The sequence below is a fragment of the Lycium barbarum genome, chromosome 10 (assembly GCF_019175385.1).
Source record: "Lycium barbarum isolate Lr01 chromosome 10, ASM1917538v2, whole genome shotgun sequence".
NCBI classification, from domain to species: domain Eukaryota; kingdom Viridiplantae; phylum Streptophyta; class Magnoliopsida; order Solanales; family Solanaceae; genus Lycium; species Lycium barbarum.
Genome location: NC_083346.1, coordinates 11,535,447 through 11,607,535, shown reverse-complemented (window position 1 = coordinate 11,607,535; position 72,089 = coordinate 11,535,447). Strand labels below are relative to the sequence as shown.

At 37.5% G+C, this 72,089-nt stretch overlaps 4 protein-coding genes and 1 long non-coding RNA gene across 7 annotated transcripts; 3 read left to right on the top strand and 2 right to left on the bottom strand.

Moving 5' to 3' along the window:
• Positions 1-34,496: 34,496 nt before the first annotated feature.
• On the top strand, positions 34,497-47,171 carry LOC132615402 (pleiotropic drug resistance protein 2-like). Of its 2 annotated transcripts, none has more exons than XM_060330008.1 (20): positions 34,497-34,604; positions 34,735-35,298; positions 35,376-35,496; positions 35,691-35,779; positions 36,000-36,084; positions 40,416-40,706; positions 40,772-40,862; positions 40,946-41,846; positions 42,013-42,173; positions 42,334-42,437; positions 42,511-42,676; positions 42,757-42,855; positions 43,780-43,910; positions 44,460-44,792; positions 44,973-45,263; positions 45,347-45,430; positions 45,526-45,659; positions 45,750-45,977; positions 46,078-46,588; positions 46,681-47,171. In XM_060330008.1, exons 2-20 carry the CDS (start codon positions 34,889-34,891, stop codon positions 46,948-46,950), a joined length of 4,500 nt encoding a protein of 1,499 aa, XP_060185991.1. In that variant the 5' UTR covers positions 34,497-34,604; positions 34,735-34,888; the 3' UTR covers positions 46,951-47,171. The 2 variants fall into 2 exon arrangements, with proteins under 2 accessions (XP_060185991.1, XP_060185992.1); XM_060330009.1 differs by lacking the exon at positions 34,497-34,604 and having other exon boundaries at positions 34,635-35,298; positions 46,078-46,249; positions 46,334-46,588; positions 46,681-47,168.
• On the bottom strand, positions 36,120-39,033 carry LOC132615407 (uncharacterized). The gene is made up of 3 exons (XR_009572682.1): positions 38,822-39,033; positions 37,657-37,722; positions 36,120-36,729 (listed from the first exon to the last, which is right to left on the bottom strand). It is a non-coding gene; the product is annotated as an uncharacterized LOC132615407 (long non-coding RNA).
• Positions 47,172-48,354: 1,183 nt separating the features above from the next.
• LOC132615403 (pleiotropic drug resistance protein 2-like) lies at positions 48,355-56,139 on the top strand. Its single transcript, XM_060330010.1, has 20 exons — positions 48,355-48,906; positions 49,009-49,129; positions 49,248-49,336; positions 49,442-49,526; positions 49,928-50,218; positions 50,298-50,388; positions 50,466-51,366; positions 51,685-51,845; positions 51,965-52,068; positions 52,151-52,316; positions 52,403-52,486; positions 52,591-52,721; positions 52,840-53,172; positions 53,273-53,563; positions 53,880-53,963; positions 54,058-54,191; positions 54,298-54,525; positions 54,616-54,787; positions 54,873-55,127; positions 55,630-56,139. The coding sequence occupies exons 1-20, from the start codon at positions 48,521-48,523 to the stop codon at positions 55,909-55,911; spliced, it is 4,389 nt and encodes a 1,462-aa protein (XP_060185993.1). The 5' UTR covers positions 48,355-48,520; the 3' UTR covers positions 55,912-56,139.
• Positions 56,140-57,482: 1,343 nt separating this feature from the next.
• LOC132615406 (17.8 kDa class I heat shock protein-like) lies at positions 57,483-58,322 on the top strand. Its single transcript, XM_060330013.1, has one exon. The coding sequence runs from the start codon at positions 57,610-57,612 to the stop codon at positions 58,075-58,077; it is 468 nt and encodes a 155-aa protein (XP_060185996.1). The 5' UTR covers positions 57,483-57,609; the 3' UTR covers positions 58,078-58,322.
• A 408-nt stretch (positions 58,323-58,730) lies between these two features.
• Positions 58,731-64,450, bottom strand: LOC132615405 (uncharacterized). Of its 2 annotated transcripts, none has more exons than XM_060330011.1 (3): positions 61,635-64,450; positions 59,480-59,823; positions 58,731-59,278 (listed from the first exon to the last, which is right to left on the bottom strand). In XM_060330011.1, exons 1-3 carry the CDS (start codon positions 63,596-63,598, stop codon positions 58,932-58,934), a joined length of 2,655 nt encoding a protein of 884 aa, XP_060185994.1. In that variant the 5' UTR covers positions 63,599-64,450; the 3' UTR covers positions 58,731-58,931. The 2 variants fall into 2 exon arrangements, with proteins under 2 accessions (XP_060185994.1, XP_060185995.1); XM_060330012.1 differs by having other exon boundaries at positions 59,480-59,784; positions 61,635-64,447.
• Between the last annotated feature and the right edge of the window lie 7,639 nt (positions 64,451-72,089).

The window sequence follows — 72,089 nt, the reverse complement described above, 5'->3', positions numbered from 1 at the left end:
ATCACTGACCATCTCCGCGGAAACGGACCAAATGGCTGACGTCGAACAATCGTTCATGTCAATAACGCCGAGATTGTGGCGGAAAATGAAGGAAGCGGACTATGGGCATTGCCAAATCCCGCTGACCCGAACCCCGTCGATTCAAGGGAGGGGCTCAACCGGCAGAATACCGTGGATCAAGAGAATGCCACCCTACCGGCCACTGATCCTCTAAATACTCACAATTCCGCCACATTGCCCCGGGATCGGAGCTGGAGAGAACCGGACGCACTAAACGATGGTGTTAACTTACGTTTAATTTTTGAAATGTTGCAGGAACAGAGAGCGGCAATCGCCGAGCAAGGAATGACAATCGCTCAGCTGCAGAGCGGAAAGGATGAAGCGGGGTCGGGAAAGGCAAAGGGTACTGCCGAAATCGGAAGAAATGAAGCGCGAGTGGTTGAGAGCGACAGCTCCGGAGCCGGCTCCTCCACTGAGGTCCTAAAGATGCTCGAAACTTTGGCAAAACGGGTAGATTCGACCGAAAAGAGGGTCGAGACATACAATTCTCGGGTGGACCAGATACCGGGGGCTCCACCTTTACTGAAGGGGCCGAATTCGAAAAGATACATCCAAAGGCCCTTTCCACCGAGTGCGGCCCCGAAACTGATCCCGAAGAGGTTCAAAATGCCCGATATACAGAAGTATGACGGCACCATGGACCCGCACGAGCACGTGACCTCATATACTTATGCCATAAAGGGCAATGATATGGAGGAAGATGAGATCGAGTCGGTGTTGCTGAAGAAATTTGGGGAAACTCTGTCGAAGAGAGCGTTGACGTGGTATGACCACCTACCCGAGCACTCGATCACTTCTTTCGAAATGCTCGCCGATGCCTTCGTAAAGGCACATGCCGGTGCCATAAAGGTGCAGGCCCGTAAGGCCGATATCTTCCGAATAACTCAAAGGGACGATGAGCTACTACGGGAGTTCGTCACCCGATTCCAGAAGAATGGGCCGCGCAAGCTTTCACAAAGGGGCTCAACATGCTAAGTTCAGTTGCCTCAGCCAAATTGAAAGAAAATATGCTGGAATACGAGGCCGTGACATGGGCCGATGTCCACAATCGGTATGAGTCGAAGATTCGGGTAGAGGATGATCAGTTCGAGCTCTCTTCGGTAAAGTTAAAAGTGAATAGAAGTTTCGAGAACTCGAAGAAAGGTTATGAAACGAAGTCCGAATCATCAAAAGAAAGGTTTCAGCCATACTCCCACTCAGAGAGATCAAATTTCAGGTCGGAAAGGTCAAGGGAAAGCCCGAGCCATTTCTCAGGCCGAGGCAGCAAGCAGGTCGAGCGCCCGTCAAACAGCCGGGGACTCTCGTTCAGGAGCGATGCCGGAAGTTCCGCCAGCAATAAGGGTCCACCGAAGATTTCGGAGTACAACTTCAACGTCAATACCTCGGGCCTTGTCTCGGCCATCGCCGCGTCTCGGATGTGCGATGGCCGAAACCACTAAGGTCAGATCCGGGAAAACGGGATCCGAACGTGGTGTGTGAATATCACGGAACTCATGGTCACAAAACTGAGGATTGCCGCCAGTTGAGAGAAGAGGTAGCCCGGTTATTGAAAAACGGCCATCTCCGAGATCTATTTAGCGAGCGAGCCAAAAATCACTACAAGGAAAGGGAAGCTCATCGAAGGGTCGAACCGGTTGAGCACCAGCATACAATCAATATGATAGTTGGGGGTATTGACGTCCCCCGGGGGCCGATAATGAAACGGACCAAGGTCTCTATTGTTTGCGAAAAACGCATCTGAGACCATTCAACCCGGGGCTCTATTTCCTTCGATGACGAAGACGCGGAAGGCATCATTCAACCGCACAATGATGCGCTGGTAATTTCTATACTTATCTTTAAAACTAAGGTTAAACGTATTTTGGTTGACCCAGGTAGCTCGGCCAACATCATCCGATGGAGAGTGGTCGAACAGCTAGGGCTGCTGGATCGGATCGTATCGGTGGCTCGGGTACTCAGTGGGTTCAATATGGCTAGCGAAACTACGAAGGGAGAGATCTCGTTGCCCGTGAACGCGGATGGAACCATTCAGCAAACGGTGTTCTATGTGATCGAAGGCGACATGAAGTATAATGCGTTATTGGGAAGACCTTGGATACATAGCATGAGGGCAGTTCCCTCAACACTGCATCAGTTGCTGAAATTCCCCACCCCGGAGGGGGTGAAGAGCATCCGAGGTGAGCAGCCCGCAGCAAAGGAAATGTTCGCAGTAGAGGAGGCGGAGCCCCGGCCCAAGGATCCGGCTCAGGAAAAGAAGGGTGTAACCGGAGGGGAGGTCCCCCAATAGCAACCAAAGTATACCGGGCCAGATCCGGTGCGTGAAGAAGATGACTTCGGGATACCCAGATCCTTTGTCATGCCGGATGACTCGGATGCAACCAGATCAACCGTAGAGGAGCTGGAGCAGATCATCTTGTTCGAATTCTTACTAGACAGAAAGGTATACCTGGGCACGGGGCTCACCCCGGAGCTCAGGCGTAAATTAATTGAGTTTCTTCGAGCTAACGCTGATTGCTTTGCATGGTCGCATATAGATATGACATGTATATCACCGGAAATAGCGTCACACAAACTCAGCTTGGACGGGAAATTTCCCACGGTAAAGCAAAAAAGAAAGCCCATGGCGGAGCTGAAACACGCCTTCGTGAAAGACGAGGTAACAAAGCTTTTAAATATAGGTTCCATCCGGGAGGTGAAATACCCGGATTGGCTTGCTAACGTGGTGGTGGTGCCCAAAAAAGGTAATAAATTTCGAATGTGTGTCGATTATAAGGATTTAAACAAGGCATGCCCGAAGGATTCATTTCCATTGCCCCACATCGACAGGATGATCGATGCAACGGCCGCACATGAAATGTTAAGTTTTCTCGATGCTTACTCCGGGTATAACTAAATCCGGATGCACCCAGAAGATCAAGAGAAAACGTCCTTCATCACCCGCTATGGGACTTACTGTTATAACGTCATGCCTTTCGGATTAAAAAATGTCGGAGCAACCTACCAACGCCTAGTTAATGGAATGTTCGAAGAACAAATAGGGAAAACTATGGAAGTTTATGTTGACGATATGGTTGTTAAGTCCCTAGAAACAGAGGACCATTTAAAGCATTTGCAGGAAACCTTCGATGTGCTCCGCAGATACAACATGAAGCTCAACCCGGAGAAATGTGCTTTCGAGGTAAGGTCCGGTAATTTTTTGGGTTTCATGGTGTCAAACCGGGGAATTGAGATCAACCCGGAAAAGATCAAGGCCATCGAGGATATCGAGGTCGTGAACAACATAAAGGGGGTACAGAAGCTCACCGGCAGGATAGCGGCGCTAAGTCGGTTCATATCGAGATCCTCGGACAAGAGTCATCGGTTCTTCTCTTTGCTCAGAAAGAAGAACGACTTCGTTTGGACACCGGAGTGCCAAGAAGCCCTAAGGGAGTTGAAGAGGTATTTGTCTAGCCCCCCGTTGCTGCACACACCGAGGACCGGTGAGCCACTTTTCCTCTACCTAGCAGTCTCCGAAATGGCGGTAAGCGGCGTTTTGGTCCGAGAAGAATCAGGTGCGCAATTCCCTATCTATTATGTAAGTAGAACTTTGGGGGATGCAGAGACCCGTTATCCCCATTTGGAAAAGTTGGCATTAGCACTAGTAAGCGCTTCCAGAAAGCTCAAACCTTATTTTCAATGCCACCCCATACGTGTAGTAACCACGTACCCTTTGAAAAACATCATGCATAAACCTGAGTTGTCAGGTAGATTAACAAAATGGGCTGTAGAAATTAGCGGTTACGATATCGAGTATAAACCTCGAACGGCCATCAAATCCCAAATCTTGGCCGATTTTGTGGCAGACTTTACCCCGGCCATGGTCCCCAAGGTCAAAAAGGAAATTTTGCTGACCTCGGGAAAGACCACGGGCATTTGGTCTCTACACACGGACGGGGCCTCGAACCTTAGAGGTTCCGGACTAGGGATTGTCCTTAGGACCCCGGCCGGGTATGTCATTCGAAAGTCCGTTAGAACTGCTAGATTGACTAACAATGAAGTCGAGTATGAGGCTATGATTTCAGGTTTGGAATTGGCTCGAAGCATGGGAGCCGAAATAATCGAGGCAAAGTGCGACTCGCTTTTGGTCGCGAACCAGGTGAACGGCGCGTTTGAGGTAAAGGACGAGCGGATGCAGAGGTACCTCGAAAAAACCCAAGTGGTACTTCATCAATTTAAGGAATGGACCATACAGCACATACCGAGGGAGCAGAACAGCGAAGCTGACGCATTAGCAAATCTGGGATCCTCGGTCGAGGGGGAGGAAATCAACCTCGGGGCAACGGTGCACTTATCAAACACGGCCATAGAAACCGGGCACGCCGAAATATACACAATGGGCTTAACCTGGGATTGGTGCAATAAGTACATAGACTACTTGCGTGACGGTAAACTCCCAAATGACCCAAAGGAGTCACGATCACTACGAACCAAGGCTGCCCGTTTTTGCTTGGTGGACGGCCAACTGTATCGACGCTCTTTCCTCGGTCCCCTGGCTAAGTGCTTGTGCCCCGGTGAAACGGAATACGTAATGAGAGAGGTACACGAGGGAAGCTGCTGCAATCACTCCGGTGCAGAAGCCCTGGTTCGAAAAATTATCAGGGCCGGTTATTACTGGAACCGGATAGACGAGGACGCGAAAAGTTTCGTCCAAAAATGTGACGGGTGTCAGAAGCATGCTCCGATGATTCATCAGCCTGGGGAGTTGCTACATTCGGTGATCTCGCCTTGGCCTTTCATGAAGTGGGGAATGGATATTGTGGGCCCGTTTCCTTGGGCACCAGGTAAGGCCCGTTTCATTTTGTTTATGACTGACTATTTTTCTAAGTGGGTTGAAGCACAGGCCTTCGAAAAGATACGAGAAAAGGAAGTCATAGACTTCATATGGGATCACATCATCTGCCGCTTCGGCATCCCCTCCGAGATAACTTGTGATAATGGTTGTTATACCCCATTTTAACCGGAGTTAAAGTAGAGTAGAACATATTGGAGATTCCTAAATTGCTTCGTTTTAAGGAGTCGCCACCTAATTGATTTTACGGTGAATTAGGACACCTAATTATTAACTAAGGTGAAGCTAATTAAACCTCCGTTAATAGCCTGCTTAATCAGTGTGATTCTAGGTAAGGGTTCTATATCATCCTAAAGGGAAGGGGTTAGGCATCCTTTAGAATCCGTTAAATACGGTTATCCGGTCAAACTTAGTTTAATTAATTAAGATTAAATCTAGTGCTTAAACTTTAAGAAAATAGCTTGTACATCTTACTAAAGTTTTAAAGGGGAATATAATAATGCCATTTAAACTAACTTGTAAAAATATAGTAATTTGCATAAAGGAAAAATTTTAAATGCTTTCTAAAAATAAGACCTATAAATGTTGTTAAGACTTTTGAACGAGAATATAATAAGGGTATTTGAAATAAGACTTGCAGAAAAAAATGTGATAGATTTGCATGAAAGAAGATTTTAAATACTATTTTAAAAATAAGACTTATAAATGTTGCTAAGGTTTTGAAAAAAATAGAATAATGCTATTTAAGCAATACTTATAAATGTTGTTAATGCTTTGAATGAAAATATGATAATGTTATTTAAAATGGGATTTGTAGCAGATGTAATGATTTGCATAAAGAAAGACTTTAAATACCATTGAAAGCTAAATTTGAAAATATAATGGTTTACAAGTAGTAGGTTTTAAAAATTTGAACTTTGAATAAAATTGTGTTAATATGATGATGCAAAGGGACATGAGTTTTATTAACTTATTAACTTAGCTAAAATATGCATGATTGATTCGAAACTTGAGAAGTCATTTATAAAATATACTTGGGGTTTTACATTTGCGTATTAATGACATTTAGAAATTTCTAAGATAGCAAGAATAAAATATGATTCTCTTAACTCAAGATATAAAGTCGTGCTATTTTGAAAATCAATTATTCCAATAAAATAAATGCTATATACTATAAATAGTTTTAACATGAATAGAAAGGAGTGAAGCTTATGGCAGTAGTTGTTCATTCCCCTTTAAATTAACTACCTGTTATTTCTAAAAAAAACTATCTATGCTAATGCCCCTATAGTTCATCTAAGCTAAGTAGAAAACAAGAGTAAGATGAAGTGTTAGTCAAAACAATACAAGTTAAATGCAATAAAATAAAATAGAGGCGCAAAATATAATTAAATGGGCTCAGCCCATTTCGGGCTGCTGTGATCGTGCATGCTATTGGGCTTGCCCAGAAATTTCATTTCTTTCTTTTTGCTTTGTTTTGCTGTTGACAGGGCTGGACAGAGAGAAGTGGGCACGTTGGGCTAAAAGCCCAACACCGAACGCGGAAGGAGACGAGTCTCTCGGATTCGTATGCGGTGGTCATGCATAAAATGAAAGGAAAAGGATTAGTATCTACTAAATAAATAAGACTAAACATATATAATGTGAATTCAGAACAGACCAGTGGATTATGTATAGACTAGCAAATACCAACATTTTAGGTTTACACAGTACTCCTGAAGAATATACCTTTAGTAAGTTCATGTTGATACCCCTTTTTTTTTAAAAAAAAAGACAACAGGTTTATACAGAAGTGAATAAAATAGATTCAGATTCAGCGGAGGGTGAATATTTGACATGCAACTAACACTTTAACATCAGTCAGTCAATAATGAACCTTAATACACCTACAAGACTTACTTAGGAATGCTAGATATATATATATATATATATATATATATATATATATATATATATATATATATATATATATATATATATATATATATGCAGACTACTAGAGTTGAACTCAGAGTCTCGTTTAGTTCTATTAAGAAACATTTGACACATATTTTGATTGAATAAGGCCATATAAACTCATGCTAATGATGACAGTTATACAATATCAACTTGTAAGTCAAACAGGGTTATAATAAAATCATGCTAAGTTAAGAATGGCCAAGCAAAGGATATAGACATGGTTATGCAGTCTGGATGCATGTAAGCAAGGACAGAAATCATGTTCATATGCTAGCCTCATGTGATGCACTCAACTCTGTCAAACGGTACTCTCAGTTAAGCAGATGATACATGATTTAATCCCCAATGGAACGTGCATAGTATGGTTAAGCAGGTTGTGGATATTAAACATGTATAACTGATCATCCTAAACATGTCAATCACACTTAAACAGCCATATCCATGTACTTAATCTATGCAGAATCTTCACAAATTAACTTGGGTTTGCTGACTATAAAAGAAAACTAATGTTTGTAAACAGGTTAGCCTAGACACATGGCTAATCATATACAAAATAGCCAGAAGGAAATTTAAGACAAACAGACCTAGTTTAGATTAAGGATGATTAAGATTAGCATATGTATAGCTAAGTTACTATCAACTAGTTGGAATTAATTATCAGACCAAACACTCATGTTAAACAAACACGACTAACTGAAAACATGACTGATAAGCTACTGAATCTAGACTAATCACATATCCTAGCTACACATGACAAACATTTTTTGTGCTGATCACATGATTAACTAAATCAAGATTAACAACTGATCATTAAACAGAACAAGACTATACCTAGTTGAGGCAGGATACTGAATTAACAGATGTACATCGATTGCACAGTCAACTAACAACAAGATTGTAAACCCACGATGTACTTTGATTAGCTGATAGCAAGATTATTAATGACATACACTGATCACAAAAAAAAACTAAGCACACGATTAACAACAAAAAAAAAACGATTAAACAGCCTTAAATGCTAAAAATAAGAAGGAAGGTCACGAGTGATGCTATCAAACATGGTCTTATCTTAATATGTTTAGAATTCAAACCAACATAGCATTCGAGATGAAACAGAAATTCAGAACCAAAGTGTTCATGTAAAAAAAAACATCTTAGACATAAGACAACATCTCATATATCAGTGAGATGGGTGTTTAGATCAGATACAAGCTTATCCTCGAGCAAACAGGTGGACATGACTATACTATGATGCCTGGCTAAACTGAATCCAATTATGTCTAGCCTTTATTATATATTGATCGATTATCTATTCTTATCGTGCCAGTATTTTAGCACAGGACATGCATTTAGACTAGACAAGAATGTTCATATAATGCTCAAAGATACGCTTTAAACGGACCAGGTTAACAACAAAACAGATTAAATGTCTTAAATCTACTGAACGACAGAAAATACAGCCAAACTTAAAGCATATTAACTGAACCAAAGTAAGAAGACAACTACCAGCAAGAAACTGAACGAAACGGGGACTAATTATCACCAATGGTGCCTGGTAAACTTAGCCACAATAGCAAACCAACTATTCTAACATATACGCAGACTCAGACTATATACACAAATCACATAACAAAGCAGTATTTGGGTCTGACATAGAACCACTAAGTCGAAAACGAAATAAAGACATAAAAGGGAAAGGAGAATCACCTGCTTCGGGTGCAGCGAAATGGAACTCGAGCTTCCGATATACCTCGAAACACTTCGAAATTCGAAATCGTGGGTGCTCAAATTTGAACGAGCACTCAAAGCAAGAACAGAACCAGATTTGATATTCTTGTCGATATCGAGAAAATTAAAAATCGATGTTTTAAAAGAAGAACTGGAACAATCAAAGACTCGTATTTTTAAGGGAAATTTTGGCGATTCAAGCACTTCGATTCTTAGGGGGTTTTTAGATTGCGTCCCTTTCTTCCCCCCTCAGATGCCGATTCGCCACCCCTATTTATCCCCATTTTGCTTTGCATTGTGTCGAAATAAAAGGTGATACGCGTGGGGAACAGAGGAATGGGGGATGATGGAGGTGGCAGCGGTCACGTGGGTGTAGCAGTGGCAACGTGGTGGTGTCAGAGCAGTGGAGACGTGGGTGTAACGTGGGAGAGGAGAGAGGCGATGGGGGAACACGAGAAAATAGATGTGTCAGAGGCGTGGGGTGGAGTGTCAGAGATGTCGGATGAAGCGGTGGAATTCACGCGACGATGGTGGTTGGTGGAGGCAGTAGGTGACAGCGAGAGGGGTGATGACGGAGAGATGGGTGGAGACGGCGGAGGTGGGTGGCGGTGAGGGTGCGATGGTGTGGGAGGTGGAGGTGGTGGTGCGGAGGTGGCGAGTGATGAGGATGACGACGGGGAAAAGGGGAGGGAGACGATGGAGGGTGCGGCGGTGGTATAGAGGAAAAATGATGGGGAAAACCCTAAAAGGGTTTCCTTATTTGGCTGAAAAATGAAATGGACCCGGTCCATTTGTGGACCGGGTCAAATTTTAGACTGGGTATTAAAAGAATGGACTAGTAAATTAAACATGGATTATTCTAAAAATTGAGATAAGGGATATGGACTAGTCCAAAATTATCAGGAGTCAATCGGGCTTTAATTTGGAGTCCGGTAAGTCAAAATGCGGACCGAGTGCAAGAAATAGTTTGACTCCTAAATTTGAATAAGAGACCGATTTTGATCAACGACGTACTAAGGGTGCCAGAATATTACCTGGTACGAAAAGAAAAAATGTGTGATTGAGAAAAGACCCGGATAATAAAATTTATGCTGTTGCAATGACCGTGTGATAAAAATGTTAACGATAAATAAAGCTATCATTTTAAATGCGCGAAAATAAATGCGATGTGCATGCGGGAGTTGATAAAATGCCGAGAAATGCCAGTTTTAATGATACTAAACACCGTAACGAATAACTAGCGGTGATAACGCTGCAGATAATGATAATAATAATAGTAATAATAATAATAGTATCAATAATCAATAACAATGATAACGATAAATGATGATGATAATACTGATGCCCCCCTAATAATGATTGTGGTGGTAATAATAATAATAATAATAATAATAATAATAATAATAATAATAATAATAATAATAATAATAATAATAATAATAATAATAATAATACTAATACTAATAGTAATAATAATAATAATAATAATAATAATAACAACAACAATAATGGATAACAAATATTGATGATTAATAACAAAGTAGCAATAATAATGATGATAATAATTAATAATAATACTAAAGATGGTAATTAATAATAATAAATAAAAAAAATAATGATAATAATAATAAACAACAATTATTGATAATAAAAATAACAGTAAATGGTAATAAATTAATGATAATAATAATAATAATAAAAGAATAACAGTTATTGATGATAACAAAAGTGATAATTAATAATAATAATAATGACAGTAATAAAACGATATGATAATGATAATAATGCTAATAAAATAATAATAAATAACAATTGTCGATGAAAATAACGATCATAATGAAACAACGATGATAATGATGATTAATAATTGATAACAACATAACACTGATAATACTAATTAATAATAATAATGATAATGATGGTAATTGGGAATAACCCGAATAATAATAATTAATGACAAATTAGTAATAATAATAATTTAAGAATAGTAACAATAATTAATAATAGTGATAATAATAATGATAAAAATAAGAATAATAATAATAATTGCAGTAGGATAATAAACGTGGGTGTTAGTAAAAGACTAATAATTATAGTAAAATTTAAATGCATATTTTAATTTCTCAAAATACCAGAAGTATAAATAGGTATTTCGGGGGGAGAGGCGGGACAAAATTGGGTGTCAACAATGGTCCTCAGTTCGTGGGCAGCAAGGTCAATGATTTCCTCGAAGGATTGAAGATCAAGAAAATCGTGTCAACCCCGTATCACCCATGTGCAAACGGACAGGCAGAATCCATGAACAAAACGATAATCCAAAATCTGAGGAAGAGACTTGAAGCATCGAAACACTATTGGAGGGAGATATTACCGGAGGTGTTGTGGGCTTACAGGACCACGTCCAAATCGAGCACGGGCGAAACCCCGTTCTCATTGGTTTACGGAGCCGAAGCCCTTATCCCCGTAGAAGTCGGCGAGCCGACCCTCCGTTTCAGGTATACCACCGAGGAGTCAAACGAGGAGGCCATGGCCTTGAAGCTCGACCTCACAGATGAACTACGCGAAAGCGCGTCGGTCCGCATAGCGGCCCAAAAACAGAGGATGGAAAGATACTACAATCGAAGAGCCAACTTTTAGCATTTCCAAGTCGGGGATTTAGTGCTGCGAAAAGTTGCCTTGCACACCAAGAACCCCAACGAGGGAAAGCTGGGTCCGAACTGGGAAGGTCCGTACAAGGTAACCAGTATAACGGGCAAAGGATCGTACCAATTGGAGTCCATGGACGGGCAGCGTCTGCGTAATAACTGGAACGTGGCCCATCTAAAGAGATACTACTGCTAAGGTATGGTCTCCCCGTATTCTCTTATTAACTTTTCTCTTTTGCAGAAAGGCAAGAGCGGGACAAAATTAGAATCTAGACCAGAAAACACGTGTTGCACTCTTTTCCTTAGTACGGTTTTGTCCCAAAATGGGTTTTCCGACAAGGTTTTTAATGAGGCAACGAGTATAGCGTGTTACTCAACGGATATGAAGGGTAAGTACCCGGATATCCGGTGTCGCATTCTTCGATTGGTGACGTAATAGCACTCACCCGACCTCGGAGATCGGATAAGTGCTAGGGGAGTACTATGCCACACCGAAGATAACACCGATTGAAACAGACGGAGAAGCTCAACATTTGCCACGGCAAAACTAAGGCCCAACCATAGCCTCCGATGTAAGGACCAAACGATCATAATGAATCGTGTCCCATTCAACATTTGCTACGGCAAAACTAAGGCCCGGCCACCGGCCATAGCCTCCGATGTAAGGACCAAACGATCATAATGAATCGTGTCCCATTTTTCATTTACTACGGCTAAGGAAGAAAGAGTTAAAATTCTCATATGTACAAACATTTTGCAAACACAAAGTTATCAAAAGTTGGGATAACAGCTTTATGTTAAATATACCCAGTTGATAACCATCGTATCTCGATACTGCCTCATTCGCATACCCTACGCCGGGTACCTTGGTCGAAATTCGACAAAGGCAACGAGAGCATAATGATCCAAGCCAAAATTTGATAAGTCACCGGCCCCAAAATATCGGATAAGACCTCCGGGCACGATGAATTAACGACTACGAGTCGACTTGTCCTAGAACGGACCAACAACTATAGCAAAAGCAGTAAACAAACATTCAAACGAAGAAGCAAGAAAGATGCACTTTTCATTTATACAACGGATGTCTCTTACATCAAAAGAAAAAACAAAGTCCTACAAAGGCAAAAAACAAAAAACAGAAAGCAAGGCACAAGCCCTATGCTATCCGGCATAACTAGAGGTGGATGAGTGCTCAGACTCAGTTCACTCGGAGTCGTCTGACTCGGACCCGAGGGCACGATTGGCTTCTTCCTCCATCCTCTTGGCCTCGAGTATCAGGGCCGGAAGATCAGAGAGACCATGCTCGGCTTGCTCGAGGGTGATCCGCCGAGACTTACACTACTCATACTCGGCAACAATAGCAGTGTGAGCCTCGGCCGCCTCAACACTTCTCCATGTTTCCTCCAAGTCGGCCTCAGCCTTGGCCAGTTTCGCTTCCAGATCGGCCCGGTCCTCCTCAAGGACACTTATCCTACCAGTGGCTGCCTCCAGCTCGGCCTTAAGGGCGTCGTTGGCGATAACCGCCTCCTCGAGCTCGGTTCTTAGGCCTTGGCATATCCGAGATCGCTCCTCGGCTTTCTCTTCGAACACCCTCCTACGCTCGTTGGACAAAGCGGCCTCGGACTCGAGCTGCCGGTTCCTCTCGGCCAGGCCCGTTGCATCAGCCTTCACTGAGTCCAGCTCCCCCCGGAGTCGGGAAACCGTGGTCTCGAGCTCATCTAGCCTCGAGGAAAACTGGGATTTATCCCGGCTAAGGCCGATATTTTCAGCCTCAAGGCTCCGGTTATAATCGGTCATAGCGGCCATTTCACTCTTCAAGCGACGGTTCTCGTCCCTAGCCGCATCGAGCTCAGGACGGAGGTTGGCCAGCACAGCCACCCTGTTCAACGCTTCCTCCTTCTCCTGAAGAAGATGCCGGTATTTCTCCGTTTCTCAACCTTGGGCATCCAGTTGGCCTCGGAGATCATCTATCTCATGTTGGGCACAGATGAAAGCTTAATTAACCAGCACCACACTCTACAGGTGAAACAAGTCAGAAGGCTTAGGCGAAGTAAGGATAAAATCCACAAATAAACCGTACAAGGATGACAGAAGAGCTTACCGGTTACTTTCATGCATACCCTCGTTAATGAGGCACTGCCAAGTGAGCCCGGTCATTTTGCGCTTGTCCAAGTCAGAGATAAGGGGCCGCAAATATCTCGCTACGCCTACCGGACGCGATAGAAAGCTGCAGTCCTCGGGTACGGTGACTACGACCGATTTGGTTCTCCTTGGCTCCACGCTCGGGGCTGGGAAGATATTTACCAAGCTGTCCCTGGCCCCTGATCCCGGGATCCGGCTGGCCGGCCTCGTGGCCCGAGGAATAGGGAGATGACCAAAGCCCGCTGCTTCGCCGGTAGCACGGGGGGTGCTCGAGAACATGTCGTCAAAATCGTCCACCCGCAGAGCCGGGGTAGATGAACTTGGAGTAGCCTCAATATTTTCAGCAAAGACCGTGGGCTCCGCAGTTGCAACAGGCTCATGCTCGGGAGACAGACGAGTGCCTGTGGGGGCTCCGATCTCTGGTACGGGGGCGGTCCTTTTATCGGCTTCAACAGCAGCCGCTTCCCCAGACCTTTTCCTTTGCAGGGGAGTGTCTTCCGAAGAAGTTTCACCTGAAATGTCGACAAAGTCAATCGACCGAAGAGGAGCTGGTGAAAGTATTTCTTCCACACCTGAATGTGGAGCGGGAACCAAGAGACCTTCGCCGATGGAAGGAAGGGGCGGAACGGAAACCGCCTCCTCCGGTATTGGAGCCACGGAGGGAACGGAGCCGACTCTCCGAACAATGATGTCGGGCTCTATCTCTTCCCTCGAAGGACGAGCAACACTCCTTGATTTCTTCCTTTTTGGTGTCTGCCCCTTTTCGGAGGGTCGTTTTCTTTTTGCGGCATCAGTGAGGACTCGGGAGGAACCCGCTGTGTCAAATTCGGACGCCGGTGCTGGAGGGGCGGTCCCCGATTCCGATCTGGGGGCTACCGAGCCCTTAGGCAAACCTAAAAAGACAAGATGTTAGCACAGATCAAAGGACGGAACAAGTAAAGGAGAATGCAACAGAATAAAAATAGAAGGCTACCGTGATTTTGGGCGATCCATCGGCCACGAGACAGGTGAGCCCATGTCCTATCGTCATGGGGATGCTGGGCGAGGAGCACAGTGACCCAGTCATTCAGATTCCGGATGACCGGAGGAACATACCCATTGGCTGGCAAATGTAAGAAAGAAACAGTGAGGAAGCAGAATCAAAATTTGACGAAGCAATACTAAGGCAATTGTTCGAGGCTTCGGACTTACGCTTGTTATTCCACTTCTCCGGGAAAGGCATGTGCTCGGCTGGAATTATGTCCTCGGTCTTCACCCGGACGTATCTCTCCAACATCCCCGGTCTCTGTCTTTATCCATTTTCGAGAAGAATGGATTCCGGCTGTGCTTGGCCAGTTTCATTACGCCGCCCCGGAACAGCCTCGGGGAGTATAGACGTATCAGATGTCCCAGTGTGAACTCCTTCCCGGCGTTGTTGGCCAACAACCGGAGACACGCTACGACCCTCCAAACATTTGGGCCGATCTGAGCCAGCGTGACGCCGTAAGTACGGTACATGTCGAGAATGACCGGATCCACCGGAGGGTCGAGTTTAAGGGTGAAGGGGTACGTGTAAACATACAGAAACCCTTCACAATGGTCGGTAACGGATTCATCTGGTCCGGGGGTGAAAATCCGAACCGGACGGGTGTCCCACCCGCAATCGGCCCGGACTATGTCGAGCTTCTCCTCAGTGATAGACGAGGGATGCTGCCTCACATCGAACCCCCTGTCTGAAACGGAGGAAGGCTTTTCGACCTCAAGGTCTTTGTTGAAATTAAATTTAGCCGGTATGATATTCGAAGCCGTGGGCTCGAATTTAGCCGGGGACGCAGGCTCGGCTCCCGGGGACACTACCAGTGGAGCATCATGGGAAGTGGATTCGGACATCTTGGGAATATGAAAGAAAGAAGGTCGAAGAGAGGAATTTAAGAAGAACAAAGGAACTGATGGTTCGAGAAGAGGCAAAATGTAAAACGGCGACGCTCGAGCAAAGAATATTCGACAACAGTGGTGTGAGGACCCACAGCTGGGCGCTGACCATGCTGTGAACCTCTGGGTATCTGACCCCGTGACTGACTGCTGTGGCATCTGCGCCCTGTTGACTAATCATGACATACTCAGGTATTGTATGAGCAAGGACCACAGACAATTCGATATACGCTGCAGTGGCTGGTATCGAACCCGTGACCTCAAGCCCTTTTGTTCTCCCTAAGGAGACGCCATGATTAGTCAGCAGGGCGCAGATGCCACAGCAGTCAGTCATGGGGTCAGATACCCAGAGGTTCACAGCATGGTCAGCGCCCAGCTGTGGGTCCTCACAAAAAAGGCTTCTTTTTTGCGAGGATCCACAGTATGGATGAGACCAGGCGACTGTGGGTTTCCCCCCATGACATGCATGCTTGGCATACTTGGATATTGTATGTGAAAGGGTGCTTAGCCAGTTCGCACACGCTGCAGCGCTTCGAACCCGCGACCTTGCAGTCACTTTTACACTCCCCTGAGGGAATCGCCTCTTACCAATTGAGCTGCTTTGTCACGCCCCGAACCATGGCCTGGACGTAACACGACACTCGGTGCCTGACTGCATGTGACCGAACTAACCACATGGCTTGCTGAATCATCATGATACATAACATAAGCGGAATATAACGTGAATGCATGATGAACCTTTTTAGAACGTAGTAAGTCATAATACTTAATAAAATACTTGTTTAAACATGAGTGCGGAAATAACATGAATGAGTTAAAAGGCTATACGACTCCCAATGTCTGACATGACATAACTGACTTGTCTAGTCTATGAAACCTCTATCATGAGTCTGACTGGAAAACATACTTACTGGGACAAGGCCCCCAGCATACCTTTAGATGCATATTTAATCATAAAACAAAAGTTGACTAAACCCCGAATGAGATGGGGCTCACCAATAAGCTGGTACGTGCAAATCCTAATGAGCAGAAGCGTCGTCTTGTAAATCCGTACCTGCATCGTGAAATGCAGGCCCCCGGGCAATAAAAGGGGACGTCAGCACATTGAATGTACTGGTATGTAAAGCAATTGAAAGAAACAACATGGGACATGGAATAACATGATAAGAACTGAAACTGAAAACCTGGACATGATCATGAGGATGAGTACATATGTATATATATAACATAAGTAAAACAAAACATGATAAGTAAGGAGAGCATTTCATAAACCGACATGTGATATCACCACGTGGGTATGTGGAGTCTGGTACCTCGCCGGACCAGCAGAGCCCCTATACCTTGCCAGGTTATAAGGTGGTAACGTACCTGATGGATCCATTCAGTGTAAAATTAAGGTATCGTCTTATCTGGGCGGAGCGATCCTTGTCCTACGGTGGCTACGTAGTTTCAGGCTATCTGAGCCTTCTCGTTAATTTGTGCAACTCCCAAAAACATTAACATAATATAGTTGGCTAAGAAGCCCATGATTTTCGTGAATTAACTTGTACTTGTCTTGTAATAATGATTTCACGAAATGACTTGTAAACATGGTTTCATGAAATAGCTTGTAAACATATTCTTGATTCATGAGTAATAACAGTAGTTCATAAACATATATATGTAATTGACTTGAAAACATGATTGTAACTTGCAAAATAAAATCATAAAGTTTCATATGAACATAATGAGAACACATGAGGAAGAATTCATGATTTATGGATTAAGCTAGGGTTCCTAATATCCGTAATGGAAGATTAGGAATACAATAACGAACATAGATACAAAATTCATGTACATACATACATACATAATTACGGGCTACCAATATGTTGGGTTTAATGCCCTAGGATTTGAGCTTCATAGATTTTACGAAACGGATCACGGGGAAGAACGTAGAGATTCCCACATGTGGATGAAAGTTCTACATACCTTAACTTCCTGCTTTTGAGCGTATCACAATGTCCTCCAATCCCTTCAACTTTAATCTATAGCAATACAAATCATAGAGATTCAAAATTAGCAACAATATCCATGCTTTGTTCATCTAAGCATTTTATCAAACACTTGGTGGGCATGAAGCTCCACAACCCTCATTAATGGTGTTTTCTTCACCAAATCCCCATTCTCTTACTTCTAGATAATTCTCCAATCTCAATTAGATGTAATTAACATCATTCTTCATCACCCATATGAATACAACAATCCCAAGTCAACAATCCAACAATTCTAGCATAGTTCAGATAATTCTCTTCATCAAACTCAATTATTATTCTCCCAAGAATTCATCAATTCACGACTATAAATGTTACGTCCCGTATTTTTACATATTGGGACAACCCGGATGAACTATGATAATTTAAGGCCAAGATTATTTCGGGATTTGAAATCGGGACTTTTGACCATTTGATTTTATTTTGAGATATAAGTTATATATGAAATTGTTGGCATTGAAAACTTAGGAAAAATTTGGACCACAATTCATAAAAATTAGAAATTAAAAATCTTGTGCAAAAAAGAAAAGGCCTTGTGGCCATGTAGCCTTGGAATGGTCCCACACATTGTTGTGGCCAATTTTAATTGGTCCAACACATGTGTGGGCCATGGGACACATGGATAAATATTGTGGAAGCTTAAAAGATGACCTTAAGTCATCTTTACCACTTCAACACTTAGCAAAACAAAACAAGAAGTTGAAGAACTTCAACTTCACCATTCTCGGCCAAGAAAAAAAAACCCAAGTCCCTTTTCAAGCCTTCCAAAAATTATTTCTTTGGTTCAAACCCACTATATTGAGGTCCCTAAGTAACTTGGAAGAATTGTTGGAGTGATCAAGTCTTTCATTTAAGAGATTTGCAAACCCTAGCCTATTGGTGGATTGAAGAAGAAAGGTGAGTTCTAATCTTGTTTTTGAGTTATAAATGTTGTATGCATATTATAGTATGTCAATATGGATGAAAAATCATGAAATGTAGTATGTTGGAAGTTGGGTCGTGTATGGTGTGTGAAGTTGTGTAAATGGGTGTTGTGACTAAGTGAAGAATTAACTCTATTTAGTATGTTGATTGTTGTAGGGTGAAGAAATGAATGAGAACTATCGATGTATGTATATAGGTGGGTATGTAGCCGTGTATATAGCCTCCAATTTGTAGCAAAGAATGAATTAATATCGCTTAGCGTCGAAATGGTTGTTGTGATGACTTTTATGTTGGAAATGAGAGTTTAATGTCCCAAAATTGATATGGTAAATGTGCGGACTGATTTGGAGAATTGGTGCACTTAATGTAATCTTTATTTATGAGGAACATCAACATATGTATATGTGTAGTGTGGACGAATGTGGGTCATATAATATGACGAAGACCGCATTAATATCGCTTAGCGTTTTAGTTGTCGCCGTTATGAATTCTAGTCGGAAATGAACATTTAATGACTTAAGATTGATGTTGAAATTGTGTGGGATGATTTGAGGGGTATTGTGCGTTGAGGTAATTAGTATATTTTATGAGAACGATATCGTTACATTGTGGATTGTGATACAAAACATGACTTGAAAATGAGGAAAGTGAAAAAAAGGGGCTACTCGGCTAAGGGGACTGTTTTCGGCCAACATAGAGAAAAATTCTTGGCTTGTTGGAAAAAATTATGTGAATTGTTTAGAATGTTCTTGAATGTTGTTAGTATGGATTTGGGTTGATAATCGAATGTATGAACGATATTGTGACTTGAATGTAAGCCATAGAATTGAATAATTGGAAAGTTGTCGAATGGCGTAAAAGAGAGCTACTATTATTATTTTGCCTTTCGAATTGGTTATCAATGTTACTAGGTTGGTTATTGTGGTTGTTGTTGTTGATTTTGAGCGAGATAAATTCTCGGGATGACCTATTTACAGGGGAAGTGCTGCCGAATTTTCTGTAGAATTTAATGATTAGTTTGGAATGAATGGCTTAAGTGCCCTTAGCTAATGTTTGGTATTCGTTGGCGTAATTGTAGACCTTGGGGAGCCCGAGGCGTAGATTTGGATTAGCTTTAGATTGGTTATCTTGGAAGTGCGTTCGAGGTTTGTAAAGCAACCTCCTTTCTTTTTGGCATGCCTTAGTTTTACATAGGCTAGATTAGAGCCTTAAGGAAATTCCAAATCCGAAATCCGAGCATGATATGGTCTATATATATTCCTTGGCACTCTTATGTATGATTTGATGAAATATGAACCTTTATGTATTTGAAACAATCGCTTTCCGAACTTTGCGCAAAAGGTTTCACTTTAAAGAACTTCGAAATTTCTGAACGCCATACCTTCCACATAAATGCTCGGGTTGCTCCAATAATTTTTATAAAAGTTTGCATTATGTATAATGAGTATGTTTTCCATAAGCGGGCCCGACTTGGGTAAATTCCCGTCCGTGGGTCCCACGACTTTCCTTTATGAAATTCGGAGAATCTTTGAAAGAATTTGGTATGATTATTATTCCGATTTCAAACATGATCATTTTACTTATGTTTGAACTTACGAAAATGATTTTATGCATATGACTACTCACGACTCTATTCGTGCATTCTGTTATTCCTTTGGCCGAGTCCCGGGCCGGTTCTGTTATCGTGCGCATTTTGATATACTCCGGAGTTATGCTGTGTTTATGGTTCACCAAGCTACTCGCAAAAGAGGGTCGGGTTCCACTTATATCTGGTGTTATGCTGTGTATGGTGTTATGTTGTGATGTGATGTGTGACGGGGATACGGAGATTTGAAACTTTCTGGTGTTATGCTGTGTTATGGCGCCATCGACGGGTGGGCGACCATATTCTTCTGTACCCGATGCATGACTTACATGTTTTTGAAATCAAACAAATTTTGATATGTTGGATTTTCACTTATGTTTGATACTTCCATTTCGTTTATATCTCAGATTTGCTTTCTGTACATTCTGCTTTGCATACTCAGTACATATTTCGTACTGACCCCCTTTCTTCGGGGGGCTGCGTTTCATGCCCGCAGGTACAGACGCACAGTTTGGTGATCCACCGGTTTAGGACACCCCTTTTTTGCTGTTGGAGTGCTCTTCTCCTTTCAGAGCATATCTTTTGGTATATATTTTTGTTCGCCATGTATGTATATATATTCGTTCAGGGGTACGGCGGGGCCCTGTCCCGCCATATGATTCGTTTGGTCTGTTAGAGGTCTGTAGACGTATTTGTGGGTGTGTGTGCCTACTTATGTACGGTTATGTTTATATGATTCTACTCGTTATGGCAGCCTCGCCGGCGTGCATTTTGTATATGCGTTTTGGGCCGTTGTGCCATTTGATAGCCTTGTCGGCTTTTGATACATTTGACAGCCTTGCCGGCTTTTTGATATATATATATATATATATATATATATATATATATATATATATATATATATATATATGTTCGCACATGGTTGCGTTGAAATGTGTCTGATACAGTTTGATATGATTTGAGACGGCATATAGTACTTATGGCCGCATATGCTATTTGGATGTGATCAGATATGGATAGGTATGTCAGGGTGCCCAAGTAGGGCACTAGTCACGGCCTACGGGGTTGGGTCGTGACAATAAATGATTAGGGATAGAAACATTACCTTTTTGAAGTCCAATCCTCTTGAATTCGGGTTCTAGGGTTTCCACATCCAACAAAAATGTTCCAATCCTAACTCTATGGATTAGAAGAGTTTACTCAAGTTAGAAAGGGATTAGGGACTTAAATTCAACCTAGAATCATGATAAAAACTTACCTTGGAAGATCTTGAGGTTTGGGGCTTGTTCTCTATGAGTTTAGAGAGAATTTTCGTGAATGGGGTGTTGGGGAAATAAACCCCAACCCCAAATATAACAAGAAAACGCGTAAACCCGAAATTGACCTGTTTCGCAATGGTTCCGCAATGCGGATGCATCGCGCAACTTTCTGCAGCTAAAAACTCAGAGTTGAACGATCGGTCCGCGAAGCGGGACCATCGCGATCTCCTCACGCGCGCTCACGCGCCCCGAGAAGCGACGGGTGTCGATTCTGCACAACGTTCGGTAAAATGGGCATAACTTTTTACACAGATGTCCGTTTGACCCCCATAATATACCGATGGAAAGCTATTTCAAAGGGATACAACTTTCATCGAGGAAGTTTTCCCAAATTCCCAACAGATTTTCACGAAAGTTGACTGGAAGGAAGACGTATCGAAAACTTAGCCGATTCTATAGGATTTCAAGTGCCTTACTATTAGCCATATTGAGACGATCATATCTCCTTGCTCCGATCTCTGATTGACTTGATACTTATATCGTTAGAAAGGTATTTCTACATACTAAAACCTCATTGAGGGTACTTTCCTAAATTCCAAACCGATCAAGGAGTTATCGCTGCCCGAAATAGGCCTATCAACCATTTTCGCAAAACGTTCAAACCTTCAGTGTTTCCACTAGAACTCTAATGATATGAGCTTAAACTCAGCTCCAAGATGCGGGGTGTTACAAGTGGTGTCAAAGTTGGTTCTTTCACACACAATATTAAGCAATGAATCAATAGGGAGACCAAATATGGAGTTGATTGTGTGTGGTGCAAGTGGAAAAAACGCAGAAATGAAGTGGAGTTGGAGAGGATGCAGAGCGTGAAAATGGTAAAATGAAGGGGTAAAGGGCCTTATATAGGCATGGGAGAGGAACGGTTACCGAGGATGACCAATCAGACGGCGCCACGTATCCCCATCATTAATACAAAGCGACTCGAAACGACGTGAAAAAGGCGGTTGACAGAAGTGGACCACCAGGGACGAGACACGTGGCCGATAAAAGGGGATGCGTTACGCAACCGTTCCCGCCAAAATACGAAGATAACGCCGGGCTGACAGAACCACCGGTTTGGGAGTTTAACCATTCCCCGTTACTCCGACAAATCAGAGATCCGGGAAGTGTGGGGGCTATCTGTATACGGTAGAAACCGGATATGAGGCGAACCGGTGGAACGGGGAACTAGAGGAAGGAATGAGAATGTGTGGGATACTATTCGCCCTTGACCGGGGTAATGCTTGGGCCGGTGCTGGGCAAGGGCACCGACAGGTCTGCCTTCGACGATGTCGAAATGGCCAAGCCCGGTGACCCGAGCATCCAAGCCCGATGACCCGAGCATTCATGGTTGTTTGTCCGAGTAGCCGTTGGTCCGTGTGGTCGTTGCATGCGGGCCACGCGCCAGTAGCGTCCTGTCATAGTCAACTACCTACCATGCGTGTGTCAGACGGCGCCGTCAGTCTAATCCCACCAAATCCGTGCAGAGTTGTCCTTGTTATTATTATTTTATTATTTCCCATTGTATGAGACCCATGGAGGTGACACTATAAATAGGGCATATCCTCCTCCTTTGAGGAGGTTGGCTTCTTTTACTTTCCAAGAACATTTATAGTAGAAGAATTCATATATACAATCTCTCTCTCAATATTTGACTCGGCCAAGGCCGCCTGTCGCTATTATTATTGTGTTTCTTCCATCTAGTGTTTCACATTGTTCATAAACGTTTACATTCATAGCAAATTATCATCAATAGTCGTTTCACTAAAGAGCTCTCAAATATATATTTTCTCTATCAAACACACATCAAGATCCAAGCACATATCCTATACCCACTTACAAATTTAATTGATTATCTGAATCCGGGGTAAACAATTACGATGCCATGTTTGTTTGTCATAACCTAATCTATATTATATTAAAAGTGTGAAGGGCCTTAGAAATATTGATTGAACTTGTTGCCCTTCATTAAAAGACTCCGCAATAGATAAAATAGTCATTTACTAAATTCTTACATATATTATTATTTAATTATATTTATAATATTTGTTTTTTGGAAAAAAAAAATCACCGTTATTTTTGGAAAATTTTGTATAATTAAAGTTTTAAATCAACCACAACTCTTGTTGTGATAGGTCAGACCCTAAGAAGGAAACCTAAATTGCAACTTTTCAGGTTTAGAAGCTTAAAAGAATTTGTGAGACTCACGGGAGCAGACTTAGGAGTTTCTCAAGTATTTTGATCATGAAGTGCACATCAGTGACCAAGAATCCTCCTCCCCAGTAAGTCCTATATTGACAATTGTTTACGTAACTTTTTTAATTTTTTTTTAATGTAATTTGGTTTAGGCAGAATCTCTTTTCCTGGCAAGTATATAAGCAATTAGTTTACACAATATTTCGCCTTTATATTTGTTGATATAGCTTTTACCTCTTCTTATCTGTCATGCCCTTTATATATTTTTTCTCCATTATTGACGTGATTTTACATGTGATTTTCAGTATTGATCGCGTTTAATTGTGCTAATGATACTGCGCTTTTACCTCTTTATTATATTTTATTATATCATTCTTTTTGTTCCACTACTGACGTGGTTAATATATTTATCAAAATCATTTATTTTCTAATAACGAGATTTTGATTTATGTTGCAGTGCATTCATCAGCATAATTCATCAACTCTGTTTTCATTTTTTTTTTTTTTTTGAAGATCCTATTAAGTTGCGTGTGACAGTTGATCCTTTTTCTATGACAAATTGATGATTTATTGGAAGTTGTTGACAAAACCCCAATGGTGAGTATGCCATTATTTTTTTTACATCCGTTGATTACATGATACGTTTAATATTTCATGCTTGAATTTAGAAAACTAAACACGTTGTAGTCATAACTTTTGCTTTTGCATATGCATTATATTAAAAATTATTACTTTTATATTTTTATAATAATCGCTAAAAGTTTCGTATTTAAGTTGGGTAGCTGTGACAATTGTTCTCTTTTTATTATGCCAATTGATGATTTATTGGAAGCTGCAGACAAAACCCCAATGGTGAGTATGTCATTAATTTTTTTTACATCCATGGTTGTTTTTAAGAGAAGATCATATTAAGTTGGTGTGATAGTTGATCTTTTTTATATGACAATTGATGATTTATGGGAAGCTGTGGACAAATCCCCGATGGTGAGTATGCCATTAATCTTTTTACATCCGTTGATTGCATGATACCTTTAATATTTCATGCTTGAATTTAGAAAATTAAACACGTTGTAGTCATAACTTTTGCTTTTGCATATGCATTATATTAAAAATTATTACTTTTATATTTTTATAATAATCGCATATTTAAGTTGGTCGTGAAAGTTGATCTTTTTTTTCTATGCCGATTGATGATTTATTGGAAGCTGCAGACAAAGCCCCAATGATGAGTATGCCATTAATTATTTTACATCCGTTGATTGCATGGTCGACTTAGTTCCACTAGAAGTCCCTAATGTGTTTAATATTTCATGCTATTAAACTCATTGTAGTCATAACTTTTGCTTTTGCATATGCATTATATTAAAAATTATTACTTTTTATATTATTATTATTATTATTATTATTATTATTATTATTATTATTATTATAATCGCTAAGCTACACGTGCAAGGCATGAAGAATTTTTAGAAAACATGCTATAATACTCAATTAATATCGCCTTAGTTTTAGGATTCTTTTAACAAAAATATTTGTATGATCCAAAGGAGAAAGAAGACCCAAAAGTTAATATCTTTTTACTGTGGAAACTTGAATCATGATTTAAATTTATTACTTTTCTAAAATGATAACGACACAAGGAAATAAATCTTCCTTAATTAATTATAAAGTTCTAATAATTTATGAAAATTAGAGTGACAAAAACATTCTATAGACGAAATAGTCGTTTTATTATTTTTCTCAAAGTATTATTTAATTATTCAATAATATTTCACCTGGTTTAATTTTTGAAAAAGTAAAAAAAATCCACCGTTATTTTTGAAAATATAATAAATGAGTTTGGTAGGACTAATATTCATCTAGAGTCCAATTAATAGTTTACCTTGTACAAATCTTTCCTTATAAATTTGGTACGTACTGGGCTTACAAGAAGGCATCATTAGGCCATTGTTTTAGTTTAGTTTCTCTGTCGAAACACTTAGAGAAATCGGTCGCTGTATTTTTGTTTTTGTGGAATCTAAGTAAAAAACAAAAATTAAATTGACATTATAGTTAATAACAATAACCTAACCAATTTGCTGTGGGTCCAGTCCCCTATCTCATATTTTAAGAAAGGAAAATTTTTCTTCCTTTGACAAATTATACATTGGCAACAATTGTGGACTTGGCTAACAAGCCAATTTCTTTGTTCACATTTTCATGATGTAAGCGTTTACCTCATCATAATCGTGATGTAAGCGCTTACCTCACCATAGGAAATTCATTCCTATAAATAGGCAGCTTATGGTTCATTTGTAACACACCAAAATCTCAGACAATACATCTGAGTGAGAGCAAAGTGAGGTATTCCATAGACTGTAAGAAAATAGTCTGTGAAGAAAAATAGAGTGTGAGTGATATTGTAGTGAGGTGGGAAAAATCAAAGGAGTGTTTTTCTTTTTTTGAGTGTGTAGTGGTCTTTGGAGTATTTATACTCGTGACTACACAGTGTAAAATTCCTTACTATAGTGATATCAGCTGCTCCTCTTGGCCGTGGTTTTTCCCTTATTCAGAAGGGTTTCCACGTAAAATCTTGGTGTCATTATTGCTGCATTTTATTCTTGTTGATTTAACCATAACTTAGTGTTCCGCGTTTATCACTAATACCGTGAATATTATTTTTGCGGGTCTATTTTATTCCCATCAGGTGGTATCAGAGCCAAGGTTTTGTCTGAGTATGCTCTGTGGTTGCAGCACAGTCTGAACTTCCACATCAGAAAAGAATTACTTTGGTCTTCGAATAAAACAGTATTTGTATTTGTGATAAACAATGGAAGCCAACACTAGTAGAATGGTTACTTTGAGTGGCGTAAATTATGCCATTTGGAAGGGCAAAATGGAAGATTTGCTCTATGTCAAGAATTTTCATCAACCTGTCTTTGGAAATAAAAAGCCTGATAATAAATTAGATGAAGAGTGGAATTTGTTGCATCGGCAGGTTTGCGGCTTTATTAGACAGTGGGTTTGACGATAATGTGTTGAACCATATTTCTGGAGAGACACATGCTCGGACCCTATGGGAGCATCTTGAAAGTTTGTATGCTCGAAAAACTGGTAACAACAAGATGTTTCTGATAAAGCAAATGCTGAGTTTAAAATACCACGATGGTTCCGCAATGACAGATCATCTGAATATTTTTCAGGGGATCATGAACCAGTTATCTGCTATGGGCATTAATTTTGATGAAGAAATTCAAGGCTTGTTTCTACTTGGTTCCCTACCAGATTCTTGGGAAATTATTAGAACTTCATTATCAAATTCTGCTCCGGATGGTGTGATCTCTGTGGATCTTGCCAAGAGCAGTCTTTTAAATGAAGAGATGAGAAGAAAATCTCAAGGTTCCTCCTCATCAGATGTCTTGGTGACTGACACTAGGGGGAGAGGCAAGAATCGTGGTTCTCAAAATAGAGAACATCATAGAAGCAAATCCAGAAGCAGACTTAAAGATATTGATTGCTATCATTGCAGGAAAAAAGGGCACACAAAGAAGTTCTGCCGGATTTTGAAAAAGGAAAATAGAGATAAGGAGGAAAAGAAAGAAGATGGCAATCGTGTTGCCGCTGTCACTATAGAAGATCTTGTTACTGTCCTTGATGCGGATCTGATAAACATTGCTTGTGATGAGTCAAGCTGGGTTGTGGACAGTGGTGCCGCATCTCATGTGACATCAAGGAAGGAATTTTTCTCATCCTATACTCCGGGTGACTTTGGAACTTTGAGTATGGGTAATGAGACTGTATCCAGGATGGCTGGTGTTGGAACGATTTGTTTGAAAACTAGTATTGGAACTAAACTAGTTTTAAACAATGTAAAGCATGCACCTGATGTTCGTTTGCACTTGATCTCTGTTGGTGTTTTGGATGATGAGGGATATGTCAGTACCAATGGTGCTGGAAAGTGGAAGCTTACTAAAGGTTCCATGATTGTGGCTCGTGGCGAAAAGCGTCGTGGTCTATACTGGACTACGGCCTCTACCTGTGTTGATATGGTGAATGCAGTTGAGAGCAATAGCTCTTCAACGTTATGGCATAAGAGTCTTAGCCACATTAGCGAGAAAGGACTAAATGTTCTGGCCAAAAAGAAATTATTGTCAAATTTCGAAAGTGCTAAATTAGAAAAGTGTGAGCACTGCTTGGCTGGAAAACAAAATAGAGTTTCTTTCAAGTCTCATCCTTCTTCAAGAAAGACAGAGTTGCTTGAGTTGGTGCATTCAGATATATGTGGTCCACTGAAGACAAGGACTTTGGGTGGTGCACTTTATTTTTCTACCTTTATTGATGATTGCTCAAGGAAACTTTGGGTCTACGTCTTAAAGACTAAAGACCAAGTGTTGGGTGTCTTTAAGCAGTTTCAGGCCTCAGTTGAAAGATAAACTGGAAAGAAGCTGAAGTGTATTCGTACTGATAACGGTGGTGAATATTGTGGACCGTTTGACGAATACTGCAAGCAACAGGGTATCAGACACCAGAAGACTCCTCAGCTTAATGGTTTAGCAGAGAGGATGAACAAGACCTTGATGGAAAGAGTCAGATGTTTGCTTTCTGAAGCAAAGTTGTCGAATTCCTTTTGGGGTGAGGCATTGTTGACCGCCGCACATGTTATTAATCTATCCCCTGCGGTTGCTTTGGAAAGTGATGTTCCAAACAGAGTCTGGTATGGCAAGGATGTTTCCTATGACCACTTAAAAGTGTTTGGTTGCAAAGCTTTTGTACATGTGCCTAAAGATGAGAGGTCAAAATTAACTGCCAAGACAAGGCAGTGCATCTTCATTGGTTATGGCTTTGATGAGTTTGGTTACAGGCTATATGATCCAACTGAGAAGAAGGTCGTGAGAAGCCGTGATGTTATCTTCATGGAGGATCAAACCATTGAAGATATTAACAAAGCGGAGAAGATAAAATGTTCAAGTTCTGAAGGTTCAGTTAATCTTGATCAAGTTCCTCATACAAATGTTGATGACGTTGGTGGGCTCGATGACGATGGTGATGCCCAGAATCATGTTCCAAATCAGCATGTTGATGATGATAACGATGCTGCTATTGATGAGATAGATGCTCATACTCATGAAGTCGTGGATGAGTCAGATATTCCACTTAGAAGGTCTACTAGACAGTATGTTCCTTCTTCCCGTTATTCACCTAATGAGTATGTATTACTCACTGATGGGGGAGAACCTGAATGTTATGAGGAGGCCATGAAAGATGAGCACAAGGATCAATGGATTGAAGCCATGCAAGATAAGATGAAATCTCTGCGTGAGAACCATACTTATGAGTTGGTAAAATTGCCTAAGGGCATGAGAGCTTTGAAGAACAAGTGGGTGTTCAAAGTTAAAGTCGAAGAACACAGTTTGAAGCCCAGATACAAAGCTAGATTGGTTGTTAAGGGATTTGGTCAAAGGAAAGGTATTGACTTTGACGAAATCTTTTCTCCTGTCGTGAAATGTCCTCCATTCGAACAGTTCTTGGTTTGACTGCTAGTCTTGATTTGGAGATTGAGCAGATGGATGTGAAGACTGTTTTTCTTCACGGTGACTTAGAAGATGAGATTTATATGGAACAACCTGAGGGCTTCAAGGCAAAAGGTAAAGAAAATCTTGTATGCAAACTCAAGAAGAGTCTATATGGATTGAAGCAAGCTCCCAGACAGTGGTACAAGAAGTTTGAGTCTGTTATGGGGGAGCAAGGCTACAAGAAGACTTCTTCAGATCACTGTGTGTTTGTACAAAGATTTTCTGATGATGACTTTATCATCCTTCTGCTATATGTGGATGATATGTTGATTGTAGGCAAAAATGCTTCCAGGATTGACGAGTTGAAGAAACAATTGAGTAAGTCTTTTGCAATGAAAGACTTGGGTCATGCTAAGCAGATTTTGGGCATGAGAATTACTCGTTCGAGAGATGAAAAGAAGCTTTATTTGTCGCAGAAAAAGTACATAGAACGTGTACTAGAGCGCTTCAATATGAAGAGTGCTAAGTGGGTTAGCACACCTCTTCCTGGTCATCTGAAATTGAGCAAAAAGATGTGTCCTACAACAACAGAGGAAAAAAGAGAGAATGGCCAAGATTCCTTATTCCTTTGTCGTCGGAAGTTTAATGTATGCAATGGTATGCACTCGACCAGATATTGCTCATACAGTCGGTGTTGTTAGCAGATTTCTCGAAAATCCAGGGAAAGAGCATTGGGAAGCTGTGAAGTGGATACTCAGGTATCTAAGAGGAAGCTCAGATGAATGCTTGTGTTTTGGAGGATCAAATCCAATTTTGAAGGGCTATACAGATTCTGATATGGCAGGTGACCTTGATAACAGAAAATCCACTACTGGATATTTGTTTACTTTTTCAAGGGGAGCTATATCATGGCAGTCGAAGTTGCAGAAGTGTGTCGCACTGTCTACAACGGAAGCGGAGTATATTGCAGCTACTGAAGCTGGCAAAGAGATGATATGGCTCAAGAGATTCCTTCAAGAACTCGGATTCCAGCAAATGGAGTATGTTGTCTATTGTGACAGTCAAAGTGCAATAGACTTGAGCAAGAACTCCATGTACCATGCGAGAACAAAACACATCGATGTCAGATATCATTGGATTCGTGAGCAATTGGAAAGCGAATTGTTCCAAGTCAAGAAGATTCACACGAATGAAAATCTTGCAGATATGCTGACCAAGGCGGTACCGAGAGACAAGTTCGAATCGTGCAAAGAACTTGTCGGCATGCACTCAAATTAGAAGCCAGTGTACCCTCCTTCAGGTGAATGGGACTGGAGGGGGAGATTTGTGGGGTCCAGTCCCCTGTCCCATATTTTAAGAAAGGAAGATTTTTCTTCCTTTGACAAATTATACATTGGCAACAATTGTGGACTTGGCTAACAAGCCAATTTCTTTGTTCACATTTTCATGATGTAAGCGCTTACCTCATCATAATCGTGATGTAAGCGCTTACCTCACCATAGGAAATTCATTCCTATAAATAGGCAGCTTATGGTTCATTTGTAACACACCAAAATCTCAGACAATACATCTGAGTGAGAGCAAAGTGACGTATTCCATAGATTGTAAGAAAATAGTCTGTGAAGAAAAATAGAGTGTGAGTGATATTGTAGTGAGGTGGGAAAAATCAAAGGAGTGTTTTTCTTTTTTTGAGTGTGTAGTGGTCTTTGGAGTATTTATACTCGTGACTACACAGTGTAAAATTCCTTACTATAGTGATATCAGCTGCTCCTCTTGGCCGTGGTTTTTCCCTTATTCAGAAGGGTTTCCACGTAAAATCTTGGTATCATTATTGCTGCATTTTATTCTTGTTGATTTAACCATAACTTAGTGTTCCGCGTTTATCACTAATACCGTGAATATTATTTTTGCGGGTCTATTTTATTCCCATCATTTGCTTCATCGGGAGACTCGAATAAATACTATATATATATATATATATATATATTATGGAGTCCAAGTAAAAAACACATTAACATATATACAAAATGACGAAGCAATCTAAAATTTAATTTTGAATAAGACTTTTGTCATGAATCCATTTAGGATCTACTAAAATTTTACCTTATATAAATCAGGTCCTTATATAATTTTTTTTTGTTTTACATTAGATAAAATTGCAATTTAATTATTTGCTAAGTCAACTAGAAAAAGAATAAGAGAATCGAACTCCTAATATAATTCAGTCTCAAATTAAAATCGTAATACTTTCATATCAATTTCCAAAGACAAGTCCATATGATTAGATCATTGAATTCTTAATTACTCAATAGATATAGAGCAAACAAACTAAAAGACAAGTGATGTTGGGCACTTAGCACTATAAGTCGGTCACCCAAACACACACACACACACACACACACACACACATATATATATATATATATATATATATATATATATATATATATATATATATATATATATATATATATATATATATAATAGAAAATTGAAATATTTTTAAATATATAAATAACATTTAGAGTTTTAAAGTCAAGTATGATTTTACATTTTTATTTCCTAGAATATTGATAAATAATCGATTTCTATTCTCAATATTCTTTTAAACATTAAGTTATTTCACTTTTAAAATAAATAATTATCGACGGAAAGAGAAAAATTTGCCGCTAATCCAATTTAGGGACGGATTAACAACAAATTATTTAACATAAATTAGCTGTGAGAAATTTAGGGACGGGTTAGCGATAAAGTTCGTATCTAAGTCCAAGTTCCTATATAGTGTTCATTGTCAAAAGAGGTACGCGCTTTGGTCACGCGCAAAGCGCATACGTTGAAACTAGTTACAGAATAATTATAAGCGTACTGTTTGGTTGCACAAGTGTAATTACACAATTTGATTAAATTTTAAAATTAAAATTAATAATAATATTTGACAACTATGTGCCTTTATAAATGGTACTAAATTGAATATTTAAGATACATATTGTTTCTTGAAAATATATTAATTAGTAATCATATATTGTAACTAATATTGTAAAAATAATTGATATATATTTTTTATATTAAAATTAAAATATTTTAATTTAATTAAAAACGTACAATTTGTAAGAATATCATGGAAGCATGTTTGAGAAAAAGATCAATATTTATAAATATAATTTCATAACATTATTTAAGCGATTGACAAAAAAATAATCCATCAATTCTAATTGAAAAATGAACGACATGAAATGTGAAATAACAAGTCAGTACTACTAAAGCATATAAATTGGAACCAAGCAAACATGTCAAACTGTGTAATTACACCCAATTTCAATTCTCTTGTGGCTTTCCAAACAGGCTCTAAAAGAAATGTGATACAATTATTAGATGATATACATTTTTATAGAGTAAAGAATATAAAGAGACTCCTAATTGTTTTTACTATTATTGTGGAAGATGAAGAAGAAAATAAACGAAAATGGGAATTAATAGTAAAAATGGTTCTGATTGATAATGAATTTTTATTTTATAACTGGCATCATTCTTAAGACAATTCATTGTATATTTTGTAGAGTCAAATGAAAGAAGGGAATGTATAAGGACTATGCAAAAACTATTTAAGTGAAATAAAGAAGGGAATTAATTAACAGGACGGTGGAAAAATCAATTACTACCGTGGAATACGAAAGGGAAAAAATTGAAATGTGAATTACAAACACTTAACATTATCAATTGATAATGTATGTGAATAATTATGATTAGAAACGTCTTTGGATTGTAATAAAGGAGAATATGAATGCTTATGTACAACCGGCCTAATCATATTGAATTTAGTGTGCAGCATTAAAGTACTGGTGTTCAACTTCTAATTCACCCGTTCAGCTTTTGTAATTAAGAAATAATTTAATTCAAGTTCTTTTTACTGAATGGGTGAAATGGTATAATTGGATATTTAATTAGATTCTGATTTAGTGCAGGGGTAAAATTGTAATCCAACTTTGAAGGTAGAAACTTCCATTTTTAGTATAAAATGATATGATGATGATGATATGTGTGTGTCGTCATACTTCTACTTTCAAGAGTTGAAACTTTTTGAGTTTGATTAAGTCACGGTAATTAATAATTTAAAATACTCTCTCCATTCATTTTTATTTGTCCACTATACAAAAAATATATTTTGACTTTTACTAGTCACTTTTAACATATCAAGAGAAACATTTTTATCATGTTTTACCCTTAGCATTAATTACTTATTCCCCAAATTATTTCCAAGACCTAAGACTAAACATCAATTAATATGGGTATTTTACATCATATCAGTTACTATTATTTCTTAAAAGTGAACAAAGGGAGTATTTAAAAGGCATATAAAAAAAATTACAGTCAAAGAAAATCTTGTTTGATTCTCAAAATCCCAACAACACAACGTAAATTAGGTTGAAGAGAGTAATAATTTTACTAAACATTTTCAAGTCTTTGCTAGAAATGCGCAAAGTAGTTTGACAAAGCCATAATACTGCTTCAAACTTCTAGACTATTTGCTAATACCCCATTTTTTTCATGCATTAATTATATATGTAAAGCCTAACTATTTTTTTTTTTTGTCAACCCTACTGAAACGCTCTACCATGCTAACTAACACCCATCATATACACACTTTAATGTATAAATCTTCAAGTGTTCATCAGATCATTAATCAACCCCATGAAGTATTTGAATATTTTTCATTGTTATAGTTATATATATGTACAGGTACATTTCTGAGTTTTTGCACTATTTTAGTTTTCCTTTTTTTTTTTTTTTTTAATTCCCATTTTTGTCTGTTCATTATTATGGTTATACGTCGTTTCACTTTTGCCTACTTCTTTCTCATGCATGATAGATCGTTATTTTTCTTTTTTTTAGTTGAAACGTGAAAGGTTTGCTTTAATTAACTGTTCCATATTATAACTATATATGGAATTATTAAAGAAAGTTTTGATCATTGTGGGGGTCCACTGTTAAAACCGTGAATTTCCCATTTTGAGTATGTTTTCTGAATTACGTAACTCAGGTTTTATAGCAAGTTAGAGAATTTGGAGTAATGTACTATATGTTAACAAATAAAGGCGTAGATAGGTTCTGGATTCTTTAAAATGTACAGCTTACTAGTTTCTTGATAAATTATTTATACATAGTGAATTTTTTTTTTTGACCTGCTTTGTTTTCGCTTTATCTTGAGCCGAGAGTCTATCGGAAACAACCTCTCTACCTGCAAAGATCGGGTTAAGGTCTGCGAACGCTCTACCCTCCTCAGACCCCACTTGTGGGATTATTCGGGATATATTGTTGTTGTTGTTGTTGTTGTTGTTGTATATGAAGTGAATTTTTAAACACAAATACAGAGTTTGAGCCACACTATTGGATTCTGTCGAACAAATAGATGAAGCTCTAGCTCTGCCGCTGATAACAAAATTGTTGATAGTAGTTTTAAAGTTTTGTTGGAAGTTAGAGAATTTCCCATTTTGAGTATGTTTTCTGAATTAGGCAACTGGGGTTTTGTTGGAAGTTAGAGAATTGGAATAATGTTACATATGTTAACAAACTTGTTGTAGTAGTTTTTTAATGATCATGCAATAATTAAGACTAAAATTAGAAAAAATTCTCTACAATTGACTGTGTATATATTTACTGGTACATTTCTGGATTCGTGTATAATCCTCAATTCATTCTTTATTTTTTCCTTGTTCCCATTTTGTCTGAAAAGTTGCTCTAATTATTAACTGATCCATTAAAACTGTATGCAATTTACAGAAAGTTGGAAAATCTGTTGATCTTTGTGAGTCCATTCTTAAAAATGTGAATTTCCAATTTTGAGTTTGTTTTCGGAATTAGGTTACTCAGGTTTATTGGATGTTAGAGAATTGGAGTAATGTGTATGTTAACAAAAAATTGTTCTCTGTTTACAGGTTTGATCAAGTGAATTTCAATCTTTTGTGGGTGGCAGAAAGCTCATTGAAAAAGAGGATTTAAAGGGTGCCTTTTTGTTTTTGAGTTCTTGGAGAGGGTAAAATCGATCGAATTAGATAGATATCCCTTTAACATAGGTCATCGAAAAACGGAATGGAGGGAACATTAGGCCGGGATGAGCTGGCCAAGTCAATGAGCCAGCGGTCCATGAGTAGGAGCGGGCCGAGGATGACTATTGGATCAGTGAGTTCAAGGAGCTGGGCATCAGCTGGTGTTAGGGAAGTGTTTACTGCACCAAGAGGTGATGTTTTTGAGAGAAGTGCAAGGGAAAATGAGGATGAAAAAGAGCTCAAATGGGCTGCTATTGAGAGACTTCCTACTTATGATAGGTTGAGGAAAGGGATTTTGAGGCAAACATTGGATGATGGAAACATTGATTATCATGAAGTTGATCTTGTCCATCTTGGATTACAAGACAGGAAACAGCTTTTGGAAAGTGTTCTTAAATTCGTCGAAGAAGATAATGAGAGGCTCCTTCGTAGATTCAGAGATAGGACCGATAGGTAAGTGAATATAAAAAGGGTAACACATTTCCTTGATCTTAGTAATTTATGTGTTAATCAACTTTTGCATGGAACAGGGTTGGAATTGAGATCCCAAAAATCGAAGTTCGGTTTGAGCATCTTTGTATTGATGGAGATGCATATGTTGGATCTAGAGCAATGCCTACTCTCTGGAATGCTTCCATCAATTTTGTAGAGGTAATATTTCATTTAATCTAAATTTGATCTACAATAATTTAGATTGATATTATATTGACAACAATGCCTTTGTAGTTTTGCTGTACTAGTTACAGTTTTTATTCGTCGTTGTATTGTTAAACATTAGCTGACAAAATTTGGTACTTGTACTGGTGAATTGATTTTTTTTTTTTTTTCATATCCAAATCTCATAGGGGTTTCTTCAAAAGATCAAGATTGTCCCTTCAAAGAAAAGAGGTGTCAACATACTGAGCGATGTGAATGGAATCATAAGACCCTCAAGGTACGTTTATGAAACTACAGTTGCATTTAGAATTACTTATGAATCTAAATTATGGACAGTGAAGGATTCTAGGTATATCTCAATTAGTTTACCATTGGGTTAAAAAAAAAAAAAAAAAACAATATACATCACTTTATTTAGTCTTATTTAGCATAGTTGTGATGGCCGTTATGGAGATTGGAACTTCTACATTGATTCTGTGGTTCTTGCATTTTTATAGGATGACACTACTTTTGGGGCCTCCTGGTGCTGGGAAAACTACATTGCTAAAAGCACTTGCTGGGGTGCCAGACAAAGACCTAAGAGTGAGTGACTTTTGAACTTTTAATATGTGACCTGAAAGTTGAAAAAAACACTAGGTGATTTCTTTCCATCTGTCCTAGTCTTGGTGGATAGAGTTACTTGGTACCTATTGCTGGTGGGAGGTAGCAGTGTCACGACCCAGCCCCGTAGGCCGTGACTGGCGCCCTAGTTGGGTACCCTGACGTATTTATTCAATCAAATCACACACAATAGCATATACGGCCATAAATACTCTATGCCGTCTCAAACCATATCAAACTGTTCAAACACATCTCAACGCAACCGTATGCGGATATATATATATATATATATATATATGTCAAAAAGCCGGCAAGGCTATCAAATGACACAACGGCCCAAAACATATACAGAATGCACGCCGACAAGGCTACCATAACCATATAGGATCCTACAATCGCATCTGAACAGAAGTAGGCGCACACACCCACAAATACGTCTACAGACCTCTAAACAGACCAGTCAAAACATATGGCGGGACAGGGCCCCGCCGTACCCCTGATCAAATATATACATACACAGCGAACAAAATATATATACCAAAATGTAGGCTCTGGAATGAGAAGAGCACTCCAAATAGCAGAAGAGGGTGTCCTAGACTGGTGGATCACCAAACTGTGCGTCTGTACCTGCGGGCATGAAACGCAGCCCCCGAAGAGAGGGGGTCAGTACGAAATATGTACTGAGTATGCAAAGCAGAATATACAGAAGCAAACCTGAGACATAAACGAAATAGTAGTACAAAGAATATGTACAAATCCAACGTATCAAAATGTTTACTTTAAAAATATGTAAGTCATGCAGAAGGTACAGAAGAATATGGTCGCCCGCCCGTCGATGGCGCCATAACACAGCATAACACCGGAAAGGTTTCTAACCTCCGAACCCCCGTCACATATCATAACACAACATAACGTCATACACACCATAACATCATATATAAGTGGAACCCGACCCTCTTTGGCGAGTAGCTCGGTGAACCATAAGCACAGCATAACTCCGGAGTATATCAAAGTGCGCACGACAACATAACCGGCTCGGGACTCGGCGAAGGGATAACAGAATGCACGAGTAGAGTCGTGAGTAGTCATATGCACAAAATCATTATCACAAACTCAAACATAAGTAAAAATGATCATATTCGAAATCGGAATAATAGTCATACCAAATTCTTTCAAAAGTTCTCCGAATCGCATAAAGGAAAGTCGCGGGACCCACGAACGGGCATTGACCCGAGTCGGGCCCGCCTATGGAAATCATACTCATTATACATCATGCAATTCCTATAAAAATATTGGAACAATCCGAGCCTTTATGCGAAAGATATGACATTCAAAAGTTATGGAATTCTCTAAACAAACTTTTTGTGCAACATTTGGAAAACGATTATTTCGAAGACATAATGGTTCATATTCTTATCAAATCATGCATAAGAGTGCCAAGAATTATATAAGGATCATATCATGCTCGGATTTCGAATTTGAAATTCCCTTAAGGCTCTAATCTAGCCTATGTAAACTAAGGCATGCCAAAAGAAGGAAGGTTGCTTTACATACCTCGAACGCCCTCCAAGATAGCCAACCTAAAGTTAATCCCAATCTACTCCTCGGGCTCCCCAAGGTCTACAAATATGCCAACGAATATCCAATATTAATCATAGGCACTTAAGCAATTATTTATTCCAAACTATCGCTAAATTCTACAGAAAATTCGGCAGCATTTCCCCTGTAAATAGGCCATCCCGAGAATTTAACTCGCTCAAAATCAACAACAACAACCACAATAACCAACCTAGCAACATCGATAATCAATTCGAAAGACAAAATAACAATAGTAACTCTCTTTTACATCATTCAACAACTTTCCAACTATTCAATTCAACGGCTTACATTCAAGCCACGATATCGCTCACACATTCAATTATCAACCTGAATCCTTACTAACAATATTCAAGGGCATTCTAACAGTTTACATAATTTTTCCAACAATCCAATAATTTTTCTCCAAGTTGGCCGAAAACAGCCCCCTAAACCGAGAACCCCACTGTGCCCACCTTCCGACTTTCAATTCATGTTTTGTATCACAATTCACAATATAACGATATCAATTCCATAAAATACACAAATTACATCAACGCACGATAACCCTCAAATCAGCCCACAAAATCTCAGCATTAATCTTGAGTCATTACATGCTCATTTCCAAACTAGAATTCATAACGACGACAATTAAAATGCTAAGCGATATTAATGCGATCTTCGACATATTATGTGGCCCACATTCGTCCACACTACACATATACATATGTTGATGGTTCTCATAGATAAAGATTGCATTAATTGCACAAAGTTCTCCAAATCAGTCCGCAACACTCACCATATCAATTTGGGACATTTAACTCTTATTTCCAACATAAAAGTCATCACAACAACCATTAAAACGTTAAGCGACATTAGTGTGTCCTTTAGCATATAGTATGACCCATATTCATCTACCACTACACAAGCATATAATGGTGATTCTTAGCCACTCTACACACTACAACAATTTAACATACTACAAGAATTAATTCATCAATCCAATTCAACACCCATATACACGGCTAGAACACCAAACACACGGCCCAACTTCATCACACCATATTTCATGATTTTCATCCATATTAACATACTACAACATGAAATAAGAGTTCACAACACATAGAACAAGAGCAAAACTTACCTTTCTTCTTCAATACCACAAATGGCTAGGGTTTGCAATTGGACACAATGAATGGTTAGATGACCCAAACAACTCTTCCACGCTACTTAGGGACTTCAATATAGTGGGTTTGTATCAAGGAATTATTTTTGAGAAGGCTAAAAATGGTCTTGGTTTTTTTTTCTCCACTTTGGCCGAGAGAGAAGGGGAGTTGTTCTTCAACTCCTCTTAATTTTTTTCTAAGTGTTGAAAGTGTGGAAGATGACTTAAGAATTCATCTTTTAAGTCCACAAAATATCTACATTGCCTTTGGCCCACACAATGTGTTGGACCAATTAAAATTGGCCACACAATGTGTGGGACCATTTCCATATACACGACCTCTATGCCCCTTTGCACAAGATTTTTAAATTCCAATTTTATGAATTGTGGTCCCAATTTTTCCTAAATGTTCAATGTCAACAATTTCATATATAACTTATGTCTCAAAATAAAATGGCTTAATACCTAGATGGACCCTTAAACTTGGCATGTTTTGTAAGATAGGCATATAAACTTATAAGGTGACCAGATAAACACTTAAACTTACTCAAAGTGTATTTTTCAAGTTTTTTCAGTTGTTTTGAAAACAAAAACTATATTTTTCAAACACTCACAATTTTCATGGCCAAACAAGCCCTAAATATATCACAAAATATTTTTTTTAAAATGCAAAAATAAGGCAAACGCATATACATGAGACTATAAATGTGCACTTAAACCAATAAATACTCGCTAATCGCAATTTTGCAGCTTTCAATTAACTCGGATTTTTTTTTTTACACTTGAATAATTAAAAAACAATAACTTTAACCAATAAAAATCCTTAAAAAAAGAAATTTCAAATTAAGAAATTTTGAAGTTCAGTATTTCAAGTGTAAAAGAAATTTCAAATTAAGAAAACTGTAAAGCCGAGAAGAAAATCCTTAAAAAAAAGAAATTTCTTAATTTGAAATTTCTTTTTTTAAGGATTTTTATTCGTTAAAGTTATTGTTTTTTAATTATTCAAGTGTAAAAAAAAAACCGAGTTAATTGAAAGCTGCAAAATTGCGATTAGCGAGTATTTATTGGTTTAAGTGCACATTTATAGTCTCATGTATATGCGTTTGCCTTATTTTTGCATTTTAAAAAAAATATTTTGTGATATATTTAGGGCTTGTTTGGCCATGAAAATTGTGAGTGTTTAAAAAATATAGTTTTTGTTTTCAAAACAACTGAAAAACTTGAAAAATACACTTTGAGTAAGTTTAAGTGTCTATCTGGTCACCTTATAAGTTTATGCCTATCTTACAAAACATGTCAAGTTTAAGGGTCCATCTGGGTATTAAGCCAAATAAAATTAAAGGTCAAAAGTCCCGACTTCAAATACCGGAATAGTCTTGGCCTTAATTTATCATAGTTAATCCGGGTTGTCCCAATGTATAAAAATACGAGACGTAACAAGCAGGTATCCCGTGGAATTAGTCGAGGTGTGCGCAAGCCGGCCCGCACACCACGGTTATCAAAAATATATATATATAGATATGGAATGAAACTTTTAATTCAGTGGTGTTTTGCTGACCATGTGTTCTTTTAGGTGAATGGAAGAATTAGTTACTGTGGTCATGAACTATCAGAGTTCATCCCTCAAAGGACATGTGCTTATATTAGTCAGCATGACATTCACCATGGAGAGATGACAGTTAGAGAGACGTTGGATTTTGCAGGACGTTGTTTAGGAGTTGGAACAAGATATGAACTCCTTACGGAATTGGCAAGACGTGAAAAGGATGCAGGAATAAAACCTGATCCTGAGATGGATGCATTTTTTAAAGCAACAGCTTTTGCAGGCCAAGAATCTAGTCTGGTCACTGACTATGTTCTTAAGGTTAGACTCGTAATAATTCCTGCATGTGCAAACTACCCAGAACTGATTATTGAAGTGAATTACAGATACTCGGGATGGATATATGTGCTGATATATTGGCCGGTGATGATATGAGAAGGGGTATCTCTGGTGGACAGAAAAAGCGGCTCACAACAGGTATGCCACGTCAATCAAGGGAAGAGCATCACATGCGCCTTGTGACAACATTTAATGTGAAATTGGCTTTTCACTGAATGCAGGAGAAATGTTGGTTGGCCCTGCTAATGTTTTCTTCATGGATGAAATATCAACTGGCCTCGACAGTTCAACCACATTCCAAATTGTGAAATACATGAGGCAGATGGTCCATATCATGGATGTAACCATGATAATCTCTCTTCTTCAACCTGCACCAGAAACCTATGATCTTTTCGATGACATTATATTGCTTTCTGAGGGAAAAGTAGTCTACCAAGGTCCACGTGAGAATGTCCTGGAGTTTTTCGAGAGTATTGGGTTCAAATGCCCAGAAAGGAAAGGAGTTGCTGACTTTCTGCAAGAGGTTACTTCACTTAAGGACCAAGAACGATATTGGTTCAGAACAAATGAACCTTACCGATATATTTCAGTGACTGAATTTGCAGAACGCTTTAGCAATTTTCATGTCGGGCAACAGCTTTCTGATGATCTTCGAGTTCCTTATGACAAAAGCAAAGCCCATCCTGCAGCACTGGTTACTGATAAGTATGGTATCTCCAACATGGAACTCCTCAAGGCATGCTTATCGAGGGAATGGCTATTGATGAAGCAAAATTCCTTCTTATACATATTTAAGACATTCCAGATCACTGTGATGTCAATAGTTACCTTCACAGTATTCTTTAGGACAGAGATGAAAACTGGTCAGATAGCAGATGGAGGCAAATTTTATGGTGCCTTGTTTTTCAGCCTCATCAATATAATGTTTAATGGTACAGCAGAGATGGCACTTACCATTTTCAGACTTCCTGTGTTCTTTAAACAGAGAGATTCTTTGTTCTACCCAGCTTGGGCTTTTTCTTTTCCCATTTGGCTTTTAAGAATTCCACTTTCTTTTGTGGAATCACTGATATGGGTCGTACTTACTTATTATACCATCGGGTTTGCTCCTGCTGCTAGTAGGTATGTTCTCAGTTCACTCCTAACAACCAAAAAATAAGATGTGGCGTACTTGTTAGGCTAATGAATCATGATACTTGGTCAATGTGAATTTATGGTGCACATATAACAATTAGTTGAGGAACTATATGAATTCAAACTTACATTCTTGCACCTACCGAATTTTCAGGTTTTTTCGCCAATTCTTGGCATATTTTGCTTTGCATCAGGCGGCTCTGTCCCTCTTCCGTTTTATTGCTGCACTTGGAAGGACTCAAGTAGTTTCCAGCACTTTTGCAACTTTCACAATACTGATAGTCTTTGTGCTCGGTGGTTTCATCGTTGCAAAAGGTCAGTTTTCTATTACACTATTGGAATTTGGAAACTTCTCAGCTCTCTGTTACAGAGAGTTGTGTATAGTCTTGGAATATAGGTGCGCGGAGATCTTCAGAATTGAAAATTTCACATGGCATGTCCAATATTTTGAATGCATTTTTGTGTACTGGTGCAGATGACCTGGAACCATGGATGCAATGGGCCTACTACATCTCTCCTATGACGTATGGACAGAATGCAATTGCCATCAATGAGTTTCTGGACAAAAGATGGAGTACTGTAAGCTCTACCATTTTTGTTCATAAAAAGGCGGCATATATTGGTTTGACATCCTATCCCTTGCTCTTTGCAGCCCAACAATGACACGAGATTTTCTGAGCCAACAGTCGGCAAGGTTCTTCTCAAGGCAAGGAGCATGTATACAGAAGGCCATGTTTACTGGATCTGTGTTGTTGCCCTATTTGCGTTCTCGTTTTTGTTCAACTTTTGCTTTGTCATTGCACTGACATACCTAAACCGTAAGTCCCAGATAGTCTGCACTATTTAAAGTTTTAGAATCCTCTTTTGATCCTGTTCACACCTTGTAATAATAATGCAGCACTTGGAGATTCTAGATCAGTTATTTCAGATGATGACAAAAGTAAGAAAAAGAAGCGAACAGACCGGAGTTCACTCTATTCAGCTTCAATGACTGAAGGTCAAGACTCTTGTATTTATCCACTTCTCACGGCTACAGCTTTTATTTGTACAAAATGATTTCTTTATGATAAGGTAAGGTAATATTATTGATGTAATACTACCAAGGAGTACAAGCTAAAGTTCAAAAGATGTGCAAGCTCCCTGCTAATTTACATCTTTAGAGAATCCAAAAATTCTAAGAAGACACTCTATCAAACTGATCCTGCACCACTAATATAGGTTTGGTGTACATCTGACTTAACAGAAGAAAGATGCTGCTCAACAGAACACTTTCTATTCCTCTCTAGCTAGATGATCCACGTGATGTATGCATAAGGGAATGGTCCTCCAAACTTGTTTCAATCTTGTGTCAATTCGCTATCATTGCCAAGATGATAGTAGATATTAACATCCTGTGGCATTACCCAAGCATAGCTACAATGAAGCAGGAGATGGCTGATGGATTCTTGTGAGATTTCACAAGAGTCTCTTGAAAGTATCTCAAGGATTTTGTTTTCCCTGCTTGAGCTCTGATACAGAGAACACTTTTTTCGTTAACTTTTTGAAGTGATTGTATTTGACCTCTGTGAGAATCTAGGGGGAGGACTTAATAGAATCTTAGGATGTTATCCCCAAGCATGTTCCTGCATATTTGTATGCAATGAGAAAAAGACAATTAAAATAACCATGTCCTGGTACGAGTTTGGTCAATCCAGATTTGAGAATATTCATATCAATGGAATATTCATCTGCAATTAATAATTTTCTTAAATGTCTGTAAACTATATCTCAAGTGCACAATTCTGGTGGTTGTATGACCATCTGCATATGACCACCCTTCATAAATTGCAATCAAGGCTTAGACAACGATACTATGTAGGAGATGTCGAATCCTCTCTTTACTTTTACCATTTGTAAACAACTACCTGAATGATTGTTACAGGTATAGCTATGGACGTAAGGAACACTAACAGCTCAAGTAATGAAGAAGCCAAGAGAAGAGGAATGGTGCTTCCTTTCCAGCCCCTCTCCCTTGCATTTGATCATATGAATTATTATGTCGATATGCCAGCTGTAAGTAACATTTCTTTTTATTTAAACATTAACTTTGTTATGATTCAGTTCTTACGAAATATCTGGTGTTCAAGAATAGATACTTCTCAAGGAATTTCTAACAATCTTATGGAAGCTGGACTTTGATAATATATATGTGTGCGCGCTCATGCATCTCTCTCTCTCTCTCCTCTGTATGAGTGCGTGTGTCTTAAAGTTATGTGTGTTTGTTAGTCAACTACTCTTTAGACCTACAGGCCAACTTCTCCAGTCTAAAAGAAAACTGTGATACAGCAATAACATGTCATGTTTGCAAAGAACTGATTGTTAGGGCTATTCAGAACTTTTTATTTGATTTGCATGATTAGTACCATGTTCTAATGATCATTTAGCTAACTAGTGGGAAATGTTTCCTAACAATCTAATAGAGATTCCTTTCAAAGTTCCTAAAAGAATAAGCTTTCTTGAGTTACCAAACAAACGTGTTGAATTTTTGAGTTATTATTATAAAGGCAGGGGAGGAATGGAATATGAACTTCTGTGGCTTATACGATTCTGGTACTTTATCAGGAAATGAAAGTCCAAGGAGTTGAGGATACTCGTCTCCAATTGTTACGAAATGTTAGTGGTGCTTTCAGGCCCGGAGTTCTAACGGCTTTAGTTGGTGTAAGTGGTGCTGGAAAGACCACATTGATGGATGTCTTAGCAGGAAGGAAAACAGAAGGCTCCATTGAAGGAAGCATCAGCATTTCTGGTTATCCAAAGAATCAATCTACTTTTGCTCGCATAAGTGGTTATTGTGAACAGAATGATATTCATTCTCCACATGTTACTGTTTATGAATCATTAGTATACTCAGCTTGGTTGCGTCTCTCTCCAGATGTAAAAGAACATACACGGAAGGTGGGCTCGCTTATCTTATCCTTTTACATTGTATTGTCAGTGAAGTCTTTGTGCTTCTGATTATCCTCTTGAACATTGTTATCTTCATGAAAGAAATCTACTCTATTTTTTGTTAAAAAACCTGATAGTTTTCATAGAAAAGGAGGTCAAGGACTGACTTCAACTTTCGGTCCTGTTTAGAATTTTGTGGAAGAAGTAATGGAGCTAGTCGAGTTGAATCCTCTGAGGGACTCCCTAGTTGGCCTTCCAGGGGTAGATGGCCTCTCAACTGAACAGAGAAAGAGGCTGACCATAGCTGTAGAGCTGGTGGCAAATCCATCTATTATTTTCATGGATGAACCGACATCAGGACTTGATGCTAGAGCTGCAGCAATTGTGATGCGAACTGTAAGGAACACCGTGGATACAGGGAGAACTGTTGTCTGCACCATCCACCAGCCAAGCATAGATATCTTTGAAGCATTTGATGAGGTAGTTCTTACAAGCAATGTAGGATTTCATAACTTGTGATGCACCTGGTCTTCTCATAATCATGTCTAATGATTTTCTTGCAGCTGTTATTGATGAAAAGAGGAGGACAAGTGATATATGCAGGGCCTCTTGGTCATCATTCTCACCTACTGATAGAGTATTTTCAAGTGAGGATCATATCTTTATTAAATTATGGGGGTGGGGGTCTATTAGAACAAATCAACAACTAAAGAGCTTTTTTTTTTTCTTTTTTTTTTTTAAGGCTGTTCCTGGGGTTCCTAGAATCAAAGAGGGAATCAATCCTGCTACCTGGATGCTGGACATCTCGGCTACGGCTGTTGAGGCTCAACTTCAAGTAGAGTTTGCCGACATTTATGCCAACTCTGAGCTGTATAGGTAATTTAGAAGATTGAACAGTTGTATTTTTATTTTTCTTCTGGTTTGGTATGACTAATCCTTTGACCTGTCTTACTCGGTTTTTTGCAGGAGGAATCAAGAACTTATCAAAGAACTAAGCATTCCTGCGCCAGGATCCCAAGATCTTCATTTCCCCACAGAATTCTCCCAACCGTTTTTTGAACAGTGCAAGGCTTGCTTTTGGAAACAACACTTGTCCTATTGGAGGCATCCACAGTATAATGTTATTCGGTTTGCTATGACAATAATGATAGGAGTAATATTTGGAATCATTTTTTGGAATAAGGGGAACCAACTGTGAGTAATCTTTCCTTGAGTCCCAAAATTAACATTGCGCAATAACAATATTTCTATATGTGTCATCACTTTTTTCCTTATAGAGTAATTATGATAACAGGTCCAAACAACAAGACCTGTTAAATATAATTGGAGCTATTTATGCTGCTGTTATGTTCCTCGGTGGAACTAATACTTCAGCCGTGCAGTCTGTTGTTTCTGTAGAAAGGACAGTCTTTTATCGAGAAAAAGCAGCAGGAATGTTTTCAGCACTCCCTTATGCATTTGCGCAGGTAACAGTAATTAAACCTATACTGTTAAATTTCGAGAAAATCAATTGCTCATTGAGAAGTAATCCATACTTATGCCATATGCAGGTGGTCATAGAGACAATCTATATCGCGATTCAAACTTTTATTTACAGCCTTATTATTTATGCAATGATTGGGTTCCACTGGACGGCTGGAAAGTTCTTTTTGTTCTACTTTTTTGTTTTTATGTGCTTCGTCTACTTCACGATGTATGGAATGATGCTTGTTGCACTCACTCCGAACTACAACATTGCTGCCATCATAATGTCTTTTTTCCTCAGCTTTTGGAACTTGTTCTCTGGTTTCCTCATTTCAAGAACGGTAAGTAAACCAACCACTGTATGATCAAAATAATAAGATGTAAGATCTTAAATATCGCATTTTTTCTGATGAAATCATAATTGCATATACAGCAAATTCCTATATGGTGGAGGTGGTATTATTGGGGTTCTCCAGTGGCATGGACAATATATGGCCTTGTAACGTGTCAAGTAGGCGACAACAACAACACCATTGAGATACCAGGAGGCGGTGACGTATCAGTAAAGTTGTATCTGAAGGACAGCTATGGTTTTGAGTATGACTTCCTGGGAGTTGTTGCTGCAGTCCATGTTGCTTGGGCAGTTTTCTTCAGCTTTATTTTTGCTTATGCCATCAAATTCTTGAATTTCCAAAGGAGATAAGTGAAACTTGAAGTTAGACTAGGATTTCGCTACACAGAAAATGTGCATAAGCTAGGCAAAGAAAGAATTTTTTGGAGAATTATAGCTACTACTCTAACAAATTTCAGAATTTTTGGTCACTGAGCTCATTTCATGGTTGCACAGAAATTATTCTTGTGTATCAAATTCTTCATATTTTATGTTGTTGAGGAATTTCCTGACAGGCGTCATTTTCGTGAACCTTCGTGATGTGATTGTATAACTCCTTCACATGACATCAGCAAAAAATATAATAACCAATCACAAATTCGAATAAAGGAGGAGGATGCAGTAGCTTGATTGCGTGTGGACAGATAATGTAATTAGGCATGACTTATAGAGCAGAATGGATATAGATGATTCTTATAACAAAACTCAATTAGTTGTTAGTTTGGATTTGGAATTGAGGCGTAATTTGCTTGGACTACTAGCATGATATAATGAGTATGTTCCATGTGGTAAATAGCTTTGAAAACTCTTTCTAACTTTTCAAGATTTCTCTTTGAGAAAATGACCAATTTCAGGATTAAAGCTAACTTCTACAACAGCTCTATTATTTTATTTTACCCTACTATATCATGTTGACATTACAAACCTAAATAATAAAGTGTTATCGCTCTAACATTTTTAACTTTTAGATAGGCATTCAACCATGGGATCAAAGTATGTAGAGATCCTGGATTCGAGTCATACAAAACCATCCATCAACGAAAAATTATAATTTCACTTAACCCATAAAAATAAATTTAGATCACACAGGAAGTTTACCAATTTAAAATTTTGCGACTTTAAATCTGTCTGTAACAGTAGAAACTTATAAATTTGAACTTTTATGATCAAGAAAAGACAAAAACTTGAATCTGTTGGAAACTCCAAAATCTGACAAAACATGGTATACAAAAGTATGATTGCCTGTAAACTCTAAAATATACTTATTCTTGGCTTTATTATCATCTCCAGACATAGAAACCTTCACTATATATACTTCCTCACTAAGTTCCTCCAATTCAACCCAAGATTTCCCCTTTCTCCACTACAGTTGAAAGTCAGCAAGATAAAGAAAAGGGAAATACAAAAATATATAAAAAATAAAAATTAGAAAAAACAGAAAGAAAGAAAGAAGAAAAAGAAGAAGGCAGAAAAAGCCTTAGATTTCTAAAGTGGCATTCATATTGATTCTATTTCATTCACTGTATATACTTAGGTAAGTTCACTGATTATTTAATGCTTTCTTTTCACTGTGATATATTCCAGTGAAGAGTGGCATAGCTACATAGACTGAAGGGTGGTCAGCTGAACACCCTTGGTCGGAAAATATATTTTATATATAGAAAATAATATTGTGTATATTGTTCAAAAAAAAAAAAAATTTAATATAGATATATACTAAATCTTGAACGCCCTTAGCGAAGATTCTGGCTTCGCCATAGGCATTGAGCATAACTGAAGTACCACATTTTTGTTTTTCCATTGTTGTGTAGAACACCATTGAGGGAAATATTCAAGAAAACTTGGTCCTGGACAGAGTGAAAAAGCTCGGTAGAGGATAAGGATGGCTACATCAATGAGGGAAAATGAACTGGTGAGGTCTATGAGCAAAAAGGCGAGTTTTTCTTCAGCTAGCAAGAGGGGATCATGGGCTTCAGCAAGCCTTCGCGAGGCATTTGGTGCTCCGGGAGTGGATGTTTTCGCGAAAAGTGGGAGGCAAGATGATGAAGATGAGCTGAAATGGGCTGCAATTGAGAGGCTTCCAACTTATGACAGAATGAGGAAGGGAATCTTGAAGCAAGTGTTGGACAATGGAAGAACTGTTCATGAACAAGTTGATGTGGCACATATGGGAATTCAAGAAAAGAAGCAACTTATGGATGGTATATTAAATGGTATTGATGAAGACAATGAGAGATTCCTTCTCAGGCTTAAAGATCGTATCGAAAGGTGGAAAAAAAATATGAACTACTTTTTTCAGCTTTTTCAAGAATCAAAGTTCTTATTGTTTGAACTAGAAAGTATAAGATAATAATAAACTTTGTCGAACAGGGTTGGGATCGATATTCCAAAAATCGAGATCAGGTTTGAGCACTTGTCAATTGAAGGAGATGCATATGTTGGCAGCAGAGCTCTTCCAACACTATGGAATTCAACCATCAACTCATTAGAGGTAGTTAAATTTGCATTATCTGAATCTTTTGTATATCTAAGACATTAATCAGAAGATATCTTTTCAAGTATTGATACTTAAGTTTGAGGATCACTCTTTGTTTTCTTATGGATAATAGGCACTTCTTGGGCTTCTGAGGCTTTCCCCTTCTAAGAAGAAATCTGTCAAAATACTTGATGACATTTCTGGAATTGTAAGACCATCAAGGTATGGTGTCTTTGTCCTAACATTTATGCCTCGCTTTACAATATCTCTAGACATAGTTTTGAACTCCTATGTTCTGGCTCTTTGATGAAATCTTTCAATTTTTAGGATGACACTGCTTCTTGGACCTCCAGCCTCTGGAAAAACTACATTGTTGAAGGCACTGGCAGGAAAGCTGGAGCAAGATCTTAGGGTGTGTCATTTTCATTCAGCTTTACGCAAATATTCCTTTCTTAGGCCTCCACCTAGATTTTGTCCCTATATTTAAAAATTGTGCAAATATAGTCCTTGGGACTGAGAAAATTTTAGACTATGCTATAACATCTACAATATTTTAGACCGTTATCTGACGTTTTCTCATAAGGTTTTCAGTTTACTCAAAAGGGATCTTTATACCGTAGGCTAAAAGGTCCATAAGTTGCAACATAAATAAAAAGAGAGTCATTTACTAAAAGCTGTCCTAAAAAGGAAAAACAGGCGAAAAAATTGAGTTTTCTTTCAGACAGATCAATTTTGGTATTCTTTAAATGAAAAATCCGATAATCTTGTTAACACTTGACATTCTTGAACTTTGTTCCTTTCAAACAAATGTAGATAAAGGGAAAGGTCACCCACTGTGGTCATGAACTCAAAGAGTTCATTCCTCAGAGAACTTGTGCTTATATCAGCCAGCATGATCTTCATCATGGTGAGATGACAGTAAGAGAGACCTTGGATTTCTCAGGACGTTGCTTTGGAGTTGGTGCCAGATATGAACTGCTAGCAGAGCTCTCGAGACGAGAAAAAGATTCAGGAATTAAACCAGACCCTGAGATAGATGCATTCATGAAAGCCATATCAGTGGCTGGACAAAAGACCAATATGGTCACTGACTCTATTCTCAAGGTCCGCTTTCCCTCCTAAAATATGGAGTTCCATTTATTTTCCACATATGTTAAGGTGACTAACAAATTTATTTCACCAGATACTTGGACTGGATATTTGTTCTGATACAATGGTCGGTGATGAAATGAGAAGGGGTATTTCCGGTGGACAAAAGAAGCGTGTAACAACAGGTATATGATCAGTTAAACTAGTCAAGTTCTAAAGTTGGTTTCCATTATTCTATTCTCATGAAAGATACATACTTCAGGAGAAATGTTGGTTGGGCCAGCAAAAGTTTTCTTGATGGATGAAATATCGACTGGTCTTGATAGTTCAACAACATTTCAAATAGTCAAATATATGAGACAGATGGTTCATATTATGAATGTGACAATGATAATCTCCCTACTTCAGCCAGCCCCTGAAACCTTTGATCTATTTGATGATATTATCTTGCTTTCAGAAGGGCAAGTTGTCTATCAAGGTCCGCGTGAAAATGTTCTTGAGTTCTTTGAGAGTGTCGGATTTAAATGTCCTGAAAGGAAAGGAGTTGCAGATTTTCTTCAAGAGGTTACTTCCAAGAAAGATCAAGAGCAATACTGGTCCAAAAAAAATGTCCCCCATCAATTTGTATCAGTACGTGACTTTGTCGAGCACTTCAAATCCTTCCATATCGGGCTAAAGCTTTTCGGTGAAGTTCAAGTTCCTTATGACAGAAGTAGGACCCACCCTGCAGCATTGGTGAAAGAAAAGTATGGTATCTCTAACAAAGAACTCTTCAAAGCATGCTTATCTAGGGAGTGGCTGTTGATGAAACGCAACTCCTTCGTCTACATTTTCAAGACTGTTCAGATCACCATCATGGCTATCTTTACATTCACTGTATTCTTTAGAACGAAAATGAAGCACGGTGAAGCAGAAGATGGAGGAAAATTTTATGGTGCACTGTTTTTCAGCCTTCTCAATGTGATGTTCAATGGCATGGCCGAGCTTGCAATGACTATTTTCAGACTTCCAGTCTTCTTTAAGCAAAGAGATGCTTTGTTTTATCCGGCATGGGCTTTTGCTCTTCCAATTTGGCTCCTTAGGATCCCCATTTCATTGATGGAGTCAGGAATATGGATCCTCCTCACATACTACACTGTTGGATTTGCACCTGCAGCTGATAGGTATGTCCGCTATATCCTCTTATGTATTACTCCCTCCGTACCAATTTATGTGATGCACGTTGACTGGACATGAAGTTGAAAAAAGATAGAAGATTTTTTAAACTTGTGGTCCAAAACAAGCCATAGATATTTGTGTGACTATAAATCATCTGATTAAGGGTAAAATGAGTAGTCTAAAGTTAAATTGCTTCTCAATATAGAAAGGTGTCGTTCTTCTTTGGAAAAACTAAAAAGAAAAGTGTATCACATAACTGACACAGTCCTAGTGGGCAATGTCAAATTTTCAAAATTCACTAACAAGTTGATCACCTTAAATAGGTTTTTCCGGCAGTATTTGGCCTATGTTGGTATTCACCAGATGGCGTTGGGACTCTTCCGTTTCATTGCAGCCCTTGGAAGAACACAAGTTGTGGCCAACACTCTTGGTACCTTCACATTGTTGTCAGTTTTTGTCCTTGGTGGATTTATCATTGCCAAAGGTTAGCAACTGAAACTAGATCATATTAGCTAATGAAGTGAGACTAGTTAGTTCATCATGTCAAGATTGAAATTCCTATCGCAATGTGATTCTTATATAAGCAACTGTTTTTTCCAACAGATGACCTCCAACCTTGGATGAAATGGGCATATTACCTTTCCCCCATGTCATATGGACAGAACGCGATAGTTCTTGTAGAATTTCTTGACAAAAGATGGAACAAGGTAACTTAGCATAGTCGCATCTTAGATGTTCATATTTTATTTCTATCTTTAGATAGTCTGAGAATATCTTACCCTCTTCCAGCCCAATGAGGATCCAAGCTTTCCAGGAAAAACAGTTGGAATAGAGCTTCTTAAAGCCAGAGGGATGTTTACAGAGGACATTTGGTACTGGCTTTGTGTCATTGCACTGTTCGCGTTCTCATTGTTTTTCAACCTCTGCTTCGTTGCAGCACTCACATACCTAAAACGTAAGAGATGATACTTGGTAGAGATTTTCTCCCTATGAACCAAACACAAGCTTTTGTATTGACCGTCTTTTAAAACTTCATTGCAGCTCTTGGTGATACTAAATCTGTTATGGTGAATGAGGAAGATAGTCAAAACAAGGAAAAGAAGATGAAAGTAATACCAGATGAAGGTTCAAGATTAAGACCGTCTCTTTGTTTTGAAGAATTTTATTTATATGTAACAAATATCGTTGATGTGCTAGCAGCTGCTTATGTATGTGATTTGATATATCAGGAAAGGACACTTCACAAGATGTAAATTCAAATGGTGCAGCCAGTGCAACCAACAAAAAGGGCATGGTGCTGCCCTTCCAGCCTTTGTCCCTTTCATTTGAGCATGTGAATTACTATGTTGATATGCCTTCTGTAAGTTCTTTTCTTACATCTAATGGCTTACTAATAATTGGAAAAGGAATATCTGAGTTAAATGTTGCCTTTATATAAACAAAATTCCTTACTGGTCAATGAATGATCGCTGAATCAGGAAATGAAAAGTCAAGGAATTGAAGAAACGCGACTCCAGCTTCTACGAGAAGTGAGTGGTGCTTTTAGACCAGGTGTTCTAACAGCATTAATGGGTGTGAGTGGTGCTGGGAAGACTACTTTGATGGATGTTTTAGCTGGAAGAAAAACTGGTGGATACATTGATGGGAATATATGTGTTTCTGGCTATTCAAAGATCCAAGAGACATTCGCTCGAGTTAGTGGCTACTGTGAACAAAATGACATTCATTCTCCACATGTCACTGTTTATGAATCTCTTCTATACTCTGCCTGGTTGCGTCTTCCTTCAGATGTCAACAACGAAACTCGAATGGTATAGCATGCTCCCCTTATTTTGCCTACAAGATCTCTTTGGCAGAATGAAAATGTCTATCAGAATATGTTAGTATTGACCATTCTTTTGTTTTGTTCAGATGTTTGTGGAGGAAGTGATGGAGTTGGTTGAGCTTACAATATTGAGAGACTCTCTAGTTGGCCTTCCAGGAGTTGATGGATTATCGACTGAACAAAGAAAGCGGCTTACTATAGCCGTGGAGTTGGTTGCCAATCCTTCCATCATCTTCATGGATGAGCCTACATCCGGTCTGGATGCTCGAGCTGCTGCAATTGTCATGAGAGCTGTAAGGAACACAGTGGATACTGGGAGAACTGTAGTTTGCACAATTCATCAACCAAGTATCGACATATTCGAATCATTCGATGAGGTACTAATTTGTTGATGTGCTTTTTCATTTTTGGCCCTTCAGCTGAATTAATTACGGCCGCTAGCCAAGATATACAAAACATATACACTGTTTATGTATATAATATGTATGTTTATGTAGATTATATGTATATTAATGTATACAATATGTATATATGAGGAAATTTATACTTAATATACAAAGCATATACATTTACTGGCTATTATTTTTTAGGGCAGTCCAAAAAGGTATTATCCCTTTTTGTTTAATCTAGTCCAACATCTATAACTAGTTCATATTATGATAGCCTTACTATACAATGCCACGATCCATGCAGTTATTCTTGATGAAGAGAGGAGGACAAGTCATCTATGCTGGACCCCTCGGTCGCAATTCTCAACACTTGACAGAGTACTTTGAAGTGAGATGATTATAGAACTTGTGCAGTACTTAACCATTCTATTATAAGTCCTCTAGAATCATGCAAACGATTTCTTATATGCGAACTGTTTCAGTCTGTTCCTGGGGTTACAAAGATCAAAGATGGATATAATCCTGCTACTTGGATGCTTGAGGTCAGTGCTGCATCCGTTGAATCTCAGCTTGGCGTAGATTTCGCAGAAATTTATACCAACTCTGATCTGTATAGGTATGAGAAACAATCAAATTGATCCATTACCATTATTGGTTGTTTCGTATCCTACATCCATGTTTCAATCATACTAAACATTCTCTTAAATGTTCCAAATTTGCAGGAGAAATGAAGAACTAATTAAGGAACTAAGTACTCCAGCACCAGGGTCCAAGGACTTGTACTTCCCTACTAAATACTCTCAGCCTTTGTTGACTCAATTCAAGGCATGTTTCTGGAAACAACATTGGTCTTACTGGAGGAATCCACAGTACAATGTCATCAGATTTTTCATGACAACAGTCATTGGAATTATATTTGGCGTCATTTTCTGGGACAAAGGAGGAAAATTGTGAGTCATTCTCCTAAAAATTGAATACTGAGCTTCAATTTTTTGCACTGGAAGTATACAATATCTTAAACGAACTTTTCTTTCTATCAGCGAAAGACAACAGGACCTTTCAAATCTTATGGGAGCAATGTATGCTGCTGTTTTATTTCTTGGAGGAACAAACACTTCTGCTGTACAATCTGTTGTAGCTATTGAGAGAACGGTCTTTTATCGTGAAAGAGCAGCAGGAATGTTTTCAGCCTTACCATATGCTTTCGCTCAGGTATATGAACTGAACATCTAGCTTAAATGGATTGTAAAAGCATCCATATGTGAACAAATCGAGCTTATTGTTTGTTCCTTGACAGGTGACTGTGGAAACAATCTATGTCGGGATCCAGACATTCCTTTACAGCCTAATCCTTTACTCGATGATTGGATTTGAATGGCAAGCTGATAAGTTCTTCTGGTTCTACTACTATGTGTTCATGTGCTTCGTCTACTTCACACTATATGGAATGATGCTCGTAGCCCTCACTCCAAATTACCAGATAGCAGCAATTGTTATGTCTTTCTTCCTCAGTTTCTGGAACCTCTTCTCTGGTTTCCTCATTCCTAGGATGGTAAGGGAAATCTTGATATATCCTAATTATTATTCTTTTCACAGACATTAAATATAATGTTTATGACATCTTTATACTATACAACAACTACTACTACGTCTCAATTCCAAACAAGTTTAGTGTACCAGAGTGATAAAGAATTTGACGTTTATGGGTTCCTACAATGCCTCGAGTTAATATATAATAATAATTGGGTTCACAGTAAAAAAATTATAGATATTTAGTAGAGGGTCTGACAAAAGTTACTTAGCTCCTGGGAACCCACATATCATACTGTGGATCCGCCCCTGGAGTCGATTGATTGAAATCTCACTGACGAAGATTCTCCATTTACACTCATCTCAGTCCACTATTTCTATTTTACAAAAGGAAAAATATGAGAAGTACTAAAAGTTCTCCATATTTTCTACTTAGATATAAATCTCCAATAAGGCTCTGAAAACTCCTAGAAAGCATGACCTAAAGTAACATATTAACATGACATCTCTATACTATGTTGCAGCAAATCCCAATATGGTGGAGGTGGTACTACTGGGGTTCACCAGTTGCATGGACAATCTATGGTCTCATTACATCTCAATTGGGAGACAAAACAGAACTAGTTCATGTTCCTAGACATGATGGTACTCCTGGTTATATTCCATTGAAGGATTACTTGAAGCAATACTTGGATTATGATTTTGACTTTCTTGGAGCAGTTGCTGCTGCCCATCTTGCTTGGGTTCTTCTCTTCTTCTTTGTCTTTGTATATGCCATCAGAGTTCTCAACTTCCAAAAGAGATAAAACCAAGAACATCTCCAAGTTTGACTTGTTCAGCTCTATGCATAACATGTTCTATTGTTCTTTTCTTCATCACTTTCTTTAGGATAATTCAAGGGAAATAATGTATGTAGCTTTGAGAAATAATGCATGTAACATTTATCATCTTGTTTTTGTTCACCAGAATTGTAAAGTTTCATTCTTTCACATTTGTATCAATTATAGTTTTTGATATGAAATTGTTAAGATATTGTCAAAGAGACAGAGAGTATTTCAATTGTTAGATTGTGTCGGATATATATTCAAAGATTGAAGGTAGAAGGGGTGATTTGAGATGTACATTCTTGACTTACGTGTCTAAATTTGTGTATATATTCTAAGTGTTTTCTATCATTTTTAATATGAAGTGAAATACACTTGTATTATTCACAGAAATAAAACAACGTTCGGTCAATAAGCACTGTATTGCTTTCCTTTCTTTTTGTAGTTGGTTTCAAGCATTTCGTTTTCAAGCTTCCTTTATAAACTTTATTCGAAAACGAATGAATCACCTCTCTTATTTTGGATATTGAATAAATTTCAGCCTCGACTAGTCTATAGATACTAGTTTGAACTGAGATGCTTAAGTAAGAATTACTGCCTATGTTTAGTGGATTGTCCATGTATTGTTGCAAAAAAAAAAAAAAAAAAGAACTTAAATATCAATGGCTGGATACTGGATTGCATGATAATTAAGTAGGTGTTTCGACATAAATCTGGTTGAAATTTGAAAAAAAATATCTAACATTGAAGTTAACAAAAACATCTAGTGGTTCAAGTTATGTTTAAACACGTTTCACTTGAAAATTTTACAATGTATAACCAAACAGTTTATTTAAAAAAAATGATGTTGAAACACCTTCGGAGATGACACGTGTCTCTAAAGGTGTCCGGTCTTGAATTTTTGTATCCGCATAACAAAATATTTAAAAAATAACCTTACCTTGAAAATATTAGCTATGAAAAACTTCTATTATCCATCAGTCATAAGTTTTAGTTTTTGCATATAAAATAGAATTTGTAGTCAATTGAGCAAGTTCACTATTTTGAAATATCCTAAATTAATTTATGCTCACAAATTATGCCCGAGGAATAGCAAAAACTTTGCCTAGCGAATTTTCTGAAGCAAAAGCTATTTTTTACTCCATCTGGATCAAAAAAAGAGTACGTTTAATCATTTACACACCCCTTAAGAAAATATTAATTCTTAGATAAAAATTGATAATTTGATTAAATTATCCCTAATTAAATATACATTAAAATTTGATCATATAACACTTAATAGGGATAAATTTAAAAAAATAAAATTTTTTTTTTTTAATTTGGTAAGTAAACACTCTTTTTGACCAAACAAAAAAAAACTACCAAAAAATCAAGACCCAAATTATGCATTTCCTTGACCTTTCCAGTGTGTTCGAGATAGAGAGGTATCTAGAAAGTAAAATTATTTAAAACGAATTCTGTCGAATATTGTAGAGACATCCTCTGTACTTTAATTAACTGAAGAACATATTAGATTATACTCGAACAACATAACTTTCTCGGTCCATAGCCTTCTCTTTCGATACACCTCCACTATAAATATCACGGCACATTCTCTCATTTCATCATCATCAAGCGAATCAAACTCTACAATCAAAACAAAAATTCTTATAGAACCTCTGTTTTCCAAAGAGAACAAAAATGTCTTTGATTCCAAGCTTCTTTGGTGGTCGCAGGAGCAACATTTTCGACCCCTTATCCCTTGACATGTGGGATCCATTTGAAGGCTTCACAATTGCCAATGTCCCATCCTCTACTAGTGAAACCTCAGCTTTTGCAAATGCAAGAATCGATTGGAAAGAGACCCCACAAGCACATATCTTCAAAGTGGATGTTCCAGGGATCAAGAAAGAGGAAGTGAAAGTTGAAGTTGAAGAAGGAAGAGTTTTACAGATAAGTGGTGAGAGGAGTAAAGAGCAAGAAGAGAAGAATGATCAGTGGCACCGTATAGAGAGGAGTAGTGGTAAGTTTTTAAGGAGATTTAGGTTGCCTGAGAATGTTAAAATGGGTGAAATTAAGGCTGCAATGGAGAATGGAGTGCTCACTGTGACTGTTCCTAAAGTAGAAGAGAAGAAGCCTGAGGTGAAGGCTATTGATATCTCTGGTTAAACAAGAGCAGATCAAGTCCCTGTCAATAATGTCTGTATCCTGAAGTCTTTTGGTTTGTTGGAATTAATGTCTGCTAGTCTATGTAGTTGTCTGTGGTTATGAGTCTGTTGGTTTGTTGGAATTAAGGTCTGCTAGTCTATGTAATTGTCTGGTTATGAGTCTTCTACTTGCAGTTGTAATCAAGAAAATGTTGTGAGAGTTTAGTTACTGAATAATAATTTAATAGTTGTTGTTCCTCTTTTTCATTCTGTTGTATTGTTTGTTAAAGTAATGATCCTCAGGAAAATGTGTTTTATCAACGCTATAACTGTTGGTTCATGTAAATCGACGTAGTATTACATTATAGATTAGTCCACGTAGTGTTACATTATAGATTAATACACGTAGTGTTGCATTCTGAGAACAGCTCCAGGGGAAGAATGATATTTAAAACATAAACATTAACCCTCCACTTTTCTTGGATTACTTGAAGCAGTACTTGGATTATGATTTTGACGTTCTTGGAGCAGTTGCTGCCCAACACAGTCATGCAATCATTAAAGCAATAAGAACGTGGCCTTTACCCCTATATGTTGTGTGCTTGATTTGCACCAAAAGTTTACAAACGCAAACCACAGCACAAATTTAGCAAAAGAACAGCTAATAATAGAGCAAAAAGAGCAGCCATTAATGTTTAATACAAAAACGTGGATATGAACCGAGTTCTATCCCCCAATTCACAATCCTTTAGTTTTCTTTGTACCTTTCTTTCATCCCTCTATCTACATTGCTTTTCTAATGTTCTGAAAGGATGATGGCTGGTGGTGTTCTCCCCAGCTGCAACAAAAAATTTAATCCTAATCTTCCTCTACAGGTTAGACAGGAGCATCTAAAAAATCATGAATCTCCTTTTTGCTCTTGATTAAACTTCTCCTCTTGGTGCTAATATCAACTTTATCCAAGTCTTCAGCTATTCCCATGTAACCATAGAGCAAAAGTTCCTCTTCATCCCCCTTCACATTTCTGCTGTCGATGCCTTTGCCCTTGGTAGAAGTTGCAACTCCAAAGTCTTTCCTTCCGCGCTCTTCTTCCATGAAGTGGTTATGAAGCTTTTCTGCATCCAGAAAGCCAGGAATAATGCCCAAGAACTTCACCAGTAATACGCTGCTGCTACCAGGCTTTGCCAGACGAACCCTCATTCTAGCACCACTAAAACCTTTACCTGCCATTGAAGATTACAGAGAAAAGAGAATATATCATTAAATACAATGAGACAAAGGAGGTATGCACTCTAAGAAAACAAATGACTACTGATAGTAGATGGAAGCAAGACAGCCATCCTTACTTCTCCAAATAATATCCCCCTCCTGAGGCTCAAAACTCAAAATCAGATAAACAAAAAAAAGTTGTACAACACACACACCTCTTAGAAAGTCCTCAACAGCTGCCGTGACTTTTTCCCCATCTAGGCCAGTTACCAATCCAGAGCAGTTATGTATAACAACCACTGGTGGCCAGAGAATAAGATCTTCTTTCTGGGCTAAAGCATTAGAGGCAGGAACAGCCACTGGAATCCATAATTTGCCTTCAGGGGGTGCATCACTGCTCCACCCCATTAGGACACATATTGCCTTGAAAAGACCCAAGTGTTTTGCTTTCAACCCCAACCTTTGCGTCATAAAACAATGTGTTGCCAAGGATCGAGTATCTTTGAACTCTTTCAATTGACTGAGAAAGTACAAGCATTTAGCAGTTGCAAAGAAAAAACTAGTACAAGGCAATAGATAAAAATTTAGAGAACTAGTTGGGCCATGCAAAACTATCCATGAAGAAACAGAGAGTGAAATCACCAACCTACTGCAGCACAAAAAAGAAACATTCAAAAGTCAAGAGGACAACAGGGTATCAAGCATCCTTATTTGACTACGCGATACCGGCGTTACCAGGTTAAACTGAGATGGGAGTCATATTGAGGGTTCTAAGGCATGTTCTAACCAACACAAGCTCAGCTTTAAAATAACCATCTCCTCAGAAATCACACCTTCAAAAGCCTATAACTTTTTTTTTTTTTTGGAATTGTTAACTTTGTATTCCTCAGCATTAAGGGTATGTTGGACACCTCCAAAAAGTTGCACTTAAAGGTAAAAGTAATACAGAATCCCTATGAAGTCAACTATAGCTTATAACTATATCCACTTATTTTTTACTCTATTTCTATTTCCTACAATGTTTGTTTTTCTTTTCTGTCATTGTACCTTGGCTGCACAGTATCTCCATAACATTGTACTTTTTCATATGACCTTGCTTGTACTTTACTATATCTTAATAGAATCTGCAAATTCCTCCTACAAAGAACAATGTATTCAGCTGCTTTATTAAGATGGTGGAGAAACCATAAGCACAGGGAGCACAGAGCATGTCTAGAAAATTTTCACCACGATTAGAACTAAAAACTACCCCCAAGTATTTCAATGAACTTTCCCCCCCTCTCCAGAAGAAAAAAAAAAAAGAATTTAACAAAATCTTCTTCAGTTTCAAATTTTATATCGTCTTCCTGCTGCCACTATAACTTTATCTTTTAATCAGAAAAACATTAATATCTTTCATAAAGAAACAAGTGCACATTTCTTACACAATTTTTATCTCCAAAATATTAAAGAACAGCAAATAGATGTTTTCTGTTTTCTAATCAGGTTAACAGGAGAACTAACATATTTCTAGTCAACCATTTCGCACTTTACTCGTTTCTTTTTTTAGGTTCTTGATCACTAAGAACCAAATCCTTAATGAACCTTCATGTAACCCTGTTAAGTTCAAGGAAAAACGAGAGAAGAAAGGCAGGCTTTTAAAAATTCAATATTGAGTTCCTTATTAAAAAGAATTTGATACTGAATTGACCAATGCATAGAAATGGGTTCAAGCAAACTACTATTTAATCATCCTCATAGGACTTACAGAATATATGTAACAATGTTATAGTTCGGCTGGACCACTCCCACAATTCATCTGATCAAACAACATCCTATGAATTCTTAATAACAAGAACTCAATAATGGTAGTCACAACATGAATATTTCCTATTTTTGATCCAGGTCATAAGTATCAACGTATTTGTATTTCCCTTTAACGGTAATCCAAATAAGTTACAGAAAGATGGTAAAAACAATTAGGAGAGTTCAAAACTTATGGGACATTATTCCTAAATAACCAGATGTAACTGTATTCTTGATAAGAGAGCGAATGCCACAAAATGGTTCAACACTTCAACTATAAACATAGGAAGTCCAAAAGAAATTCAGAATATGTGATATTTTGAAGCATCCAAGTGGCAATGCAAATTACGTAACTAACATTAGGATAGTTCAAAACTTATGGGACATTATTCCTAAATAACCAGATGTGACTGTATTATTGATAAGAGAGCGAATGCCACACAATGGTTCAACTACAAACATAGGAAGTCCAAAAGAAATTCAGAATATGTGATATTTTGAAGCATTCAAGTGGCAGTGCAAATTACGTAACTAACATATGCTATATGGTTAACATTCAATTCAAACGCTATAAAAGAGACAGACCTGTTGGCACAAACAATGCAGTATAAGCCACCGGCCTTGCCTTGCTCCTTGTATCTTTTCTGAGTCGCAACACTCTGATTCAACTTTTTGGTGTAAGATAGGAAGAAATTATGTACCAGTTGCTTAAATTCAATTGAGTCTTCAGGCAACTCAGTTTTTGCACAAGCTACCCGATCCTTTAATTCATCAACCACGTGGTGAGATGCTTCTGTTTGTTTATCATATTTGCCTCTTGTCCAAATATTTTTTGTAAGATGATAGTTCCTGTTACCTTGAATTGAAACATACTGTCTCAGTGTACTTGGATTCTCATGCACCTTTTGCTTTTTACCAGGATTATATGGTCTAATAAGGTGCCTTTGCCCCTGATCTATTGAACCGCGATACGACAATAAGCCATCAGTGGCAGCAACTCTATCGTAAAGGTCCCTGCTGTATGTTCTTTCTGCCTCTCCAAACCACTTGTCATCCTCAAAGTTCTCCGGAGACAATAAGCCACTATCATCTTGATCATCCCACACCTCATTCCTATAATCTATATCTTGAGCTCTGTTAATGTTTCTCTTCAAGCTACTGAACACAACCGGTCCAGAATTATGCCCCATCTTTTCTTCATCTAAAATGTAATTCCTCTTTACTGACAGAATTGGATGACCATCGCATCCAATAACACCTGATTCAATGTTCTTTAGTCGTACCCTATCTCCAAGCATTTCCATTTCATGTTCGAGCTGGGGCGATCTCCTCCGCCTCTCATCATAGGAATTAGAATGTTCATCTTTGCTGCTATGGTAATCCAGTCGCCTTGGCAGAATCGCTTGTTCAAGCAAACTAGTCCTTTCATATGAATGAACATAATCACTAGTATCTCTTGGTCTCCCTTCAGGATATACATAGTTCAAATTGTCACCCCTGGGAGAACTAACTTTATCATATTGATAGCCTGTCAGTTCCTTATGCCCAGCTGCATAATCTTGTAGGGTATTATAACTGTGATTTTCACTATATTCATTGAGATATAATGGTTGTCTAAGCTTCGTGGAACTCCTTGAATGAATATCCCCAAGAAAATGCATATCATCTTGAATCATAGGTGCATAATTCATCTTAGAGGTTCCAGAGGATGTGGTCAAACATTCCTTAGACCGGGACGCTCCATCCTCCAAAGCCAACAGTTTATGTCTGTCCAACCCATGATGATGCACACCACCTCTATCTTTATTCGAATTATGGCCTTGAACACTTCTTGCACCATCATACTCATAATCATAATCCACACCAGTGCGTGCAGCTTCATATCTGTTCTCATAATCAACAAGCTCATCATATCTTCTCTCCATCTCATCCCTACTCAATGAAGCCTCATAATGACGTCGAGGCTTTTCATCCACTTGTTGATAAGCAGGCGACTTCAACTTAGGCTGCACTATATTGCCTCCACGACTAAACTCCTCATCTCTCACCATCAACCCTCTCCTGCTCAACTGGGGTTCCATAACATCACCTTTATAACTAAATTCTTCATCTCTCACCATTAACCCTCTCCTCCTCAACTGGGGTTCCATTATATCACCTCTATCACTAAAATCTTGATTTCTAACCATCAACCCTCTCCTCAACTGGGGTTCCCTTATGTCACCTCTATCACTGAACTCTTCATCTCTCACCATTAACTCACCCCTACACCTACTAACTCCGAGGGGCCCTTCCTCTCTCCGAGGGCTCAAACTCCTCTGCCTACGTGAAGATTGTTCCATTACCCCACTATCCATTAATTCACCCCTACGCCTACTAACTCCACGGGGCCCTTCCCCTCTCCAAGGGCTCAAACTCCTCCGCGTACGCGAAGAATTTCCCATTAACCCACTACGAGGCACGACATAAGGGTCACCATCCAATTCAACTCCATGCATTCTTAATCTCTCAGCCCTATAAGCTCCTGCTTCAAAACCATCAGGCTCCATTTCTTCTTCTTCTTTTTTCCCTTCAATACTACAGAGTAAATGGACTTACCCCAAGTTCGCGTATACACAAAAAAAAGATCACCTCAGTACCACAATAACAACAACAACACACTGCAGTGTAATCCTGCAAGTGGGGTCTGAGGAGAATAGTGTGTACGCAAACCTTACCCCTACTTCAGTACCACAACGACAAAACAAACAATATAGCCTCCTCAGTAGCACAAATATCCTATAGCATCACCAAAACCTAAAAAAAATACTATAGCATCAGCATTGTTTGTTTGTTTTTTCCCCTTTTTTGTTGTCAACTTTAATCAACTGCAAAAATAGAAACTTATAAATCTACGTAGTCCACAAAGGTAATAAAAAAGATGTTTGTTTGCTTATTGAAGCCCTAACTAACCTTACTACTACTACTACTACAAGTAGTGAGATTTAATAAAGGATTTCGTTGGCTGTCTTACTTTCATGCATTAATGAGGAAGTGCAATATTGAACTAACCTTTGGGTAGTGAAGTAAAGTGTATGAAGTTGTATTGCAAAGAATTTGGGGTAACTTGTTTTTCAATGAAGTGGAATTGAGAGAATTTTTGGCTATGTGACTCTTAAAACTGAAATTCTATTTTCTGTTCTATCACATAATAATACTATACCTCGGACCACGTCTATATATATACTAGTTAATGATGCCCAATGCACACTTCCTAAATCTAATAATGTACATTAGGGAAAAAGGAAAAAGAAATTAAATTTGACCAGGTTAAAACATTAGAACCAAAGGTAATAAGTAACCACAAGCAATTTTTAATCTTTTCTTACATGAGAAGTAATCCACAGTTATTACTATTTGAGATTTCGTTTGTCCTTTTGGATATTTGGGTGACACATATTTCACCATTGAAAAAGCACTCCAAAAGCTACAAGAAAAATAAAGAGTTTAAGAGCCGGCATAACCTGCAAACAATTTATAAGCTAAAGAAAATAAGTTGAGGTAGTCTAATTTATTTATTTTTGGCTTATAAGCTGTTTTCAGCTTATAAGCTGCTTTAGATAAGCTAAGTCAAATGGGCTCAATTATTTTTTTGAGCTTATTTTAAGCACAAAATGACTTTAAGTTGGTCAGCCAAACACTCAAAAAAGCTGAAAACAGCTTATAACCAACTTATAAGCCAATCCCAACGGGCTCTAAGTGGGGCCCACGCATCAAAGGAAATTGTCCAATCAATTTTTACCTATGCAGACATGTTGACGTGGTGCTAGCTTATCCCCCTTTATTAGGGGGTAAAAAGTAGAATATGGTTTTTAATAATGAAAACCTTTTTTATACCTTTTAAAATCCATTAATTATTTATTTGAATTGTTTTTATGGGTCAACCCTGTAAAAATCATGCTTGGAGCTTTATCTTTTGATTTTTTATTTTGATTTAACATAATGGAGTTTCATCCTACCCTTCTCAGACTCCAATATTACATCAAAGCTCCTTGTCATTCTCACATGAATGCAACTTTTCATTATTTGTGTTATCTCCTTATTGATTTAGGTTTGCGGTTCTTTACGAGTTCCATTAAATAGTATCAAAGGTTACCTCACTCATTCGATTTACATATCTCTTATTGACAAGTTGGGAGTGATGAATTCATCCCCCTCCAACTCGAGGGGGGCGTTGGCAGCAGATTTAGTGTGAATCATCAAGAAACTCTCTATCTTGATAGAGTTTAACAAAAACGAAATCTAGAAAGAAAAAATAGTCAAAGACAAAGAAAAACACTAAAAAGTTTTAAAGTCAAAGTTCGATACAACTAAAGGATGTTAATTCTTAGGCCATTTTATTATCGGGCGATGACCTTAATTAATAACGTCCATTTAACTACAAGGAATTAAGTTTAGGCTCTAATTTTTGGTAAAGAAATGCACTTGGCTAGCAAAACGCTAGTACGCATAGAAGCTTATTCACCCGTAAAACTGTGTAAGAAATTTTGTACTTAGTGTTGTTCTAGTTATATTCTTCGTATATTCCTCATGTATGGCTATAGGAATAGATACATGTATAGTGAAGAGATGAAATACATATATAGAAAACACTATATAAATTCTCTAATTTTTAATAATTATCCATAATGCAAATCTATAAAAATGAGCGCTGGTCATAAAAGGTGTCAATCCTTCTTCCATTTTATCAATTAGATATTTAGTTTTCGAAAGACTTAAGTACTTTCATATTACTCATTGTTAATAAATAAGATTTTTTTCTTAACTTTGTTTTGATCCAGTGGAGATATTGAATAGAATGCGATTTTTTGTTTCCCACCATAGTTTAAAAAAATAAAAAAAATCATTTTCCTTCAAATGTAAGTAAATAAATTCGAAATATATAAATGCGGTTAATCTCGCCGTGGCCCAAGCTATTATTATGAAAATTTTCTAATACAACCAGCTATCATTAAGAATTTTATATTTGGATCAAAAACAAGCAAGAGGTAAAATACCACAAAGAAAAAGCGTACCTAATAAAAATGTAATTTTGGTAATTGGTACATGTTAAGACAAGTAAATAAAGGCATCAGACAAATTTACTTGCAAATTTTCATGTGCAATGTTTGAATATATGTACTTCTTATCGTACTTGCTAGTTCAAACTTCGCATAAACGGATTTAAAGTTTGAGATTGTCATGCTAAACTTCATATTAAACTTTTGGATTATCAAGCTTAATTTTATTAAAAATATCAATGTTGTGGATTGCCAGTAAAGTTTGACCTTATCAAACCAAACTTCAAATGCATATGGAGAAAATTTGCTTATACAACCAATACAAAATTTCATTTAAAATTTATAACATCATACGCGATTTGTTGCAACTTCTACTCTCTACTAGAGAGGAAACCTTGTTGATGCATAAAGTGAATATGGACTCAATTATTAAGAGTGCCTTTAATTTTAAATGTCCCACCGACTAAATTATTTTGTGCAAATTTAAGGTACTCTTGATGATTGAGTCATGTTCACTTTGTGTCAAAAAGATTTCCTCTCATTTTTAAAAATTTCTTACGTCCTAAAATAATTGTCACGTTTACTTTTCACTTTAGGATATCTTTTTTCATCATATTAATATAAAAAAAATGTTGCAAATAATAGTAATTTTCTTATAGTTTTTGAATAATTAAGTTTTAATTAAAATATATATTAAACTAATCCAATTTAATTCATCTTTTAAAATTAGTTAAATTGACTCTCGCGAAACATGACAAGTATTTTGAAAGTGAGGAAGTAATTTTTTGGCTCATGGAGATAAATTTATGATTCTCAGCCTTATCATATTATTACTTTTTTGACTTAATACTACATCAAAGTTTAGTGGGAGGCAGCTACTATAAAGTAGAGTCGATTCCTCAAATGGTCACTCAACTTAAGCAAATTATCTAATAAATTCATTTATCTATCTATTGTTCTTCGTATGGTCATTGAAATTTATATATTTGTCTTACAAAGTAACAAGGGCTAAAAGTCACTTTAAAAATAAAAGAAAAAGGGTCAAAGTAGTCCTTAAGTTTGAATTTTCAATTAGAATAGTCCTTATTACTACTATTAAGAAGCACCGGTTGGTGCTCCTTTTTCGTCATCCGTTGTGGACCCCCCCCCCCCCCCCAATAAAAAAAAATAGCTCCATATTAAACAGGCCCATAAAAAAATTGTAAAAAAAAAAATGTGGGCCCCATATATATTAAACAACAACTAATATTAAAAAAATTGTGGGCCCCATATTAAACACCATCCAGTATTAAAAAAAAATGTGGAACCCACCACATCCAAACTCACGGGAAAAAGAAAGTGGATCACATATTAACAAAATCAAGCAATATTGACAAAAAAAAATGAATCCCATATTTAAAAAACAAACAATGTTAAAAAAAATGTGGGCCCCATATTAAACACCATGCGTATTCATAGCAAACACTAATATAATAAAGTTTTAAATACGGAGCACAAACTACAATGTTATATTAATCGAGTTTTGAACATAGTATCCCATATTGACAAAATCCAGCAATATATTAAAAAAAAATGAATCCCATATTAAAAAAATAAACAATGTCAAAAAAAAAAGTGCAGACTTTGTATTCTTAGCAAACACTAATATAATAAAGTTTTAGATACGGAGCACAAATTACAGTGTTATATCAATCGTGTTTTGAACATAGTATATATAAAAAATAAAAAAAATAAAAATGGGCCCCATATTAAACAGGGCCATAAAAAAAAACAAAATTGTAAAAAAAAAATTGTGGGCCCATATATATTAAACAACCACTAATATTTTTAAAAAAATGTGGGCCCCATATTAAACACCATCCAGTATTAAAAAAAAAAAAAAAAAAAAAAAAGTGGAACCCACCACATCCAAACTCACGGGAAAAAAAAAAGTGAACCCCATATTAACAATCGTGCGTATTCGTAGCAAACACTAATACAATAAAGTTTTAAATACGGAGCACAAACTACAATGTTATATTAATCGTGTTTTGAACATAGTATCCCATATTGACAAAATCAAGCAATATATATAAAAAAAAAATGAATCTCATATTAAAAAAATAAACAATGTCAAAAAAAAAAGTGCAGACTTTGTATTCTTAGCAAACACTAATATAATAAAGTTTTAGATACAGAGCACAAATTACAATGTTATATCAATCGTGTTTTAAAAATAGTATATATATATATATATATATATATATATGCATAAAAATAGTACAAACTAATAATGTCCAAAAGGGTGGGCCCCATACTAAACAACATCAAGCAATATAAAAAATAAAAAAATAAAAAAAGAAGTAACTATATAAAGCATGGGTCATCGTCCGTTGTCCCTTAAAAAAAAGGGGGGTGGGCCCCATACTAAATAACACCAGGCAATGAAAAAAAGGAAGAAAAAAAAAGTGGAACTCGCCGCATCCAAACTCATCGAAAAAAAAAAGTGCTTAGAAAATCAAACAATTAAATCAATAATGATGGATTCATTGCCACATGCGTATCAACCCATTAGTGGGAGCAAATGAAATTATTGTACAGCAGCATACTTAAAATACTTATATATTAAAATAAGATAGAATCTAATTACTTTTTCATTTTTTCCTTACTCTAATAAATGTGAAAAGAGATTAATAAAGTTTTAGATACAGATTACAAACTACAATGTTATATTAATCGTGTTTTAACATTATATATATATATATATATATGCATAAAAATAGTGCAAATTAATAATGTCAAAAAAAAAAGTGCACCCCATATTAAAAAATCAAACAATATTCATGCAATTTTTAAAGTATCTCATTAAGTCAATAATGATGGATTCATTGCCGCGTGCGTATCAATCCATTAGTGGGAGCAAATGAAATTACTTTTCTTCAAAAGGTTAAGTAGTCAAACCATACAATTTTCTTTCTTTTTTTATATTAGCCTGAGATCTAATGTAGATATTAAACTATTGTATTTGTTATTCCGCCATGTCATTTATTTGTTATGTTTACTAAAATAAATATACTTAAAATATTTATATTTTAAAATAAGATAGAATTTAATTACTTTTTTTATTTTTATTCTTACTCTAATAATGTGAAAAGAGATTAATGTTTTAAAAAAAATATCAAATGGAGATCAAATAATGAATAAGGTAAATTAATCGAATTATAATTCTAATCGACGTTTTCTTAAAAAACCATCCAAAAGAAAATATGACAAGTAAAATGAGCTAAACCGAGAATATTTACCAAAAATTAAAAAATAGTATTTCTTCGTTTAAATAGAAAATCAATTTAGAAAATCTATTTCTACTTTGTTTCGTTTTAAACATGTAAAATTAATTTAATAAGTTGAATTAGAATTATCTAAATCAAAATTTGAAAAAAAAATAATAAGTATTTTACACCTTTAAATTAATCGAATTAAAATTGAAAGTATCAACTAATGCTTAAATATTGCTATTGTTTTATCTCAAAGAGGAGAAAATAGTTTCCTTTTAAACAAGTCTTCTCTTTTAAAAGGTATTAATAAATTTTCGTAGCAAACACGAATAAAATAAAGTTCTAGATACGGAGCACAAACTACAATGTTATATTAATCGTATTTTGAACATAGTATATATATATATATATATATATATATATATATATATATATATATATATATATATATATATATATATATATATTATCATTATCTAAACACAACTACATATACATAGATACACTATAATCCGAAGTGTTGGGCTTGTGCGCAGCACGGGCATAGGCCATCTAGTTCTTTAATATAAATGTTACATCCCGTACTTTTGTACATTGGATTTGTCGTAAGTTAATCGACATAAGTTCAAGGACAAGGTTAGTTTTGAGGTTATAAATATTTATGCTATGCTTAAGTATGTGTCGTGAAGGTTAGAGGTTAAATAAATCGAATAGTATAAGTTTCATCAATATTATACCAGTACCTTCGGGTTATGATTCGAACCGCTCGCACCGGAGAATTTTGGTCATATTCAAGTATGCAAATAAAGAGATCGGTGTATAAATGGATGAGGTCCTAAAATAATTTAGGACTTAACAAGTGTGACGACGGTGATTGAGAATAATATTTGGTGTATGTATAAAGAGGCTATGGACTAGAATTCTATCACATGATTATGATAATGAGCATATGAAGTGTGTTAAAAGTGATTCATGTTTAATGGAATTGAAATCAAAAAAATTAATTATGTGTGTAATTGATTAAGTGAGAAGTTTATGGTGGAGGTCAAGGAATTAATTGAGATTAGTGGATAATTATTAGCGTGGATAGATTCCAAATGTGCAATGGACAAATAATGGACGACGGCAAGGCATCTATCTATACACGGACACATAAAGGTGTGCAGATATGATGAGTATAAAGGATTGACACGTGCAAAGGCAAAAAGGTTCATTAATCTTGTCTCACACTTTGTTGTAGACTGCTCTCAAAAGGAAAACTTTCCAACATTTAGTGCCCGTTTGGATTGGCTTATAAGTTGCTGAAAACAGCTTATAAATTGTTTTTAGCTTTTTTTAGTGTTTGATTGATCAGCTTAAAGTCATTTTGTGCTTAAATTAAGCTCAAAAAAATAATTGAGCTCGTTTGACTTAGCTTATCTAAAGTAGCTTATAAGCCAAAAAAAAAAATGTTGGGCTACCCCAATTTTTTATTTTTTTTGGCTCATAAGTTATTTTCAGCTTATAAGCTGCTTTTTTTAAGCCCATCCAAATAGGCTCTTAGTCATTTTCATCTTAGCTACAACAACGTGTAGTTCATAGCAGTAGCAACATGATTTCCTTTTAAGGAAGCAAAGTATATTCTTTCTCAAGGACAATATTCGAGTTTTTGTCACTACTTCGATCTCGATGTTTCCTTTTGTCGCGTTGTTGAATCCGGATTTCTTCCAAATAAAGTAAGGTGGAAGGAGTATCTCTTGGCATATAAGGTAAGAATTCCCCTCTCCTAGATATATTTAAATTCGTCCAAGCCATAGCTAAATTTTGAGATGAGAACTGCGGAATTAATGGCGGAACAGAAGGACGTCAGTATGAATAATGTACCGAGTATGTAAGGCATGAGCAACAGAATGACAAAAATATGGAAATAACATAAGATAAAGAGATCAATTTGTACCTCTGAGTGCCTCTTAAGGCGGATGTCATGCATGCTTAGCTTTTTAAAATAAACATATATATATATATATATATATATATATATATAGTGTGCACATCTACGTGTCTGCCCGACCGACTATAGCACAACGCGGTGTGAGAAAATACATACATATATATAAAGCATGCATGAGAGCCCAAATAAAAGCTATAAATCTATCGGAGTGACGTAAGGTCGGTAAACCTCCGACTGTCATTACAGAACTATCATCATAGGCATATCTCACCTTGAAGGAACAATAACCATAAGATGAGATTAACATCAATGAATTAATTCAATAATCATATGATAAAGATCAATAATCATGAGACAAGTGTCAACCATATCATAAGAACATCAAGAACCATGAGTTTCTAGCATCTCTAGAAATAAGGACATTACAGATATCATTGGTATAGGTTTGTATTGATAGGATCATACCATAAGAAAGAAAGGGACAGCCTTAACATACCTCATTGTCTCCTTACTACTCCTCGCTTATCCTGTTGAGTTTGCAAATCTACATTCAAGATGATTCACACTAAGTTTAGGTCGGTGAAACGCTTATAAGATTAAACTAGACTATTAGGTGAGCTGACGAATTTTGGGCAACATATCCCCTATATCACTTACTTCCACCAAATTCCAAAACAGCTCTCAAACTTCCTTAACAACATCAACAATACCAAAATCAAAAGGTCACATTCAAATTATGCTCAATTCAACCCCAAAACTTCTTTTCATAATCAATCCATAATAACAACCTCAACACAATCCATTATACACTTGTACA

Coding starts and splice junctions, on each gene's coding strand:
- LOC132615402 (XM_060330008.1), top strand. CDS start 34,889: ATGGAGGGAACATTAGGCCGGGATGAGCTGGCCAAGTCAATGAGCCAG. Junction 35,497..35,690: donor CTTCCATCAATTTTGTAGAG/GTAATATTTCAT, acceptor CAAATCTCATAG/GGGTTTCTTCAAAAGATCAA. Junction 45,264..45,346: donor TCTTTGAAGCATTTGATGAG/GTAGTTCTTACA, acceptor ATTTTCTTGCAG/CTGTTATTGATGAAAAGAGG.
- LOC132615403 (XM_060330010.1), top strand. CDS start 48,521: ATGGCTACATCAATGAGGGAAAATGAACTGGTGAGGTCTATGAGCAAA. Junction 49,130..49,247: donor CAACCATCAACTCATTAGAG/GTAGTTAAATTT, acceptor TATGGATAATAG/GCACTTCTTGGGCTTCTGAG. Junction 52,722..52,839: donor ACTATGTTGATATGCCTTCT/GTAAGTTCTTTT, acceptor TCGCTGAATCAG/GAAATGAAAAGTCAAGGAAT.
- LOC132615406 (XM_060330013.1), top strand. CDS start 57,610: ATGTCTTTGATTCCAAGCTTCTTTGGTGGTCGCAGGAGCAACATTTTC.
- LOC132615405 (XM_060330011.1), bottom strand. CDS start 63,598: ATGGAGCCTGATGGTTTTGAAGCAGGAGCTTATAGGGCTGAGAGATTA. Junction 59,824..61,634: donor TGCATTGTTTGTGCCAACAG/GTCTGTCTCTTT, acceptor GCCTTGTACTAG/TTTTTTCTTTGCAACTGCTA. Junction 59,279..59,479: donor TGTTGAGGACTTTCTAAGAG/GTGTGTGTGTTG, acceptor CTTCAATGGCAG/GTAAAGGTTTTAGTGGTGCT.